This window comes from Oenanthe melanoleuca, chromosome 9, assembly GCF_029582105.1.
Source record: "Oenanthe melanoleuca isolate GR-GAL-2019-014 chromosome 9, OMel1.0, whole genome shotgun sequence".
NCBI lineage: Eukaryota > Metazoa > Chordata > Aves > Passeriformes > Muscicapidae > Oenanthe > Oenanthe melanoleuca.
Genome location: NC_079343.1, coordinates 20,354,877 through 20,426,074, shown reverse-complemented (window position 1 = coordinate 20,426,074; position 71,198 = coordinate 20,354,877). Strand labels below are relative to the sequence as shown.

General features: G+C 39.7%; 4 protein-coding genes and 1 long non-coding RNA gene across 6 annotated transcripts; all 5 read left to right on the top strand.

The window, feature by feature from the left end:
• The first annotated feature begins 16,347 nt into the window (after positions 1–16,347).
• Positions 16,348–23,110, top strand: AHSG (alpha 2-HS glycoprotein). Its single transcript, XM_056498688.1, has 7 exons — positions 16,348–16,708; positions 18,012–18,122; positions 19,257–19,341; positions 20,213–20,376; positions 20,658–20,771; positions 21,557–21,637; positions 22,477–23,110. Exons 1-7 carry the CDS (start codon positions 16,505–16,507, stop codon positions 22,750–22,752), a joined length of 1,035 nt encoding a protein of 344 aa, XP_056354663.1. The 5' UTR covers positions 16,348–16,504; the 3' UTR covers positions 22,753–23,110.
• Positions 23,111–26,552: 3,442 nt separating this feature from the next.
• FETUB (fetuin B) lies at positions 26,553–36,580 on the top strand. Its single transcript, XM_056498687.1, has 7 exons — positions 26,553–27,031; positions 31,375–31,485; positions 32,862–32,949; positions 33,469–33,635; positions 34,466–34,579; positions 35,493–35,576; positions 36,060–36,580. The coding sequence occupies exons 1-7, from the start codon at positions 26,810–26,812 to the stop codon at positions 36,468–36,470; spliced, it is 1,197 nt and encodes a 398-aa protein (XP_056354662.1). The 5' UTR covers positions 26,553–26,809; the 3' UTR covers positions 36,471–36,580.
• LOC130256756 (uncharacterized) lies at positions 27,038–31,075 on the top strand. The gene is made up of 2 exons (XR_008841181.1): positions 27,038–30,794; positions 30,900–31,075. It is a non-coding gene; the product is annotated as an uncharacterized LOC130256756 (long non-coding RNA).
• Positions 36,581–43,990: 7,410 nt separating the features above from the next.
• Positions 43,991–52,576, top strand: HRG (histidine rich glycoprotein). The gene is made up of 7 exons (XM_056498686.1): positions 43,991–44,364; positions 45,505–45,612; positions 46,575–46,662; positions 47,160–47,326; positions 48,954–49,070; positions 50,579–50,665; positions 51,287–52,576. Exons 1-7 carry the CDS (start codon positions 44,167–44,169, stop codon positions 52,172–52,174), a joined length of 1,653 nt encoding a protein of 550 aa, XP_056354661.1. The 5' UTR covers positions 43,991–44,166; the 3' UTR covers positions 52,175–52,576.
• Positions 52,577–54,120: 1,544 nt separating this feature from the next.
• KNG1 (kininogen 1) lies at positions 54,121–70,991 on the top strand. Of its 2 annotated transcripts, none has more exons than XM_056498684.1 (11): positions 54,121–55,352; positions 58,142–58,252; positions 59,163–59,247; positions 61,485–61,657; positions 63,335–63,442; positions 65,071–65,152; positions 65,568–65,734; positions 67,182–67,289; positions 68,230–68,319; positions 69,818–69,977; positions 70,326–70,991. In XM_056498684.1, the coding sequence occupies exons 1-11, from the start codon at positions 55,158–55,160 to the stop codon at positions 70,508–70,510; spliced, it is 1,464 nt and encodes a 487-aa protein (XP_056354659.1). In that variant the 5' UTR covers positions 54,121–55,157; the 3' UTR covers positions 70,511–70,991. The 2 variants fall into 2 exon arrangements, with proteins under 2 accessions (XP_056354659.1, XP_056354660.1); XM_056498685.1 differs by having other exon boundaries at positions 54,995–55,352; positions 69,818–69,971.
• Positions 70,992–71,198: the final 207 nt, after the last annotated feature.

Below are 71,198 nucleotides of genomic sequence, written 5' to 3'. Positions count from 1 at the left end.
CATCCTCCTCCTCTCCTTTTTAAAGGCTACATAGACAGATGTCTAATAGTTCTGCAGTCAGTGCACACCGACCTCCCACACAGGGGAGATGGAATTATCTCCACATTACCATTCCTCACCTCTGCAATTTCTCCTTTATTTTTGAGATGGACCTGATTAGGCTGTCTCTAGTCTGAGGAGGCCCATTGCTGGTCTGCAGGGACTGGCACGTGCCTGGGGCTTCCAGATCACTGCACAATGCAGTAAGTGGAAGCACAATAGCAAGTGGAAGCTTGGGTGAACCTCTCTGTTTCAGACAGACAGACTGTTTAATCTGTCCAGAGTTTAGTGACCGATAATGACTGACAGACTGTACTGTTAAAAACAAAAACGGCCTTATTTGCTCTTACCTCCCTTTAGTCTTGAATTTCCAAGAATAAAAGAGCTACTCTTCCCATGTTTGCTCCTGTGCAAGGGGGTCTGCTCACCTTAGAAACCTTTTCCTACACCCATCTCCACAGAAAGTTGTTCCTGAGCAGGGTGCCAGACAGGGCTATGGCACTGCAGATGTTCTACCAGTTCCCTGGGCAAAGGCATTCACACCTCCCTGTCCTGCTGCTCCTCACCACCAGACACTGAAATTCTTTTCCAGATGCTACATGCTAACAGTCCAATCATCCTGAAATCAGGCTAAATTCCCACATTTTCCTGTCCTCTCTTTTATACTGCTGATGAGTTTACAGCACAATGTTCCCAGCTACATGGCTCTGCTTTTCTCTTCTTTCCTTTGGTACATTTCATTCCACTTTATGACTCCACTTCTTGAGGTCACCTGGCCCTTTGTGTAGCATGTCCTGATCCTCCTTTACTAATGGTGTCCTCTAAATGCTACCAGCAATTTGCATAACAGTGTTCCTAGTGTGCTGAGGACATGAACCAATATATTAAAGCAGGATAATTTTTAAGACTAAACTAAGATATCTGGGAAACGTCACTATCAGTTTTCCTCCAAGCTGATACATTTCCTTTTTATAGTACATATTTTTGTGTCTCCTCTTTAGCCAGCAGAATTGTAACATATAAATAACATCTTTAGTAATTCCCCATATAGCAGCTATCAGATACTAAAGCCTAGGAGATCCACCACATTTTTCCTGACTATGAAAATTGATTATCTTAAAAATAGTAGTGTGACATGACCCAACATTCTTAAAAGCTTGCTACATTTTATTCCACTCTCCTCCCTCTGTCCATCTTATCCTTCCTCCCTTATTATTCTTCTCTCCAAAGTCTATTCATAAGTCTTACATGCTACTGTTACAAGTTAAGCAACCCTGTTGTTACTGTTGGAAATACAGTGCATTTTTTATTTGCTGTTCTCCAATCACAAGCCTGAGGTTCTTGCTCGTTCTAGTGCCCAGTCTAAAAGGCTTCCAGTACAAAAAGTGCCTTGTCCCCCGTGCCCACTTCTCTCTATAAAAGTGTACAGATTTTGCTGTGCAAATACAGATTTTGCTGTGACATTTTCTCTCTTTCATCGCTGCCAATGGCTTTTTAGGGAAGTGGTAAGCAGGCAGTTTGTTGCTAATTCCTTTATGTTATGTTTGGAACAAGGCTACAGATCATCATAAAATGAAAAGATGCAAAAGGTTTATGTACCATTGTCATCAGGCTTAAATGGACTGGGATAGTCTCTTGGATGAACCACAAACTCCTCATGCATGTCTGCAAAGATGCAGCTCTTTCCAAGACTCACTCCTCTGTTTAACTCACGCCCAGCCTTGGGTGTGCTCAGCTGCTGAAGCCTCCTCACTCAGGCCAGCAGCCTGTGGGCTTGTTTGGGGGAGATCCCCATTCCCAGAAAGGAAATCAAGCTCTGTTTCTTCCCCAGCACAGGACTTGCAGGCAAGACCCCTGCCACAGGCTAAGGTCACAAACTTTTGGTATTTCTTAATCCTTCCCCCCTTCTCTTGTCTTGCCAGTCAGGCAGTATTTTTTTTTTAAAAGAATCCCACAGTACCTATCACCAGGTGTTTCCTTCCACTAGAGAGGATTCTAAGGCTGTCTGCACTCATTCTCATTTATTTATAATATTTTTATATCATTCTCCCTCGGACTTCTCCAGTGAGATCAGGCTCACCTTAAAGTATATATATGCATTAGTTATCCCTACCTGCACTTAACCTTTTCAAGGCCAGGGTAGAATTTTTGCATGAGGTCCCAAAATTATAAAAAAAGAGTGAGTTAAAAGAGACTGTCTGTGAACTTCTCCGTATTGCATCACAGTGTGATGGTTTGGGTATTTACTAGAGAAAGAAAGTGGTTTGGTGTTGACTTAAATGTTGTTCATTAACTTATTTTCCATCTCCCATGTTTCAAACTATGCTGAAACACAGTATTTGTTCCTTTGGAGAACATGTTATGTAAACTTCTGATGAAAAGTAAATATTTTCTTTGAAGGAAATGTTTATACCTGATCCAGTCTGAAACATGGAAGCTACTACAAAGGAGCAAAGACGGTCTTGCTATTCTGACATCTCTCAGTTTAGGTAAATAAATATGACAGCCAATATCACATTAGGAATAGCTTCCACGCAGTCACTGGTTTTAAATCTATTGGGAAACAGATGAATATTTAGGGCTTTATCATCTCCTCTTTAATGGCATATGAACCAATATGGTTGCAATTTTTTCTATAAGCTGGGCTTAGAAATGTTAAAACTTGAACAAATTCAGCATTCTTGTGCCTGAAACATTAATCCATATCACAAGCCTTATACAAAGGCCAGGAAAAACAGAATTCTTATCCTTGACCACCAGCAGCTTTGAGTAGTCTCGTACATCCTTCAAGCTAAGGCAGTGTTTGTTGTCTGTTGATTTCCAGATGCTTCACCAAACAGGTATTCAGCTTCCCCAGTGTGGTGCCACCTGCTTCACATGCCCAGAAACTGAAGCTGACACAGCTGGTGCCTCCAACCACGACTGCAATGCCAGTGACAGTCTTGCTTTGTGTCGGCAGTTTGCCCAAGTGATCTCCAGAGATCCCTTCCATAAATTTTTTATGATTCAGTGACTCGACTGGTTAGATTATCCAGGTTCCCCTCTGGCGGCTGTTGTTTCCCATGTGGCGGCACAGCCACTCGCAGGATCTGCGTTATCCCAACTCTGTTAATCTGCCAAAGAATCAACCTCAGCACAACGAATGATTCATCTTCAGATGGCAGAACCGCCCTGCATGGTTGGGTGAACGAAGGAGCAATGCCAGAGCAGGGTGAGAGCCTGTGGCCAGAGCAGGGAATGGGACCTCCCCTTTCTGGGGCAGTTAGCGGCTACATCAGCGACCCAGAACATCAACCCGTGCCGTGGGGACAGGATGGGAATCGAGCCCGCTCCGTTCCCCAGACCTGTCACAGTGCCACAGGTGTGGTTGAGTCCCTCTGATGGACATCTGCCAGATTGCCCCGGGTTTGCTGCGGTTGGGAAGCGTTAGCCATGGGTCTTGGCATCTGGACTGCAGGCACAGAGCCGTGGCCGAAAACAGTTGGCAGGGGCAGTCCCTGAGCCTCGTGATTAAATTCTGTTAGTAGCACCATCTCCTCAATTTTCTGCCAGCGTGTTCACCAACTTGCTGAAGGTACAAACTCCTGCATCATGAATATGCCTCTCTGGGACATGCCACTTGTGAACATTTTCCACAGTTTTCTGAACTCCAAAAATTTTAAGCATTAAGAGAGTTTGGCAGCAGGTAAAATGTTCTTAAGCCCATGCACAGCACCTCCTCTAGTTTCTAGCTACTCTGAAGCATTTTTTATTTGTAGGCTCAGGTTCTTCTGCCCTAATAGCTTATCTTCAAAAACATGCCCTTATTTCAGATTCAGTTTCTTTGACCTTTGTTACACAGCAAACTTGAACTTTTGCTCTAAGAAAGCCTGTTCATCTCTTCCTGTCTTCTTCCATAAGCTTCCCGTAGTACTCTGCAAGTCTGTTTAACACCATCTTGTTATCTCTTTTGCTCTTGGAATTTTCCATTCTGTAGTGCATTCAAAGTTAGCTAAACTGGTTTCCCAGCTCAAGTTTTCCATTTGAATATCAATCATGCAAAAGCATGAGTACAAACTTTAGTGTTAAGTAGCCCACATTGTCCCTAGTCTGAAGGGACAGGCCAGTAATGCTTTTCTTAAATATCTACAAAACTTTACATGCTGGCTCTTCTAACCTGATTAGTTTCAGTGGAATTTAGTGGGCTTTCCTATTTTTCCCTCCTACAATTCCTTTCACAGGTTTTAGTTACTGAGAGGTTTTAATTTGTGGAATCCAAGGTCACAAATATCCAAAGACCTTCACTCCATCTCCCTGCTCTACCCAAGATACCAACCTGTCTGGCTCATTGCTCCTGTGTTTTTTCCATGGGCATTGTTGCACCTTCTCCAGTGTCTCTGGTAAATATAAACTGGATGGGGACAGAGTGGGAACTGGAGATGGAAATAGCTATTTCAGAAACTATTTCTGCCCCCAAGTAAGATGTTTTGTGTTCAGCTCCAACTGCAGAAAGGGCCTTTGGACTGGAATAGGGGCATTTACTCCTGAACACAGTGTTAATCTGTTGGAACCATGTGCTTCTTCTCATAGAGACCTATTTCTTATGGAATTATTACTTTTTCTGGATTTATTAGGAGGCATCTTTGGGGTGAGTTACAGTTGATTTCAGAATGCAGAAGAAGCAAAGGGCATATGTTCCTTACAGAGCAAACTGTCTTTTACTGACAAACACATTTGATCCTAGCAGTTGGACCCAATTGTGACTGAGATTTGTAATTCCTATTAGTTTATTACTTAGAGATGCAAGGAAAAAGGGTTTTCCTCCCTCATTACTGTCATAATACAGCAGAGAAATTGTTCATTTCGTACTGACTTAAATTTTCTTTTCAACAAAACTGAATAGAAATTATTTAATCATTCATCGTCTATTTACCTTTCATATCAAAGCAAAGTTAGCATAGGCAGCTTCATGATGCATATAAAACAAATCCCAACAGAGACCATCCCAGGATTTTAGGGGAAATTATTTGTATCATTATTATTCTACCGGGCTGCCTGCAATTTTCATCTCAAACCCAATACATTTTCCCCCCAGTATCTGCAATGACTTCCAAAATTATGCAGATGATTATTTTATTAGCATGTACCCAGATGGTAGACTGCCAGGCACAGTTACTGTCATTGCATGTAGCTCTCTGTAATGCAAGAATTACTGTGAAAACAGTGCATTTGGCCACTGGTTATATAAATAAAGACCAAAGCAACAGTTACAAACTCAATTCAAACAAAATCAATAAAAGGTATGTGAATCATCAAACTAGTAACATTAGACATAATGTTAACGCTAATCTTTTCATGTCAGTCTAGCCCAACATTGAGTTGTGGGAAATGTCTGACAGGCTTCTGCCCCATAATGTCATTTCTCATTGACTTTATTTAAAGCCAGTTCTATTTAAAGCAGTTCATCACGACTCTTGCAATTTACTCTATGGATATACCTTAGACCACACCTGAAAGACAAGAACCTAAGAGCAAAGCAGACTACAGTAAACAGGGAAAAAGTACACATTCACTTTAAAACATCATTTTTGTGGCAATCAGATCCCCCTGTGACATTTGCTACACTAGAGTGGTAGTGATGTTAATTCCAATACTGTATTTTGTATAAATGGAATGTTTGTCTCTTCCTACCTCCAAGGGATACAGTTTGTAAAATCATTTTGGATATGAAAAGCACTGTGGGGATAAAGTACTCTGTAAGAGTACTGTAAGGTACTCTCTGTAAGATCACCTAGTGCATACAAAGCCCCAGAACTATGTGGCTGCAGGGGATGCTGTGCAGTGGGACTGGATGGGCTGCTGGTATCAACAGTGGCTGATGAGTTGCCACGTGAAGCAGGAGCCAACAGAGCCTTAGTATGTCAGCATCCATCCTCACCCTGGGGCTTTTCAATTTCTGAACACTCCCCTCCTCCTGTCCTTGCTTTGATTTCTTCCTCTGGTGTCCATCTCATCTCTATGGTTCCTCTCAGCAGCTGTGGACTCCTCTTTTCTGGCACTGACACAACAGTGACCAACTAGCCTCGGGTGGTTTGCCCTTACTTAGCCCCCAGACAAAGAAGTATTTTATCCTGTCTGGGCACAAGGACCAAATACAGGCTGGAGATTCTTTCCCTCACTGAATCCTGGACCTACTGCTGTTCTCTGCAGCACATTGTCCAATGCACTCTGTCTTCCCCCACAGACAGATCACTACTGGGGAATGTGATGGCAGCAAAAGTCACCTGGCTTCCTCTGTTGGACTGTGACATGTAGGTAGAGAACTGTGGCAGGTGCTTGGAAAACTTCTCCCCATCTTCCTCAGGAAGAGGCAGAAGGCTACCAGCCTAACCACACGGGTTAAGGCATGCCCCAAAAGTGTGAAAGCATAATCCACAAGAGCAGGAGTTAGCATATCAAGGAGACAGCAATCTGAATACACCTTACACTGTTTCAGAAATCTGTTCTCTATCTGTTCAGGCACGGGTGGGAAGATTGTACTGTTGGATCTGGACAAGCTAGAAGCCAAGTGTTATATTAAAATCTGTGTGCCACAGGAGGCTTGTGAACACAGGTCTTTTGTTGAAATATACTATATATACTATATCTGCAGATTTGGTTTAGCTTTACACCTTGATTCTTCTGGCACAGCTGTTCACATTAGGAAAGTCAAACATGATGACAGATCTGATAGCTGGCACTGTCTGATGCAAACATGGGAAGCAGGAAGCAAGAAAAATCAAAGAAGAAAAATGTGTCTGTCCTTTAATGCACAACAGCAAACACTCCAGCCATATTCTCGCTGAAAGGAATTTGATGTCTCAGTCAGTGCTTTGCCTAATGAGCTACCAACATCAATCTGTCATCATCTGTATTATTTGAAATGGCCTCTGCTGACACAAGGTATATTCATGTACTGGCCCTCCTGGGCACTTGAGAGTTCAAGTCCTGGGCAGTTTATACCACACTGAATGATAATGAAGGGTAACAGAATAATCATTGGCTTTCTTCTCTCAAGGGGAGGCAAGAATGTTGTTGCAGGGATCTCCCCCAGCCAAGAATGGCTTTTGATTACAGAGCTGGGAATATGAGTTATTTGTTTCTCTGTGCACAAATAGTCTCCAGCAATTCTTTGCAACAGTGCTTTAGCTCTCCAAAGCACATGTAGTGCATCTGTCCATCTGTCCTGGCATTTCCAGGAGCCTGCCCCAAATATCCAACTCTCAAAAACTTGATGGGCTATATCAAAAGCCAAGGAAGAGATGAATACTGACAATAGGTGGGAATTTCAAACAAAGAAATCCCCTTTTAGTGCCTGTCTTTACCTGTTCCTATAACACACACATAACATTACACAATCATCTTTGACATCTTCAGCCATACTCAGAAAATTACTGTTTCTGGAAGTATCTTCTGAGGGAGATTTTAGATTGTAAGGTTTCTAACCAACACCCAGCAATTGTTTCAAAACCCGAATCTTTAACTTGCTTCATTTGACGGAAGCTTCACAAAAATGAAGCAAATAAATTTTCAAGAAACTTAATACAAATGACAACTCTATTTTTATTGGTCCAAAGTTTGCAAAAGATCTTGTTTCCTTTCATAAATTACCTGGCAGTTGCAACATCATAGTCCTAGCCAAGCCTTATGTTCCCATGTTAAGGCACACATAAAACTGCAGTTGAGCTATAGGTGAGTTACATAACAAGACAAATAACAATGTTTGACACCAGTATTGCCAACCTTTCTCTTAGGAACTCAAATGTTTCAAAATCTATGAACTAGACCTCACCTCTTCTTCTATAACAAGTAAATATTATATGTTCCCTTTTGTCAGTGAAAGTACTTAATCCAGCTACCCCAAGGACAGTCTCATTTTTGAGAATTGAGTATGAGCTACAGGATGGTTTCTTTGCTCCTCACATATCCCAAAATGAAGGCAAAAGTTAGGAAGAGGCCAGATAAGAGTGTTTTCAAAGGAATGTTTCACACCAAACTGCTTTTGGTAAGCGAAGAAGAGAAGACTGTCCCTAGAGTTGCATTGCCATGTGTGCTCTTAAAGGCAGATTAAGAAAATACCTGTCAAAACAGAAATGTGGCAGATAAAGTCACCATTTCAGGTGGTTTTCAAACATTTTGCCTTGTGGAGTCCTAAAACTTTTCAGTGTAAGTGCAGCCATCCCCATAACAAAAATGGGTTTAAAAGTCATGTAACACTCTACTGCAGATAATGTGACAAGGGGAAGCTCTTCAGACCCTATGAGAACTCAGGGAGGTGATGGCCTCAAGGACAAGCTCAGAAGTGGGATTCTTTCTGAAGAGAGTGCAAGAGACATATCTGTCAGTGACAAGGCTGAATGGCTCAAAGGGATGGTGATGGCAGAAGGGACAAGGTGAGATCCAGGTGAAAGTTGAGCGAGGTCTGGTCTTGGCCAGGGCCTTGCATATGTGAGGAGACAGTTGAGCTTGATGCTCTTGTGAATGGGGAACCACTTAGAGAAATGATGAAATACAGCTTTGCTAAGGGAGTAGGACCCATGGTAGAGGAAGTCATCATATGGAGATCATCATAACATGAACATACTGAGCTACAGTGACAGATAAAATAGGGATTTCAGATACATTTGACAGGAAGAAAATTATGCTCTAGACCCAGAGTAGTTGTGTTAGACAAGAGGATTCAAAAAGACCCAAGATCCTCTTTAAGAGACAGAAAAATGGAAATAACTAATGGAAAAATCAGAAATTTACTGAGACTAATGATGCTCAACAGAACAGCAGAGGAGACATGCCAGGGGCAAAGGCTGAGAGGCCCAATACAGAACCTTGTAACCTCACCAAAGCAGTTCTGTGAGTTCTCTTTGCCTGTTTTATTCATAAATCCGTAGATACAAAACCTGTATTCTGCGCTAGCCAGTTACATGTACAGTTTCTAACTGGCAACATTTAACATCGCTGTTTGGTTCAGAATTTCTGGGCTGAGTGTAAACAAAGCTACAGCTCTCTTTCCTCTGGCATAAGAAAACAAATTCACAAACATCAGGAAAAAGTGTTGACATGCACCTCTTTATAGATATGTGACACTGGATGTTGTTTTTAATCAGCCCATGATGCTCACATCCACATCTCCCTTTCTCAGAAACACTAAGGAGGAGGTCACCTGGGCACTGGTGTGTCTGTTCAGAGAGCTTCGTGTTTATTGCTCTTGACAGCCTGGGCTCCCTGTCTGCTGTGAATCTGAGGCTGTGTAAATTAAGCAAGGAAAGCTGTAAGTGTAGTTACTTTGTTGTCATAAAAATCATCCGTACTTTATGTCTAACATGCAAAATTTCAACTCCTTAAGCAGGAATGTCTATATAAATTCTTTCAAACTGCACTAACTTGGAAAGACCCTCTTCCCCTGTTGCAAATGTGTTATTAATATATCGCCTCCATGCTATTAAATTAAAATGTCCCCCTCATGTTTCCAATCTTACTTCCAGATTTTTAGCCATGTGGCTGGAAGGCACCAGAGAGTTGAATTAAATGGGTGATTTAGGGACATGTAGCAGTTAAAAAAAAAAAACCCTAGGACTTCATCATCTGCCTCTCTAAAAATAAATAACTTTAATTTTTTTAAGACTCTCTTGCTTGTCAGAATTATGTAAATCTCACTGGGATATTGACTGAGTTTGTCATGCCCCTGAAGGAGTGCTCCAAGGTGAGAAAGGATATCAGTTTGCCATCCTCCCACCTGCCATTCCCTATTCCTGCCTGGAATAGTGTGGAGTCTGTTGTCACCCATGCCAATGAGCCTCTACATGGAAACACACGCACCATTTTCAAAACAGTAACCCAGCATAAGTAGGGAACAATTTCATGTTCTCAGACTGCCACAGCATAAGAATGAATGTGCAATTTTTTCTACAAAACTCAGTGGAAAAAGACTTACCTACAGTGCCAAGAGTGAACTTTTGTTTCTCACATCAAAAATATGTCATTGCAGTTGAACATGTGGGTATCCAGAGAGCACAGCAGGCTGCCCTTACACTTGCTACTAAATTTCAGGATTTAACTCAGCAAGGGAAGATAACATGTGGAGTTATCATGTGGAGTTCTCCATCAAAGAGACTAAAAGCGTCATAGAACATGACAGCACCCAGAAAAATTGTGCACTTACATCTTTAAAGATTCCTGTAAGTAGAGGGAATTAATGTGGGCATGTTTCAATTTGTGTTTTTAAACGGCAGTCATGTGTCTGTGGATACTCTGGTAATGCCAGGACAGGCACTGGCTCTCCCAGGGAGTGGAGCTGAAATTCCCTTGCTGTTCATGGAGATGAGGAGAGGTCAGAGTGACTGCAGGGCGTTTGTTTACTCAATGTGAAATACCTTGTTCTGCTTCTGAGCCACTGTTTGCTCCTGTGGTTCAGCCCTGAGTCTCTTCCCAGGTATCCTGCTCTGTTTGTTCTAGGTATGGAGCAATGATCAGGGGAACACCCATATAAGCTGGAAGAACAAGCTATAGCATAAGAACATAAAGCCAAAAACCCCCCAAATCTCCTTCCGCAGCTGCTAATCTCTGATTTCACAGTTGCCACCTATCCATCTCCAACACAGCTTTCCCACACCCATCAAATTGCACAGGAATGATACTGAGAGAACCATGACATCCCTGCAGGGCTGAAGCAAAAATATCCCACTGTTTAGAGTTGCATGGCAACATAAATAACTTTGACCTCGATAAAAGGGTAAAAAAGTATAACAAATTTAGGAAGGGGGGGGTCTCCCATACCAGATCAGTAACACAGGGTAAGTCAATCAGGGGCTTGAAAACCCTCAACTCATAAAACTGCTCTTGTTACTGATTGCAACATCAAAACACAGAGCAGGGAAAATGCGGAAATAGGGAGGAAAATTTAAATCAATCAAAAACTTCCCTAAGACAAAACATCTTATATAATCTTCCCACTGGGAAGAGAAGGAGAATAGACTTTCATGTAACAAGTGCTAGTTTTGTCAGTTGATGTACTTCTGGAAGGCACTCAAGTATTTCAGTGGCATAGACAATAGAAGAGCAAAATAGAAAAAGAGAGAACAGAACAGAAATAGTCTTGGTTGGCTTTGTCTGGGAGAGCTGGTCAAAAATTAAAATTTCCATTTCAGTAAAAATTTCAAAATTCTTGACAACTTTTATGCTCTTTCAAAGGAAAAGAAAAATAAAAGCAATACAGTTTTAAAAAAGAAATTCTAACCAGTGAAAAATGTCTCTGAAATAATAAATACTAAATCTGGAAGATCAAATTTCAACTCTCTCAATCTTCCTACATTTCTGATAAGTCCAGGAAATAGTCTTATCTAAGGTTTTACTGACTGGCATCTGGTTTTCCTAACTCTTGGATTCCTCTAATGTTTTGAATACATCCTTTTACCCAGTGATACCAAACACTTGTACAAAATTCAGTGAATTTATTTCAGATCACAGAATTAAAAGAGAAAATAGTGATTTTCATCCTACAGTTAAAAGACAATAAAGAATTACAGATTGAGATCAGCAAAGCTGACTGAAAAAGAATCTCTAGCTGGACACCCAGGACTACAGGCTCCCAAATTAGATGCCATATCTGCACACTTTATATCTCACAGTAAGAAATTTCTAAACTGCACATAGCATAGCAAACTAGAGCACATGGTCAGCCTTCCTTCTCCTAAAGACTCTCATATTTAACAAAAATAAATTGGTTTACATATAATATTCTACTATTACAATCTGGTAAAACTGTTCAGATTTTGCAGTTTTTCTTCAGCCTGAAATTCCTGTTATAGGGACAATGGGGGTCTTGGACTGAAGTGATTCTGAGCCAATTTACATCTGCTGAAGATTTGCCCATGTAGTGGAGAGGGGCCAATAAGACTATGCAAATCAATTAGTCTAATTTGTCTTGAGGTTTTTCCCAGACCTCTATAGATTTTCACACACTTTATTTTTAAGTGCTGATTATACTGTCATTTAAGGGAGCAGTATGCTGCTTTGACCAGACTGGTGACTTTAACTTTCTGACATTTTCCCTGCAGACATTTTCTTGCCTTTGCGTGCAGGTTTCTGAGTAGGTGATGGCTATATAGAAGACAGCCCTGATGTTCCAATATCTTGTGAACTCGATGATCCAAAAGTAATGTACTTAATCAAGTGTAAAGCAAAAGGTGATTAAGTTTTGCAGTACTGTACAATGCCTGACTGCTCAGAAATGCATCTTTTGATGTGGTGCAGAGAATTGGACCAGTTCTGTCTGCTTTACCAAAAAATGACATTTTAGTAATCTGAAAAGAAGCCTCAGAAATCCCCACAAGTGTTTAACTTTGATGTGAAGCTTTAAAAAGATGATATTTATCTGTTTGCTTGGTTAATTTGCTTGAATTTAAAGCTCAGGAAGGTGTCAGTTTGACATCTAGGGAAGTGGTTCTTTGCTTTTTTTCCAAATGAGGTTGAACAGGGGCTGCAAGTTTCCAATCATCCCTAGTTGTTCTAAGCATCCAACCAAAAAAAAAAAAAGAGAGAAAGCAAAAAAGGAAAACCATCAACTCACCTTTCCATTGTGGTTTATATGAATTATTAAGAACTGAGATTCAGTGGAGCCTCAATTTCTGAGCATAGAATCAATACTATATTTTATATAACAAGTGCAGTAAACCCAGCTTGTTCTACTTCCATTGCAGTGAAGCTTTGCCAAGTCTCTCAGGCAACCTAATTCACCAGGGCCTAAGTCTCACACCACTGATGTGAAAGGTGGATTAAGGTGGATTGAAAACTGGCTGAACAGCTGGGCCTGGAGGTGCTGACCATGGCACAAAGCCGAGATGGAGGCCAGTAAGCAGTGGGGCAGCACAGGGGGCACTACTGGGGTCCAGTTTAATGTGATCTGGATGATGAGCAAAACTGAGAGAGGTGACTGACATGCCACAGGGTCATGCTGTCATTGAGAGGGACCCTGACAGGCTGCAGAAATGGTCTGACAGGAGCCTCATGAAGTTCAGTGAGAGTTCTGAAATCCTGCCCCTGGGGGAGCACATGTAGGAAAACCATGCTGGCCCCACCCAGTTGGAAAGCAGCTGGTCAGAAAAGGACCTGGGGGTCCTGGCAGGCACTGAGCTGAGCCAATGATGATCCCCTGCTGCACAGAGGGGTGACAGGACCCTGAGCTGCACTGGGCAAAGCATGGCCAGCAGCTTTAGGGAGGTGATCCTTCCCCTGTATTCAGCACTGGCAAGGCCACATCTGGTTTCTGTGCTCAGTTCTGATGTCCTGAATAGGGAAGAGACAGGGACATACTGGAGACAGTGTGGCAAAAGGCCACAAAGGTAACTAAAATACTGGAGCATCTCCTGTGAGGAAAGGCTGAGAGAGCTGGGACTACCTAGCACAAAGAAGAGAAGGCTTGGAAGGACTGAATGGATATAAATAGCACAAGGGAGAGTGCAAAGGGGTGGAGCAGGACACTAATCAGTGGTATCCTGTGACAGGACCAGGGGCAATGAGCAGAAGGTTCTGTCTGAGCATCAGGAAACACATCTTGCTGTGAGGGCAACCAAGCATGGGCACAGGTTGCCCAGAGAGGTTGTGGAGTCTCCTTCCTATGACATAATCAAAAGCCACCTGGACATGGTTCTGGGTGACTGTTTCAAGGTGGCCATCCCTACCTGTGCAGTGGGGTTGGACAAGGTGACCCCCAGATGTCCTTTCCAGACCATTCTGTGATACTGTGATGCTGTGAAAGACTTGTTCACTTCAGTGGGGTTGAGATGCACCTTCTGTGCAGGAGCCCGTGGGATGCAGCTCACTTTCCTGTGCTGTAAGAACTATTTGCAGCCACTACTGCAAATATAGGACAATGTGTTACTATGTCTCAGGCATGAAAGAGAGAGAATAGATCAGCCCTGAGTTCAGTGAGAAGTTATCTCTGCAATTATTGCCTCTTGAGTGAGGGTGCTGTAAAAAGGCCAGTTGTGATGGGCCACAGGCCTGCAGGGAGCTGACACCAGCAGAGGGAATAATTAGGGAGATGTGTGTCAGTCTGTACCCAAAAGGTGAAAGGCTCCTCTGTCACATTAGCTGTACCCAAACCTAATTGTATTTTTAAACTCCTTTCCCAAACATAAAAACCAAACACAAATTTCTGCACACATATCACAAGTCACCCAAAACCTGCTAACTGCAAACATTCTGCATTGCACTGAACATTAATAATCATGTGGGCACATTTCTGATCCTCTGAACAAAGAGAGTTCACAGCCACCGAGAGGGGAAGGGCTTGAGTAAGCCTATAGAGAAACTAAGGAGAGGTACAGCAGGCTTCAAAGTATTTCCTTTTTGTCCTGCTTGGTAAATGGAATACGGAATGTGAGTGACAATGAAGAGGGAAGAAAGAAGATAATAAATCCTGTTTGCTACTTGAGGTTTTAAGTTGTTCTTTGAAACTGGAACCTGAAGTTGACTGAACTGGGTTATATATAATATTGAGGAATATGTAGAGCTTGACTGCAGAAATGTTATACCTCCTACAGTATTTGCAATTCTGGAGTAGAAAAGATGAAGAAACTGAGTAACGACCACATGAAATTTATGAATAATATTCTAAGTCCTTCACTGGCATAATTATATGTCACTCAGGTGAAAAACAATTTCAATCTGCACCTGCTGGAAGTTCACCTCAATGTTTCATACCAAAGGAAAAGGGGAATTAAAAGATTTACAGGTTAGAAACTGAACTGTGCATTAACAGTAAAGAGTAAAATACTATCTTTCTAAATAAATTTGCTGTGATTCAAAAGATGCCCACAAGGAACACTTAAAGAGTGTTTTTGGGACACCCAAAGTTTATTCTTTAATTGTTCCAGGCCAAAGTCAGGAAAACAAATGATCATCCACACAACAGAATAAATGCCAAAAAAAAAACCCTGCTTCAAGTCATGGAGAAGAAACAAATCATACTTAGACCAATTTTTTAATGCAAGAGAGAGAAAAAGCCTTTCTTTTCTCCACAAATCTCTTCAATTTGGAAATCCTAGCATACAAAACACACCTCATGCCACACAACTGAAGCAAATCATCCAATCTTTTTAGTCTCTTTCCATTCCTTTCTTTATCATGTAGTCTGTCCAATTGAACCATTTGTATTTATAGTGTTTTCTGTATTCATAGATTCTAGAAGAGAGAGGCATGACTCAAGACTACTTCTTTTCCCAAAACTTTTACCCTCTCTCACAATATCATGTAAGCTGAGGAGAAATACTAATTACTTAAAGTTAAAAAAACCCAACTTCTAGCTATGCCAAAGTCCTTCTATTCATATCAAATCTGATGCTAGTTCCTCAACTCTAAAAATGACAACAGAGATTCAGACATGTTAAAGCCAAAAGGGACCTTTACTGTTCTGCAGCCTGATCACTGCCCAAACACAGATGGTAGAAACCTGCTCTGAAACTCCTGCATTAAAACCATTTCTATTGGTTGAGCCAGGCTGTCTAGCTAGAATCTATCCAGCCAAAGTCATCTCACCTTAAATTAAAAATGCTGGACACGTCATAGATGCTTTATTCTGCTACATAGAATATTTTTTTTATCCCGTTACTCTTTTGTAAATATGTACACTGTGAATATAAATATAAGATTGGATCCAGCATTCCTAAGCATTTAAGCAGCTAATTTTCCTCTATATTCTTCTTAAAACACTTTGTGCTCTTTAGGATCTTCTGCCAAATCCTCAAATCTGTACAACATATTCCAGAAACATTCCTATAAGATGCCTGCTTTGCAAAATAAAACTCCAAGAACCATTGGACATATTCAGATTATTCAGAGAAAGAAAGAGCTGATGCAAAGGATTTAGGAACTATGCCTCATTTCCCATTCCAAATAAATTCAGTAGCAAAAGTTGCTATTCAATTACATTTGCTGTTGAATGTGATCCTTAGAACTACTTAAAATTCCATTTTCTAAATTATCATGCTACTGATCTCACAATTTAGATTGGTGTCTGGTGAGATTTGGGCCCCAACAGAATGTGTCCTGTTTACAAGAAAGCTTAATTAACATTAGCATCTCTACTCATTTAACAGAAGGGATCACACTGCTCTTACATGGACAGTATTTGGTTGGTAGAAGTGTCTAAAAATTGTGTTACATTTTTGCTGACGCTTTCTTCTTAAGCTGCTTTACAGACTTCGCAATATCCTACCTGATAAAATTTACTTTGGCCAAAATTAATCAGTCAGCTTGATGTCCTAACATTTACTTTTCTCTTTTGTTGTTTGCAATGCTTCTTGGAACTGGGACAAATATCAGGTGTGTGCTCATGTAAATCTGAGGTATGTACTATATAAATGAGGCCCCAGTTCTCGCTACCTAGCTACCATCTGAGCTGTATTCTTAGATCTTTATTTCTGAAAGGGATCAGTTTTCCTCAGGTGCCATGAAGGCACTAGTAGCTTTAATACTGCTTGTTCAGCTTCCAATTCACAAAGCTGTACCAGCAGCTCCCCCTGCTCCCTTGGGCTGTGATGACCCAGAATCTGAAGCAGCAGCTGAAGTTGCTGTGAATTATATTAATGGCCACAGTCATCATGGATACAAGTTTTCCTTAAACAGAATCGAGGATATCCGTGTGGTACCCCAGGTAAGTGAGGAGCTTGCAGGCAGAACACTGTGTTCACCTGGGGATGCTTGGAAAGCACCAGTGCAAGGGCCAGCAAGGGCTGTATCCCCACACGGGGAAATCAGCATGGCTCTGTTGATTTAAATGGGGCAAGGACACCCGGTAGCAGTGGAGAATCCAGGTCACTGGAATGTATCTCTCAAAGAGCAGAACAGACAGGGAGGGGGAAATGTTCAGTTTTTGTACAATGCTAGAAAGGGCTCAGTTTACAAATGCAGCATGTTTGCTAGAGCAAACAGATCATTGCAGGTGCTGATTCGTAAACCCAGTAGCTAATCTGCAGAAAAACTGAGGATAATCTTGAGATTCAGGTAATTACTTATTGGCTAAATACATACCTATCAAAACTCCATGCTATTAGTGATTTTGTAGTAGGCATTAATTTTACCTAATGTCCCATTGAGTTGTCAAGAGGTCTAAAAGGAAATAACAGCAGCTTATTTTCCCTAAGATCTATTGCCATCATTGCAGGCAAAGGCCACAGAAATGGTCACGAATACAGTGTATGTGCCAATTCAGAACCTTTGATTCTCTTAAAACATGGAAAATAGTCCCAAACAATGACATGAGTGAAACTCCATGTCTGTTTCCTACTTGTTATGAAAGAGAAAATACCAAAACATACATTTAGAAAGACTACAACAGACATAAATGAGATTAGAAGTGTGTCCAGAGTCACCCACACAAAAACACTGGTGACACTGCTTTGCTCATATTAATGCTTTTCACTAAAATGACTTAATTGGTTTGAAAGGAATCACTCATGACTTGAACATCAGAATCAGACCTAGGGAACCCAAGGAACTGTGTCTTGTGTTACAGATGCAAAGGAACTAGTGCAATTCAGTGTAATTCCAAAGGGCTAAACAAGACAGGTCAGTGTTCACTGGTATTTGTTTGGTATCTAGTTATAGAAAGCTTTTTCATCAAAAAGAAAGCTGTTGATTTTTTAAAACTACCCAACAACATAAAATTAAGTTAACTTAAGAAAACTGACTTACTACATACAAGCTTGACTTTCCAAAATTTATGAGCCTGTTCCTTATTAGCTGGAATAAAATCAGTGTGATTATCTTGATTCACTCCAGATTTGGGGTCATGTTTTTTTATGAAGTAAAAAGTAACTTTTCAGTTACTCTGGTGTATATCTGGAGTTACCAATGATAGTCAGCAATAGAAATCTGGTGCAGACTCAGGGAAGAAATCTGGTGATGCTGTGTGAAGAAATTACATCAGTTCCAATGGTTTATTTTTTTTCTTTCAGGGGCCAAATAATGACATCATATTTCTTGAACTTGACTTACTGGAGACCAAGTGCCCTATTCTCAGCCCTACACCTCTTGCAAATTGCACAGTGAGGAGCTTTGCAGAACATGTGAGTACCTGGACACTACCAGCTGGGTCCAAAGGTGCATGTCCAATATGCTGATGTCAGAGGCCAGGCTATCACCAGATTCCCAAGCAAATGTCATATCTCTGTAAGAGCCTATAACCACCCAATCACTTGTAACCTCCTTGCTAACTTCACTGCCTTCATGTCATGAAGGACTTCACTCTTGGATTTCTTTCAGGTCCTGTTATCTGAAGAGGCCAGATCTCTGCCAATATAACATCCCACATACAGCCCATGAATGCTTTAGGGGCTCCAGATTCAGCCCAGATGTCACTGTCTCACTGTGAACTACAGACAGGGCAGGCTGTGAATCTGTGCAAAAATACCCTTCCCTTGCTACATGTGGGTTGTTACCTGGTGTAATTCCACCAAACCATCTTTTCCTAGTTACAACTGCAGATGAGCTATTCCCTTCAGATAGGGCTCTGCCTTGAAGTAATGCTCAGCTGGAGTCTACTGGCCTCAGATATTTTGTCCTTATGCACGTGTGATCCAACTGTGAGACGCTTCCTCTGACCAAAGCTGTGGAAATGTTGTCTGAGCCTGCTGTTTCTAGAATGGGGCCCAATTCACAGAGCTCACTAAATATGAATCATGATCTACCCCTGTATTCATCAGGGCTCAGATTCTATTTTCCATTGGGGGGGAGGTAACTCTAACTGTTCCCTCTTCCCAATGCCTCCAGCTTTGCCTTTGACATCTCCTCCCTGCTGGATCATGTTGCTCACATAAGGCAGCACACTCTGCTGTTACCATGGCCACTGACCAGCTGAGATTAGTGAGAATGTTATCAAACAGCTCTGTGGAAGGTCTTAATTCATAAGTATTCATGTTCTTTGCTCTATATGAGAGATGAACCTGTACTAAATGTCCACAATCTTGCTACCCTGGTACTTTTGATACTTTTGAGATCCAGATTTGGATCCCGATTTTGTAGCTCAGATCTGCCTTTTATAAAATCAGAGACATAAGGATGTGCCTAGCAGTGCCTTTGCCATCAGACCAATGTTGCCAGGAATGGTCAGCCAGGATATGTTCTTTTGAATTTAGTGGCCCTTTATCAGAAAATCCAATTTATCTGAACAATGTAACCCTTTGATTTTTGTCTCTCTCTAGGCAGTTGAGGGTGACTGTGATGTTAAACTGCAGAAGGTGGATGGGACATTATCTGTAGTTGCTAGCAAATGCCACTCACATGCAGGTAAAGGCTTTGTTCTATAGGATTGAATCTAGAGGCTGGAGTATTTTTATAGCAGTGGTTACAGCTCAGTAGTTTTCTTATTCTAAACTGCTGGGTATAAATATAGCATAAAGCACAACAGTTAATGGGTTTACTAAATCCAGCTCCCTTTTCTGGTTTCATTCCCTTACAAACCCACTGTTTCTCTTTTCTCCTCTTTACTGTGACAATTATGATACTGTAAGACTAACTGGGGAGCAAGTCCCAGATTTGAGTCTTTTCAGTCAGTATTTTAACCTTAAGAATTTGGTTAAATTTGATTTAACAATTCTTTGACAAGAATCTTATTCCTTGCTGGTCTGAGTTTACTTGTGCTTATTGGTCATCAGTCCCATTGGCAGATGCAGCTTCTTTACTAAATCCAGCATTTTCAATACTGTCACGGGAAAGCAGAATGTCTATTCTGTGTGCTCATGGTGAGATCTCTTTGCTCAGTACAAGATGTCTTCAGTATTACTGTCAAAACTGATGACTGAAATAACACACACAAATACAACTCCAATAAGTTAAAATATCTTCATTTTTCTACCATTCCTTGTGTGAGCTGAAGCACCTTTTCACTGGTGTCATAGAGAGGTTTCCAGAAAGAAAATTTTCTAAAAACTGAGTAAGTATAAAATGTGCTACTGAAGTCCACAGCACTTTTCCTTGCAGAAAGATTTGAATGGCCAAGTCGTGTGACACACTGCCATCTATAGCCTGCACTGGAAAAATTCCTGCTGCTTTAATTTGGGATGGACTTTTAAACTGTGCTTTGTGTTACTGAATAGATCTACAATGCCTTTCTAAACAATTTATCATCTGATCAAAACATGATCTATTCCTCCTGCAGACTCCAGTGAAGACATTCTCAAAGTCTGCCCTGACTGTCCACTGCTGGCAAAAATGAACAACACAGAGGTGCTAGAAACAGTGTCAGCTGCACTCAATGACTACAACAGCAAAACCACTGATTCTTACCTCAGGCTCCTCGAGATCGGAAGAGCCAAAATACAGGTAATTTCTAGAACTGTGTCTAGCCTTTCATGTAAACATAATTTTTCATCTACAGTAATTGTGCACTGCTACCTAGTTATGTTTGCAAACAGACACAATTTGCTTACTCTAATTTGCCCTCCTGATTTGCTTCTTATTTCCCAACTATTATGTGTCATTTTAGCCACAGGATTCCCTTTCACTCCCATGGGAGATGAAGCCACATTAGCCTTTTATCTTTTCTCAGCAGCTCTGCAGTTTCTGAGTGCAAAGTCAGTTAAACAATTTTCCTGTTTTATCAGTATTACCCAGCACACGTTGTTGCTACGGAGTTTGCTGTGGGTGCCACGAACTGCTCTGCAGAAGAAGCTAAAGCCAACGTGGGGGCTTGTCAGCTGCTGCCTGAGGATCAGTCTGTGAGTATGGTAGCACATCAGCCCCATACCATCCCCAGCTCTGAGGTAGAAAAGCAGCATCATGCTGGGATGTGCTTGCACTGGAGCAGGAATAGACCCCTGTGGGGATCAAAGTGCAAGAGATGTGTACCATCATGATATGTTTTTCAATATATCATTCTTAAAGCTATATCACACCTTTCCCTTTTCTCTGAGGTGTCTGGACTGAATTCAAATGGATTTGAATACATTTCAAATGCCAGAGACAGAATATTTCTAATCAATGGGATATATATTATTGTTTATTCTTAAAATGAGCATCTGGGAAAATCAGGCTCTTTGTACTGGACAGTAAACTGTCACACTAAAAAAAAAAAAAAAAAAAAAAAAAAGACTGTTTCCCCCTCCTACAATTCCAGCACACTCAGTTCTGATATATATGCTCTTGAGAATTATACTGTGTACTTTACTATGCTAAAATTCTTCTGTTTCTGATTCAACTGAGTCCTAAGCAGTTTTAGGAGGTGGAAGCTCTTTACTTAGATTCTTATATATTCTTTCCCTCCCTCATATCCAGACATACAAAGGAAATTACTATAGAAGAATACAGGAGTTTCCCTTATTTGCTGCTTATGCATTTAAAGAGCTTGGCTTTTGAGCCCAGCAGGCTAAGAAGCAAGCACTTTACTGCTCAGATAAAACATGAGAACAAGTAGCCATTTCTAAATGTGCTGAAATTAAAACCTCTAATGAAGCCTCCCTCTGTTTTCTAACAATTTTCTATTGACTATGTTCTGCTTTGCCAGAATTTTGGGTTCTGCACAGCAGTGATGGTAAAAGGTGCCTCACAAGACCTTCAGGTGGACTGCCAGTTGTACGGACATCAGGTACCAGCTCCAGATATTTCCTTGCTTTCCTGGGTATTCTAGCCTACTGGTACTGTTACAAGGCATCATCTTGAGTTTACTTCTTTCACTGTAGATTTCACTAGCCACCTGTGATAACTTAACTTTATATCCTAAAAGCCAAGGTAAGGTAGTTCCTGATTTTCCTGTGGATTTCTGTATTTGTAATTAAGTCATGTCTGCCATCCATGCTTGACACAATTTGTCCTCTTGACCATCTGGGAGATTCTCGAGTCTAGCAGGGCAAATGGAACCAAACTCTGCTAAAGGGATGTGGCAGATAAATGTAAAACAGAAATCAGCATTGTGAGGCTGGAGGCTTTTAGTCTTTAGACATGGCTGAATTCAGGGACTTTGTCCTGCACTGCTATAGCAAGGGGAGGGAAACATACACACTTGACCTGAGTACTCTCCAGGTATTTTAGCCTACATTTGGTCTCAGGAGGACTAGCTGGTGGTTGAATATTTCCTATGGACAACAGCTCTTGGTAACTCAACAGTAATTAGCTGTCTAAGAGGTATATGAAAGAGAAAATGAGACAGCTGGTCTTGAATGTTTTGCCAGCTGTGCAGGTGGCCCTGAAAGATCATATAGCACAGAATTTGGTCCTAATGATTCACTGGCTACAAAAAAATGTATTCCTGGATTCCTGTGCATGTGTTCCAATGCAAATCAAACTTCTGTGATAGTCAGGAACATTTGAATCTGGGTTGCAGACCTATAGCTAGTTAGGAGCAGGGTACCTAGTCAGGTATCAATTACATGTATGTCACAAGCCCCAAATCAGTGAAAACCAACATGACTCATTTTTCTTTTCCAGCCTGGAGTTACCTACATTCATCCAGGTCAAGACACATCAGCAGGACTGGCACCCAGTGATGTAGGCATCACAAACCATAATCTTGCACTTGCCCACAATAACCCTGTTGCATCTGAATCCAGCTCTTCAGAAATTTTGCGTTCCATGCTCTCAGCAAAAGCTCTAACAAAGAGAGCAGTTGCAGAGGCTGCTCAGCATGACAAAGTACCTCGGCCAGTTGGCTTTGTGCCTCCTCGTCCTCCCTGCCCTGGGAAGATTCGTCATTTCGATATCTAGGCTGTGTTTCAGACATGCAATGCATCCAAACTGAGGGATCAGTGCAGAAGCAGCAGCAACACACAGACCACAACATCGAGTACAAATAGATGAGAACACTTGACTCTAAGCCCAAATGAATTTTACCCTCCAGAGAGCAGAGTCATGGTCAGGGTCTTGCAAAGGCCTGCTCCAAAATGTAGATGATTGCAACATACAGCAGTAGTTTACTTTGCATACAGGGATTCTCTAGTTAAAATACAGAAAATGTCATTTCATTGAAACTGTTGTAAGAGCTATACAACAGTTGTAGCTTTGTGAAAGAAACACCACCTGAAAGGTTAGTGCACAATAAAATGTTCAATGCTTTGCTACCTTCTATCTGTATATATTTTCATTTAGTTGTCAAGTATCTCCTTCACAGCATTATGAGTCATATTCTAGGCTTGATTTCAAAAACATTAAGCTCCTGCACTTCTCATCAGCTGGAATGTGTGGGTGCTGAGCGCTGCAGAAAACCAGGTCAGTCCTCCCTTTTGATCACACACCAATAACATTAAAGAAGTGGCAGGAAAAGAATTATTTTTCCCTTCCACCTATAATGTTTCCTACCGTGTACGTACTTTTGATATCCACCAGAAATATCTCAAAACTTTTGGTCATGACACAAGAGCATCCATGTCTATGAAAAGAACAGAGAGTCAGGACACACTCATTGCTGGCAGGCTGAAAGCATCAATCCCTGCAGCCAAATCCATGTGTATTGTCTGTCTTCCAGCAGACACACAGGTGCAGTACAATCATATGGTCCTGCATGGTCTATGTGCATATGAGGAAATGCTAATTCAATGGAATAGAAAATATATGACTGGTATATATCTCATATAACAGGACCCAGACAGTGATGGCAATTTACCGTTGTCCTAGCAGTCAAATCTTCCTGAATTTCTGGCACATGTTAGAAGCAGAATCTATTCTAGGTGGAGAATTAATAAGGGGCTGGGGCCAGAAGGATCTTTACTGCCAGCCAGACTGGAATTCTGCAGGCCCTGGGGAGCAGTCTCAAAGACAGTCATGAATGTTTAACCAGGAACAGCACTTGCTACAAGATAATTATCATGCAGGCAGCAAAAAATTGCAGAACACATGTCATTTCTGAGCTGTTTCAAATAACCTGTCCTGTTCTCCTAGTAACAACCATCCAGTACTCAGTAAGCAACACAACTAACACTTGCTCTTGGTGATAGTGCAACAGCTCACAGTACAGAAAGGTTCTGCTCTGCTGTGTCAGTGGGGAAGGGTAAAGTCATTGGCACTTACACCAGTGCTTCAGCTGGGTGTGTAAAGAAACACAAAATCAGCCCAGACTCTATAAACCTTAGTCCAATGTGATGGCAGCACACTGAGGGCAAGCTCTGCCTGTGAAGGAAGCTGCTCTCACATTTCAAGCAAATGCTGAGTTTTGCAGGAAGCGTGTTGTGGCCAATTGTACCAGCCACAGCCAGTCAGTGGCTCAGGGAGTTTTTGCTTCTCTGTAAAGCAAAGACTCAGTACATCCTGCATGCAGCCATTCCTTCAAAAAGGGCTAGTATTAAGCTGTAGAAATCTCTTAATGCTGTAAGATGGGTGGTCTTCCCATCTCATTGCATGAGACACAGGATTTAATGAAATGGCAACTATTTTGTTTTACATCACTGTGACACCGGATACATGAGACTTTTCAAAACTAGGAATCACCATTACTAGATGATAGAAATTGTCTTTTATATAATGATATAGGATCTAATTTATAGAAGAGAGGGTGTTTTCCAGGCTTAGAAAATTTTCTGTTGGCAGAAACAATGTTTATAGAAGGGATCCCTGCCCCTGGATCCCTGAAATCCAGAAATGCTGCATTTTTTTGTTGCCTTTTCAAACTACACGAAACAAAGACATGTAGCAGAAACATCAGCAGGCTCCATACTTCACAGATGTTCTCCTATACCTGGTGTAACCACTCTCTTGTTTTCTAAAACCAGAAGAAAAAAAATTTTCTCTGTGCATTCCATTTTGGTAGCTGGACTTCATCTTCTTTCTCCATAACACTTGTCCTCTTAAGGGCACACTGTGCCCCCTTACAGATTTGTTTTCAATCATTGCTTTGAAGCAATCACTTTGTCTCCCACCAGTATTGCTCCGTTTTCATGCCTTAGTTACAGATTCAGTATTTAACAATTGATTCTCTGGACAATGTGACATACAAAATTGTGGTAGATGAAATACAAATGTATCCTCCTTTGAAATGCAGCATGAAGAGTTTTGCCAGGTCTGCATGGCTGGCTGACAGTGTTTTTCAGCTTTTTCAGACCCTGTTTTGCAAAAGCCCATGTACTTCATGTGCTGCTTTGCCTGGACATGCTCGGATTTCCCAGCTGTATCTATGTTTTGAGGTCAGCTACTTCAACAGAGAAATTTTTCCTTTCCAGGCAGAGGAAGAGCACAAAGAACAGAGTCAGGGATATAACAATCCCCTATTATAAGAAGCATTGACACAGCCAGTACTAACTGGCACCCATCTCCATAGAAATGCCACGCACTGTAAGGATAAAGAAAATGAGTTATTATCCTTTAGCCGCAGGGGAAGCATCCCCAGGCACAAGGCACAATGTGAGTGAGTCTGCATTGCTGCTTCTGTGGTTCCTGTACTATGGCTACAGCAGTGTTTCTCAACATTCACCCCTTGTATCCCAACCCTCTGGGTTATAGTCCGTGCATTATCCCTCACCCAACATGTGAGGGGCTCATTCTAGCAGCCAAGTGCCCCTTCTATCCTGCTATCAGAGTTTTGCACCTCTGCCGCCAAACAAAGTCTTGTTAAAAGTTTCAGCTCCAGTGCTGTTGCAGGTCTCCTGTCTGTATCTATAATCCCAGCTTTCTATAGACATTTCCTGGGGCACATTCTGCTATCCCCCAGATGCTTTAAACCCTTCTGGGCTAAGATTCTTTACACATCCAGTAGAAAAAAGTGACAATACAGAAATCTTTAACTGCTCCAAACATCACAATAGAATTGAAGAGACCATTATGCCCATCACTTGCACTTTTTCTTCCTCATTACAGAACTTTCAAACCTAAAGGTACTTGGGGTCATCCAGCAGAAAGCTGCAATCAGAGTCCTACTCAACAACAACAACAAAAAGCCAGGAATATGGTAGCCCAGCTTCTGGTATCCTTCAAGGTGAAATGCTGCAGAGTTGCCCCTTAGTAGAAAACCAGTGACATTCACTGGGATCCTCCCCAAGTAATGGTTACTGTCACTTCTCCAAATCAGCAAGACAGAAGTTACTTGTAAAGTTATTCCCCCTTGTCTCCAGCATGGAGCTCCTGACAGGTTATTCACAAGGCACACTGCTGTCATTTCAAACTAAATTTTCTTTTCCATGACCCTTGAGGGGTCTCACTGCCCCCAGGGCTAAGGGGTAGCATTCAACTGTAGGTATCCAGATGAGTAGAAATGCTCAGGGAATGAATCCAAACTGAGCAATCATGACCAATCTGATTGCATAAAATAGAGTCAATAAATTTGTTTAAAATTGGCATTTAACAAACACAAAGTGCAAAATCAGTCAACCTTGTGGCATTTATCCATTTTCTGTTCAAATTACTGAGACCTTTGTCATTGTTTTATTTCACAGAAGAACTGGATCACTGACAGAACAGATTTTTCTGCACATAGATTTATTCAAGCAAATTTGGTTTCTTCAGGAAGCAGCTTTTGTGTGTGTATTCTTATCCCTTGCTATGAGGTCAAAATTGCATGATGTGCCCAGTGAAGTCCAAATTAGAGATGGAAAGCCAGGAGCAAAAAGTGCTCTCTGGTCTCAGGGGGAGCAACAACACTTCTGTGAAACCTTGTAATCCTTGACACAGTGTTTACTGTTGCAGCTGCAGGTTTAAAGGTGATGGTCAGTATGCAGTAAAGACAGGGCACAAGTTTATAAAGAGACACGGCTGCACTATAAAATGTGATCTCACTCAGATCTCAGCCCCTCCATCCTGACTGACCACCCGGATCTGCTGCACTGGCTCTCTAAGCAGAATGGTTTGGCTCGTTGGGATGCTCTTTGGCATCCAGGTGCTTTGCTCCTGCTCTGCTGCCCCTGCAGGCCAAGGAGCAGGGGCTGCCCTGCTCTCCCCCCGCTGCGATGACGCTGCAGTGGAGGAGGCTGCAGACCTGGCTCTCCGCCAGGTCAATGCTGACCGAGAGGAGGGATACGTACTCAGCCTCTACAGAATCGCCAGCGCCCGAGAGCAGCCGCAGGTAAGCCACCCTCTTGCTCAATATATGCTTCTCCCTGTGCCTATTTCTTAGAAATAACTATTTGAATGAAGAAATATTTCAAAAGGCAAATGCAAAGCTCTATTCACAAGACTCCAGAGGCCATGTCAACTTTATGCACAGACTAGAAACAATTTCATCACACTGTGGGAAATTAGAGAGCAAATCTCAGTCATGACTCTCTGCTGCAGGCCCTTGGAATAGCTCCAGGCATCAGTTCAAATTTGATATGAAACACCACTACTCTGATTTAATTTCATTTTACACCTTCCTCCCACTGCCTTGAGCAGTTGGAGTGCAAAGGCTAGTAAGTCATCTTGTGTTTTGCACAAAAGATATGAGAACTAACAGGTGTAAGCACATCCTGCTTGGGACCAAGAAATTCCTTTACAGAACTCTAAAAGATGACTCATTCTCCAGAAGAAACCTGAGACGAGTCCAAGAACAAAAAATACACTGGAAATACCTACAGAATATCACTCACATTTCCTCAAGTATCGTATTTCTCTGTGTGTTCTTAATTTATGATGATTTTGTGCTACAATAACTGAATCTACTGGCATTAACTAGGGACAGCCTGAAATGAATTCACAAGGGCCTGCAGCAGATTAGGCACTATGGGAGTTTGCTGCTAGCATTCCCTGCAATGCCTGCTCACTTCCCATAAGCTTACCTGAAAGGCTGAGTTCTGAACCCTAAAGAAAACTAGGCTCAATGCCAGATGCTTAAAGATCTGTGCTGGCAAGGATATGACACTTCTTCCTGCTGCTCTTACAAGGACATGGCTCCTGCAGACACACTGTGGACTCCAGCAGCCTGAGATCTCACAGCTAAAGATGCTCTGCTGTGTTTTGCGCTATGTTCTCTATGTTGCCTTGCTCAGGTGACGGAATGTGCCCACTAAGCAATTGGATCAGTTCTCTTCAGAATTTTTCCACATGATGCACATGAGCTGGCCCAGAAACCACATCACCAGGCATGGAGTTAGGTGCTCAGGCCCCTTCCTGGGGCTATCTCATAGAGTTCAGTACCCAGATCCCCATCCTGGGGCTATTTCCTATTGACAATAGTTAGAGCCCCCAATGACCACCCTAGAGTGTAGCATGGTGGGTGCAGAGATGCTGTAAATCACTTCAGTTATCTCCCTATTTCTCCCTTCATCTGTGCCAAAGATATCTCAGCACAGGAGAATTTTGGTCCTTGGCTGTGATTTGTCAGTCACTCAATTTTCTAAAGACTTAATTATTGCTTTAGAGCAAGCATACATTGTGGATCTGGGGGTTTAATTTACTTATTTACTTTATTATTTTTAGAAACCTATTATTGCATCCTGTAAATAAGGTGTTTCAAGACATTGCATTAACAAACTAGACATTCTAAGCCCTTTGTCCCAATGTGCTGCTGGGACTGAGTACATAAGGAGCAGTCAGTAATGTCAAGGGGTTCATGGACAGTAACAACTTTATGCCACCTCCTATTCCTCTCAAAAAAATTAAGAAGTTTTTTTCCCCCTGCACAAGTCCGTGGTCCTTCCTCTCACTTACTTAAGCAGTACTGAGGATAAAAACATTTTCAAAGTTACTTCAAATTCAAATCTGCCCTTAAGCAACCTGTGGTTCAGCTTTGCTCTAATTGAAACTAATGAGCCATCTGCTATTAACTTATATGCAAGTAGGACAGAGCTTGCTTTCATACAGGATACTCATCATTAGCTTCACTGACAGGCACTTAACCAAAATTACAAAACATGCCAAAACATTTTATTTCTTTCCCTTGCACCAGGTCACCCTGCTGCCACATCTCTTCTGGCTCCCAGGCTGCCCAGCACACATTGCAGCCTGGCACCAGCAGTGCTGAGGAAGGGATCTTTTTGGCAATGGAAAGATATACAACTTTTTATTCAATACTAAGCAGATATCAAAAGGCCTTTGCATAACTGTCTTTTAATGAAAATTAAAATAAGGATGATTAAACTTTCAGTGATCTGCTGAGCTCTGAATAAGCCCCAAATTATCCTTTCCACAGGGGAGGATGATACATACAGAAGCAGGTAGACCAAAAGATGTGTAGACTTTGTAATAACCTTGTCTGCTTATTAAAGCTGCTTTTATACAAGAGACCTATAGGCAACAAGAAATACAATTTGGTCTGCTCTGATTGCATTTAGTGTTTCTAAGATCACCATGCTTTATAATCAATATTCATGATTCAGCTGAGGAAACCCATCTAACACCAAACACATTTGATTATAAGAACATTTCTTTAATGAGGTATTTGTGTGATTTTGCCTCAAGAATACCTTAACAACCAGTTTGAAAGCTCAAGTCACCAATTCCAAATATGAGACTCCTTAAAGATGCACATTTTTCTTGGCTATTTCTTCTTCATGTGGGTAGTCTTAGTGATGGTTTTTTGCTTATAGAAGTCATATTTAAAGTTAAAACTTGTACCAAATGCTGCACAAACTAAAAACACATTTTCAGCAAATAGCAATTACTTTTTGACTAGTCTTACTTTGTGTTTACTGATTTAAGCTGTATTAGCTGTAATATTAAAGAGAATTATCACCATGGCATTTAGATATCTTGTATGTAAACAGAAAATTATGATTAGCCCCTTCCACAGAAGGATCTCTGCAGCCAGGTGTGGGGATATTGCTGTGCCACTGCACAAATAGCACTGCTGCACCTCAGTCACTCTTTGTCAAAATAACTTTTGATCTTTTCACAGCCTTCAAAATGAAACTTATAATTAAACCTCAGGATTAGTGTAAGCAAGCTCTGAGATCTCAGTGCAAGTTCTCTTTATAGAACACTTAGGAAAAAAAGACAAGATGAAAATACAAAAAATAGTAGAAAGCATGAGAAGTTGCATATGTAAGAATAGAACTAAGAGACAATGGTACCAAACCAATATAATAATTCTTTATATTTATTTTCTATTAGTTTTGAACTTTCACATTTAAAGGGTTTAGTATTACTAGTATATATGGTAGAGCTCATATAAAATCACCATTCCACAGATCTCTGTAGGATGTGACCAGACTAGTTTGCATCTCTTGATCTGCCCAGAACTCCAGAGCAGATACCACTTAGTGGTTTTCTAAGCAGTATGAAGACAAAAAAGACAGCAGAACTCCAGCTTTATAGGCCCTAAGGACTGGTATTTAGTCACTGTCAAACACAAGCCATAAGTAAAGCCAAAATGATACAGATAACAGCCCCAGACTTCCACAACACTGTTGCCCCATTTAGTGTTTTCTCCACAAACCAATGAAATCAAGCAGGGATGAATGAGCACTGCTGCCATTCAGTTTTGGTTTTTCTCCCCCTTCAACAAAGACATAATCTCAGTCTAAACATGAAGCTAACACTCACATCTAATTCTTTAGGATGGATAAATGACAGCTGCCCTCTTTCCAGCTTTCTACTGAGGATATAAATAAAACATGATCCAGCTAAGCTGTATCCTTGATAAATTTGCTGAAAAGGTGCTTACCCATATCTATAGTGGAAGCAGAATGAGAAGCTACACCATGCAGCATCTCATCTTCCTGCACTACATGATGCAAGCACTAGATATACAGAGCTGTACTTTTAGTCCTTCCTTGTACTTCTTGTCTGGAAAGATGTTTGGCCAAAAGTTGAGCCTGAGTTGCTTTGTGCACCTTGTGCTGCAGTGAACTGAATGAAGGTTTCTGGACTTAAGCACAGGTCAGAACTCCAGCACTGGACTGAAGCTTTAAGTAAGTATGAGACATCCATGTGACTCTGCAAGGTCTCTCACAGCACCCCCTGATAGCTGAGAGAATATTTAAGTTTTTCTATCAATGTAGCCTTTGCCTCTACAGCAAGTGCAAAGCATCCACACTTGAAGACGACACTGCCCTAAGAAATTTCTCTTCCCAATGCCTACTGGGAATGTTCCAGGTTAGCAGTTTTTTATTAGTTGTGGTATTTATAATCTCATTCTTCTTTCAGGCAAAATAACCTACCTTTCACATCTGATAATAAAATGCAGTTGACAGTGAAAACATCAGCATGTTTAGTCTTTATTCTTGGGTTCTGGTTGGTACCAGAATCAGAAGAATAAAACTGACAAAAGGACAATTCTTTATATAAAGCTGGCTAGCTGCATGACCAAGCCTGTTCTAACAGGACCTGAATTTCACCTGACTTGCCACTTTTGCCACAGAGAGTGTTCAGTTTTCAGGATATCTATGCATCCCACCTCTATGCTTTCCATTTTTCCATCTTTCCTTTTTATGAGTCTCTACTTTGTTTGATACAAAACTGGAATGTGACCCTTTTGTTTATTGTTTTCAGGAGATCACTGGTTCTGTCTTCTATCTCATCTTGGATGTAGTAGATACTGAATGCCATGTACTCAGCAAAAAGTTGTGGAAGGACTGTAAGACCAGACCTGCTCATTCAACTGTAAGGATTTTATATTTCTATTTAATCTCACATATTATGAATTACTCAGGTATTACTGATGGCAAAATCCCTACAACTTGCATTTTTAGTGGGCAACAAAGCTTAGGAAAAATCCAAGAACATTTTATAATATCCACAGTTTTACTTGGTATCTTCTAATCAGTCTATAGACTGGTAAGATTTACTTCAAAAAGTGAAAATTAAAATAAAGTTTTTGATCAGAGCTAAGAAAGAGACCAAACTAAATAGCCATACTAGGACGCTATTAGAATAATGATTTACTTTTTATAGCAACCCTATAAGAGTTTATTTTAAAGACAGCCTGTCAAGGAGAGGATAAAAGAAACACTTTTATATAGCAAGTGATTTTTGGTTCAGTTTAATTCCACATTTATTCTGACAACTTTGCAAAAATTGCACTGAAATAGGAGAAAAAGGAAAGCTCAGCAAGATAAGCTGCAAAGACAGAAAGTGATCCAAAACTGTTGCTACAGGTGATCAAAACTGTTCTGAGCAAGTGACAAAAACTCTGAGAAAATGAAGAATGACAAGAAACAAGGTTTATATATTTAAAAAAAAGGAGACAGTTACGATTAAATTGTTCTGGACTGCTTCTAACGCCAATCAATTTTAACTTTTCAATTAAGAACTAGAAAAAAAAAACCAAACAAATTCTGCTCACTTCTCATTACAGTGTTTTCAGGAGAAAAAAGGCACAAAGCCTGTATGGTTGATATGGCTTCAGTGAAGCCAAGAAATGCATGCCCAGAGGCATGGAGCACACATGTAGGAATATCTAAAAGTCTCTCAGAGAATATCCTTTCAACTCTTAAATATAAAAGCACAATGGATATTAACAGGCCAGTATTTTTTTCAGCCATAAAGTTAGAGATTTTTGTGTGCAAGGATGACCCTACCATGCCACAAAACTTGGGTTTATGGTCCTTCCTACCATTCTCCCTATGATTATAGGGAAAAGGGGGAAGGTGGAAGACAAGTGAATGGATTCAGACACTGAATTATCTCTGGGTTTAAACTCTCTGGGTTCCAGACATAGACCCAGCCCAGGAAAGAGACCCAGCAGCACTCTGTGACACCTGGGCACTTCTCAGCTGCCAGAAGACTTGCCCTGGGCAGGCCACTCAGCAGCCAAGCACTGCATCTCTATAGTTCAGAATCACACTAGGGGTTGAGCTGGCCTTTTATATTTAAATGAGATTAATAGAAATGTGCTTCATTGTCATTTGAGTATTAACAAAACTTTTGTCTTGAAAAAAATTCCATGATTGCAAGAAGAAACTAGACTCCTGTCTAGGCACTAGATGATCAGTAAAGGGTGCAATACTAATTGTTTTTAAATGTTTATATTATTTCAGGTTTACGGTCAATGCAAAGCAATTATCTATATTAATCAGGCAAGAAATATTGCTCATCTGAATACTTATGAGTGCACTTTACAACCAGGTATGTCTTTAACATACACTTTATAAAAGAACTAGAAAAGCTCTCTGCCAAATAGCATTACTTTAAATTTTAAATGTAATTATGACACCACAGTATCTCCATTAGCTTCAGCTGCCCTGATTTTTCCAGTCAGTGATCATAAGGCCAGGGAGGTGCTGCAGCTCAAAAGAGTTCAGTAATAACTGTTTTAACCTCTGTGACACTCAGCACAGCCTCTATATGGGCTTTTACCCTCTGAACCAAAAAACTTTTTTGTGGATTTGTGAAAGGCAAAAAAACCAGCAAGCCAACTGTCAATAGGTTGAATTTTTCTTTCAGTGTCTGCCTTCACTGCAACATTTTTATGGGTCTGCAAATACATAAAGATTCAAAATTACTGAGGGGTGCAAATCACATATTCTTACTCCAGGGGAGTGGAGGACAAGTGTGCAGGGCTGGGGGCATAGATGCATTTACAGTGACCTACACGCTTTTATGGTTATGCCTTCTCTAAAGACATTGTTGTGTTTGCATAAAAAGTTCCACCCAGATATATTCGGTCAATATGTCCTGACTGCCCAGTTGATGATTCTCCAACTCAGCCTGAGTACTTGGATGCTGCTGTTCGAAGTCTTGCCAAGTTCAATGAGGAGAGTGAAGAAACTCATTACTTCTCTGTCCTCAATGTCACAAGAGCTTCAATGCAGGTAAGCCAAGGCTCATGTGACTTGTTTTAGCCCTCAAGAATCCTTCTATTCAGAATAGTCCTGATGTTCTTGATTCAAGACTCTGATTCCATTTCTTGCAAAAAAAAGGGCTTTATGCAAAAGTCAAGACATAGATTTGCTTTCAAAGTTCAGAAAAGCTCCACTGTTAACTCTTTCTTCTTCCACCACCATGAATTCACAAGTCCCTGATAGAAAGTATTTAATAAAGCACAGTCATACCTTCCAATAAATACCTGTAATTCACTGAATGAGTCTAAGCATGGTTTACAACTAATTTTAGACTAACAGAGAGCTCATGATCTCATGGCTAAATCCTCTTTGTTTACCACAAACTCTCTCTAAAATTCAGTATGTGTAGATAGCAAAGTGTTTTTTTTTCTTTGTCTAAACCATCAGATATTACTACAATATACCATTCAGTCACTTCCATTTTCTAACCTCAATTTCAGAAATAGCAAAATTATCCTGTTCATTAAAACTATCAGAAATTGTCAAAAAGACACTGAAGAGGGTCTTTGGCTTATGTATTCTATATGGATGCTAACTTATGACAAAATCTAAACCCATTTCCACGTGCCAATCCATGAGTTATTAAGATTGTGCATATATAAGAAGTGAAAAATGACCAAGCAATAAAGCTGCCCTGGCAAAAAAGCATTCACTGTAACACAACTAACAGTAATGCCCCAAGTATCACCTGTTCCTTCCAGACTTAGCAGGAGTTTTTCATATATTTCAAGGTCAGCAGAATTCTTTATTCTTCCTGACACATGTGAAAGTTCTAATTGCCACTGGCCTCTCATTTACAGTGGGTCGTTGGTCCTGCATATTTTGTGGAGTTTTTAATTCAGGAGACATCTTGCTCCAAAAGTGACACAGTCACTGACATCTCAATGTGTGAGCCACTTCCACCAGAAGTAGCTGTAAGTACTTTTCCTTGTATAAACACCAGTTTTCCAGATACTATGCTTCCTCAGTGAGTATTTAGTATTTATCTCCTTGGCTCTTTGCTGACAGGAACCAAAACCCACAGTCATCTTTTTACGGATCATAGCTCTATAGTGTTTTGTAACTCTACAGACTGCTTTACAATAGAGAAGCATTTCAGTAAAAGTTCTGAATTCTTACCAGAAGTCCATAAGCAAAGAAATCAAAAAAAAAAAAATACCATCCAGAAAAAGGTGGAGTAACCATCGCCTTACAAAACTGAATGAGTCTAAAGGATTTCTTCCGAAGAAGCAGACAAAGACAATAAATCACAAACAATGCAAGAAGATTATATTCATACTACAGTCAGGTCAGCTAAGGAAAACACTTAGGAACTAAGGAAAAATTGTAAGAGAAACTGGAAGACTAAATGAGAGTGTTGTCAAGAAACAACATTTCAAGCCGCATGTGAGATCCAAGCCGTGATACCTACAGCCCAGTACAAACACAACTACCAGAAACAGCATTTTTTCATGGTTTCTTTCACTAGTATGGCATGAAATTGGTTCTGTGTGGAAAATTATATTATGTTTCATACACAATTTGCCTGCATAGGGATATTCTGCTGCAGGAGAACTTAAGCAAGCTGTTGTAGTTCGGCCTTAAGTAGCCAGCTTAGTTTTGCTATTGTGTTACCTAACCCTCCTTTGCAAACACAAGGCCTTTATCAAAACACTGCCTGCCTTTGTGAGGTTGCCAGTCTCAAAAGAAGTTTGCCCAAGCTGTTTATCCCTACAAATATACTTAGAAGCTACAACTATTCAGCCTTTCATAATCACTTTTTTTACAAGATAGCAGCTTAGTATCAGGGCTCCATGTGAACAAAATGCTTGTATTTTCTTCTTACAGAAAATCGGTTTTTGCAAAGGCTCTGTAGTAAACAGTCGTCCGGAACAGTTTGTCACAATATCCTGTGAAATCTACAGTCATCAGGTATTTCTTAATCTAATCTTAATATATCAAGAGTAATACTCCTTTACAAAACAGATATTGAACTTTTGAAAGCCTAGCCATTTTTAAGTTTTCTTATTAACAAAGACATGTGCTTCAAGAAAGTGATAAGGCCAGATCAGGAAGAAATCTCTCTTGTCATAGAGCAGACTCTTGTTGGGTGGATAAAAAGATAATAGAGTGAGTACAGAGACAATCCTCTAGAATGTGTTCAGAATGCTCTACAGTGAAATTGTAAATCACAAAGGGAATGCAGGGGGATATTACTGTAGTTATCCAAGTTTCATGCACCCATCTCCATTGGCACAAGAAGCTGTTACATCCATTTATCCTTTGAGCTTCTCTTCTGTAGCTGTTCTTGGAGCACTAGAGATGCAGCAGATCCTTGGTGTGAAGGATAATCTTAATATCTGTAGGAATTTGGAATTGCTCCAATTTAGATAATGCTTATTCCTTGTTATTTAGGATCCTGCCACTGAAGAGGAAAACCAGGAAGCTAATCAGACACCTGGAAAATCCAGACAGGATCAACAGGCTTCAGATGCCAATCTTTTCTCCCCACACCTGGAAAAAACAGTGGGCTGGGTTAAAATTCTACCCCCTTCAAATGAGGACATCACTTTCCACAGCCTACGAGAAAGTCAAAATGAAGATAAAGACAGAAAGCCAGTTCCTCCTAAGGCTGTGGGATCTGCACATGGTAGTGATGGAGAAAAGACTCAAGTAAACAAACCAGACTTGACCAAACCAGTCACTGGACCAGTTATACTCCCTTTTCCTGAAGAACCTTCTCTATCAGATTCATGTCCAGGAGAAGCAAAGCAGGCAGAAGGCATCCTCCATCCTCTGATAACTAGAAAGCCTTCCACAGCCTAGCCAGCACCGAGCACCTCAACGGTCTGCAACAAAACAGCAGCCAAAATGGCAACATGGTTTTCAATTTGTGTAACAGCTTCAAATAAATAAATGGTTTATTACAGTCATCATCTTCGGCATTCTCAGTTTTATGAGAGCGCAAGAACAGATTGGGAAAAGAAATTTAACTGGGGCATTTTCCAATAAGATATTTGGCTTTTAATTCTCAAATTTCCCCCATCAAGCAGAGCATGAAGGAAAGGTAACTGTGGAAGACAAAAGAACTTGCAGGGCTGGGACAGCCCAAAGATAACAAAATTATCCTTGTTAGGAACACCTGTCAGGGCCCAGTGTGGGATGGCTGCTCCCAAGGGTGGGGAGATGGAGCCAAGTGTGACAAGCAGGCTGGGGGCAGGAGCCTGTCCTGGGGTGCCCGAGGGAGGTGAGCAGAGCTGGGGATGAAGTCAGGTTGCAGGAAGGAGCCAGCTCACTCCCTAAATTTGGGGCAGGGAGGCAGGTCTGAGGTCAAGCCGTGAACATGAGTTAGCAAGGCATGGTCAGGGGCTGGTGTGGTTATGGGAGCCAGAGTCAGGCACTGCCCAGAGGTTTCCCAGCAAGTCTGCAGTGCCCGGACAGGTGAGAGGCTCCAGGTCTGAACCTGCAATGCAGCAGGAGCTGGAGCTCAGGCAGGAGCCCGGGCGCTGCAGCCCTGGCCTAAAGCAGTTCCTGAGGGAAGCAGGACGGGTCAGCCCTGCCCGAGGGCTCCCCCAGCACTGTCCCCAAGGTCACCAAGGACCAGCCCTAGCTTGCTGAGCCTGGCACTCAGCACCAAACCCTCCCAGAGCAGGGACGCTCTCGGGACCTTAGAGCCACAGCAAGTGACAGGGCATGATCAGGGAGCAGCACTGCAGCCCTGGAGAGCATTCAAAGCTAGTGAGGTTTTGCTATTTTGTGAGTAAACTTCTAAATTAAAATGTGAAGAGCTTAGCCTATTTTTTTTTATTTGCTGTAAAAATTTTCAAGAACGATTATTTTTTTCTTAATGCTTCATACCTCACTTAAGGAATGTGGAAAAGCCTACACACATGTGAAGCCTCTGCATGTAATTCTGGCTGGTGAAGAATCAAATCCAGGCTATTGAGGTTGTTATGCTCTAGTGATGCTGCTGTGCAGGAAAAACAATGATTTAAAAAATCAGCCTAATTCTTTCTTGAGATAGGTCATATTAACTGCTTTATAATAAAAGCCACAGGGACACTCGACAGCCTGCAGCCAAGAAAAATCGATTTCACTTAAGTCAGACATGGTAATTCTACTGACAAAAACAAATATAAATAAATGAGAAGACGAAAAGAAAAAGAATGAACATAGGAAAGAAATGTCATCTGTGGCCAGGAGTACACTGATATTTGCAATAATTAAGGGGTTTGTATGAGACCATAAAGCCTTTTTCCAGTTGCCACCAGATCTGTAAAACCATTTCTTCAAAACAAAATCAATAAAATATTGTTTCTGAAGCTTTTATGATACTATATCATCCCTAGAGATCCTGGGTAATTTCTACATTTAAAGAACCTTCCAACAAAAAATTATGGTTTTGTCAAAGTATCCTGGCATTTTGCAAGTTGATTAAAATGTATTATTTTATTATTATAAATAAAATATAAAGCATTATTTTATTTTGAATGGGACCAAAATAATATTGAAATATTGTGTGGAACTATATTCACAGAACCTATGATTGCATTTTTGTTCTGCAAAACTTACAAACATAAATTTGATATAAAGAAGTAATTTAATTGCTTCAAAGATTAAAGTAAGCCAAAAACTGATGTGTGAAGCATATCAAATGAGCCAAAAATAATTCCATTTCAATCTTACATTAAGAGAAATTTCAATATATTTTGGGTTCATTAATTTCAGAGTAGAAAAACTTTCAAAATCAAATAGTTCTTGAAAAATCCTAAAATTTAAATTCTAGCTAATTCTTATTGCAGTAGGAGCTCTAGGCTGTGTCAGCATTCCCTTTTTTATCAAGTCATTGAATTACAGCATCTTTTTCCCTCGGGAAGTTTCACCTTTGCCAGCTCAGGTTTCTCTAACACAACCAGTGTGTTCTCCTTCCCTGGACAGGAACTGCTGATCTGCCATATGCCAGAATTTGGGATCCCAGGCACTGCTCCATGCCCTCACACAGAGCACCCATTTAGTGGGTCAGGGAACAGAGCACTGGGCCAACAGCACGCCTCACTTTAGGAATTTTCAAAAAGCTGGGTTTGCCCATCTTTTCAGTTAATCACCACACTTCTCAGTTCTTCTGCACAGTCCTTTTTATTAACTGTTTGCATGTTGATTCTATTCTCACTGTGGCTCCATCAGTTTAATGACACTACTGAGACTTTTATCAACATACACAACCAGATTCTTCCCCTAAAGGAGCACTGAGGAAGAAATCAGCTTCATTACCTGCTAGTCACAGCCAAGAATACTCCATTTCACTCAGTTCTTTCTCTTGACTATGGCTCCTTACAACAGTAAATTGAACAGCCACAGTGAGTGAAGATAAATGGGAGTGGAGCTGGTGTGAACATAAGCAGGGAAACTGGAAAATCTGGATGCACAGTTTTGAGCATTCCATCTGGATACTGTGTAGCCTGTTCTGCAGATGAGGCTCAGAAATGACATTTGAATCAGTAATTTCCCTAACTTGGATCTCGGATTTGTGTTCAAAAACTTCTCTGATTTAAAAATAAACACCAGAAGGGGTGTTTATCTGAGCAGTAACTGTAACTCTAGCACAGATCAGCAAGGCACCAGTGGTCAGTGCAGTCATGAGCATTTCTTCTATTTGCTGTGCTCCAGCACAGAGTCCATACCCAGTTTCAGTGTCACCTGGGCCCACTGCCAGTGTTTACCATAATAGAGTCTGATGTCCAAGATTAAATTCCTGAATTACAAGAAGGAGTCTGAGGTTGTATAGTTTCTGTGTTTCCTTTGTCCTCAGGACATACCTGGATACTGCAGCACTCCCATATGGCATTGATATTATTAACAGCTGGCAGCATTTAGTCATCAGGATTTCAAATCCTGCTGCTGAATCAGCACCTTTATGCCAATCTGTCAGTGGGCCAGCACTGCAGCATTCACCCTCCAGCACACCCACATGGGCAGCCTGTCTCCACACAGTGACTCTCCTAAAAACACACCCAGGTAGTGCTGAACCTCTCCATCTTCTGGCCTGATCTCAGCTTCCAGCCAATGTGAGCAAAGCTGGGCAGTAGCACACCCCGTGTTCCTCCAGCCACACCTCAAGTGCTCCTCACCTCCTCCCAGGACTCTGAACTCTACATGCTGCTTGTCCTTGTGTGGCAGAAGACAGGCCAGTGACACAAAGGAGCCCTTCATCCAGTATGGAGATGAGAAGCAGATGGATTTGGGTAGACAATTCCCAATTCACTTTTTCACAATTTTGTTTTATGGTTTTTCAACACTTACTGATCTTACGATATAATATCATCCATTAGTAACTTGTTATCTAGGCAATGCCCAGCTAAAATGTGGTCTGATGTTTATTTGAGCAAACATTCCAATTTCACATGAACGACTTTTTTTATTCAAGCGCAGATAAATGATGGTCAATGACCTCCAGGACAGATGACATTTTTATCTGATATTTTCAAGCCTTTACCTCAGAATATAGGTGAGGCACCATGAATGCAAAAATAGGAATATTCAAAGGAAACAGAAGATTTTAAAAAGCAAAACCCAGACATAAAGTTCTTAAGATGGGTTTTAAAAACAAAGATTTTATAAAATAAACTAAATATAAATTATATTTGTGTGACTTCAAAACCTACTTATTGCACGCATTTCTTATTTAAGCATTTTTTCCCGCATCTGAGATGTAGAACTCCCTCTAACTCTGTTCTTAACACCAAATCCTTAACCTCACCTTTTCCCCAGTCTTTCAAGCCCCTCTGCATAAAGGTCAGTCATTCAACATATCCTTACAGTCAACAATTTACAATTAAACTGGTTTTTTTCTAAAAAGCAATTTGCAGCCAAAGACACTGAGGATGAGACAAGGGATACTGACACCTTTTTATTCCCTATATTAGTCCTTGAGGCCTCCCAAGCAACGAGACTTCTGTAACTACATTGTCAACCTCCTCACTTGACAGTTTGTCTCCTCCAAATAGCTTTTGAACTTAAGGTCTCTTGGAATGAAATTTGATAGACAAGGTGGTGAAACTTCTACAAGTTTGATAAAAAACTGATGACTGGTAAAGAAAAATAAGCTGCAGGCAGAAAGGGGAAGCTGTAGTTGGAGGTGCTGCTCTGAAAACCATAACCAAAGCAAATTTGTCTAACATTGCATTTGCATTGGGGGCATCCTGTTTACACTCTGCAGATAAAAATAAGACATGTTATATTTACATGCTTTTCCATTCTACTTGAGGGCTTTCCTGTTACATGCACCCCAAGGACTGCAAATTTTTGGTTTTTGCATCAAGACCAATAAGGTCTGAAGCTCTGGGGAATTTCAGACTGGAAAAAAAAAGAAGCCAGCCCAGAATTCACCTCTAAGCAACTGGAGCCACACGTTCCTGTGTTGGCTGGGCTCTGGCTTGAGAGCAGGAGCAGGAGTGGCTGCAGGGCAGCTCAGTGTGAGATGGGAAAGGCCTTGCTGCCTGCACAGGTGACCGAGCTGTGCCTTGTGGTGACACCAGCCTGGGCATGAAGTGCTCCTGCAGAAGGCAGAGAACATTCAGCTCATAGCAGCTGTGCTCCCAAGAAACAGGGATATCCCTAAATAGTTCCAGCTGTACTTTAGGAAAGGAGGAATTTGTTATTGTGTTTCATCTCCTTTATGTGTCAGCTCTCCTTTCCCTATCCCTCTAGATAAAGTTATATTTATTACACATTTCATACACTGTTTTTCAAGTGGGGAAGATAAGCCTCTTTTTGATATGTTGTCCCAGTGCTCTGGAGAGGTTTAGGATGGATGCTTATTACCATATCCTTAAAGTTTGGATGTGGATCACCTCTAACTGTTGCAAGTCAAGCCTTGGTAAAAGTCATAAATGAGGTTTTGATACACTAAGCAAGAGAAATACCATGTTTGAATAAATATTTCTATTCCTTCCAGCAATCTGTCTAGAGAGATAGGTTCATCTAAGCAACACTTAACACAAAACTTAAAAGTAATAAATATAAAAACAAAGTAAGGTTTTAAAAATATACCAAATTGAAGGAGAAGTGATAAAAATACATTATCCCAACTTAAGTACAACCAATATTTAATTAACTGCTCTCACTGTGCCTGGAGTTCTTGTCAATGCTGTACTTTAATAACAGAGTCCAATCTTCCTTTTCCAAAGAAATCAAGGACAAAACTCTCTAGAGTGGGAACAGAATCCTACTTTATGTCCACAGTCAGTTTTGCAGGAATTGCACATTTTCCACTGTTTATTCATACTGTTTCAATTTCATACATAAAATATACATAAGCTACGGTAAAAAAAAAATTATGAGTGTCCCAATGAACAACCCCAGAACAGAACAGAACAGAACAGGAAAAAAAGAATCTGCAAACAACAGACGGCTGAGGGAATTATGCTATAAATCACCTAACCCAATGTCTTTCTTCAATATCACTGCCATTTGAAAAAATTAACCAGTCTTGTAATAAATGCATTGGGGTGAAATTTGGAACACAGCAATAATGGGAATTTTATTTTTAACTGATGAGATATATTTCAAATATCTTTGATTATTTACACAACATTTATTTCACTGCTTTTTTTTTCCATCTTCTGGAAGAGATTCTGAGTAATTATAATGAAATATTATAAAACCAAACCAAAAGAAATCCTTATTTCATCAGAACAGCTGTACACTCAGCCCAGTATCCATCTCTCCCAGTGGCAAAAGACAACTGTGGTTAGAAGAAGCTTATGACCTGCCCCTCTCTGCAAACCTTTCCCCTTGTACTTTTCCAGCATCCAGAGCCATTGTACCAGGGACTCCAAAGGGTCTCTCTGCTGAGTCCTTCTGGTATCCAGGTAAGGACCTGCTGCCCATGGATTTTCTAAGCAATTTCTGCCCCCAGTGACAGTATCTGCATGACTATTCTGTGGCAACAAGTTCCACAAGTGAGGAGACTTTTTTTAACAATTTTAAACTTATTTATGATGGTTTTGGGTGTTCCTGGTTCTAATATTGTAAGATGCTCCATTTAGCTTAACAGAATGGTTACGTGTGTCCTGAACTAACTGTGAACAAAATCTACTGCTTCAGCTCAGTTCATTTTAAAACATTATTTCTTAGACAACAGACATGCTAAGAGGTGGAGTTTTTTTAAATGAAGATTAATGAAATGAGGCAATTGTTAAGAATGATTATTCACTGTATTTCTGAAAGTTTCTCAAAAAAATAAGTAAAAAACCCTTCACGGTTGAACTTGTAAATCCAAGTAATAAAATCGTAGAATGCTTTAGGTTGGAAGGGACCTTAAAGATCATCTCACTTCTGGCCCCCAAATCAATTATACAGCCAGCACCTTTGCTGTGAGAAGCTAATCCAATCTTCACATCAACCTAGATTTGGAAAATTCCTCATCTGAGTCTGACCAAGTAATTTTGGACTCATTTTGCATTTTTGTATTTTCTTATTCAGTGTTTGATTTTTGTATTCCGTCTTCAGCCGCTCATTGACAAGCAATTACTGCCTTTAAAGAATGTCTTAAACTATCCTGAATAAAAGATTTTGAATTCAATGAGACAACATCTCATCCTTTCTGTTTAGGAGAGGATATTGGCATATCCTTGAATGGTATAAATCTTACAAAGTACTGCATTATTTCATTAAATACAAAAAGAAAAATTACCAGCAGTTCTCAAAAGAAGTCTATGAAGGCTACCACAGCCAAAAAGCACATGGAACTGCTCAAGCTGAGAATGTGAAGGCAGATTTATTCATTATGCTTTAGGTAACTTCTTGCCATACCTAGACTACATGGCTATTAGGCCACTCAGTCCCTTTCTGAGTACCAGTCTGAAATAATGTAAAGCTGATAGAAATGTGCTCTAAATATTCATCTGGAGGAGTAGTGGATACTCACATAGCAGCTACAGTAGCAGCTACAAACCACCAGCCTGCCATGCACCTTGAGCTATATTCCTTTTCCACCTGAAAGAATTTCTTATTTCCCTTTCACTAGTTGTCTGGTGGTTAAGGATCTGTAAAAACAGGGATATGGATATAGCCATAATTTAACCACAAATATTTCAGCATATTTTCAGTTCAACTGTTTTAATAGAAAACAGAAGACCAAGATTGTGTAATATCTGCACACATAAACTGGACCTTCTTACTGCCAGGCTCAGCCTTGCACTGTTAGAAGTACTTTCCAGTGTAAAGCACCATTGCACAATGCCTGCTTAAAGAATCACGAGCAGGCCCTTTGATGGGTAGTACAGAGAGAGTTATAAAGCCTACTTTCCTCAAAATCTGCTCAATCACTATATAATCATTTACTTGCTGTTTGCAAATGTTAATCCAGGGTCAAGGTAATGGCTGTCTGACACGACACTTAAATTTATATAAAACCATGCCCTTTCAGCATTCATTTATGACTTTGGTGAGCTGCTCTGATTTTAAAAGCAGGCTGGCTTTATCAGGGCATGGGCACAAGTGATCTAACACTGCAAACAAAATGTTGCTTCTAGCTTCAGCTTTTTTTCTAACACTACTGCAGTGCTCTAATGCCCAAAATGAAGCAAGCACTACACCTGCAGACTGTAACACCATTGAAACAGATGCAGGAGTGGCCCTGGATTTGGTCAACAGACATCGCAGAGATGGTTATGTTTTTGGTTTATTCCGTGTTGCTGATGCACATGAACTACATTTAGTAAGTATGAACTTAAAAGCTGATTTACACAAGACCGTAATTTTTAACTAATGAGCCAGGTCATTAAGAGCTTACATTTATTGCTTTTACTAGAACAATATTGATGTAATCCAATGAATTAGCTGTGATTTACACCACCTCAGTATTCATTTGTATGCTTTATTGCATGTAAGCTTGATTTCAAACAATGCTGAATGGCCTCCCTTCTCTTGGTCAGTAAGATCTCAGAAGAGATGCTCTGAACAGCTTTATACAACTTTGGAAATTAATCTGTCCAGTCTGCTGTCTGGTTTCAGATATTAAACTCGAAATTCACATTTAGAAGATTTCTTTAATCCATGAATGTCTAACATCAATTAGATCAAAATATCCTGCAAGATTGGTATTTTGTTATTACCTTAATTTCAGAGATGGCTGAATAAACTGGTGGAATAGGAAAAAGGCAGAGGAAGTCAAAGGAGCTGCTACTCTGCAAAACAGGGGAGGGATTGGATAGAGAATCCCTATTCGTCATTTCTTATTTCCTTCTTATCTCTATTTCTGTTTCCCAGACAAGATACATAAGCCTTTCTCAATGACAGCCAAAATGACAAAACAAATAAATAGCTGAAAAAGCAACAGAATAAAAATGTCTTTAACTGGTAGCTTTTAGCTAGTAAAACTGGTATCCAGGCACACATGCACTGTCCCAGAAGTCTTTAACACTGGCATTTTCCCTACTTGATGAATGTCAGATTAACAATAGACATGTCTCACAGGTTATCAACAAATGGATAAGAGGGAACAGTTGTAAGTTGCAGGAAGGAAAATTCTGACTATACATAAGGCTAAAAAAAATCATGGAGAAAGTTGTTAAGTACTAGAATGGCTCAGAGAGGTTGTGGAATATCTGTCTTGGTGATACACAGAATGCAGTTGAAAATCTGAAGTTTCAGCTTTGCCTTGAACAAGGGGCTGGGCAAAATGACCTCCAAAGATCCCTTCCAGTCTGAACCCTTTCTATGCTTGTCAGCTCTGAAAAACCTTAATAGAGAACAGAGGAAGCTTCATTAAAGATTAAACACATAGACCTTCAAAAAAATTTCTTTCAGATCAAACTTCTTGTCTACAAACTCTTTTTTACTTGCACTTCTCTTCCAGGGAAATTCAACGGTCCTCTACTTAACTTTGGATGTGCTGGAAACTGAATGCTCTGTCTTATCCAGAAGACACTGGGAGTCCTGTGAATACAGTGACACTTATCCAATGGCAAGCACTGTCATCTACACCAACTCATACACCAACAATGCACTAACTTGACCTTCATCTGAACTGCCCAGAAATTTTTGTCACAAAACCTCCAAGTGAAGACTGGGCTTTAATATGGCTCATTCTAACCCAAAAGCTATCTAATTCTAGAATTGTTAAACATATGCTAAAGATTTGGGAAAGAACTGACTCTTCAAATCAGTATAGCTTTATTCAACTTGTTGTCTCAAAGGGACGATACTCCACATTCCACTGCTTGCAGCAGAACTTACGTTTTAAGGGTAATTTGCTGACAACTAAAGGGCACTAGAAATTATTTTTAAAGCATGTTCCTGGTATATGAGCCAGAAATACCAGTGGTTTATTTTGTCAGTTTCCTGTCATAACATTTGAGGGGTGACAATGTGAAATATCAGTAGTGTCAGTACACAAACAATATACAGCAATACTTGTCCTTTCTCTTGCACTCCAATGTTGAGAACTCCCTGTTCAAAACTTTTGTTGTGATACTATGTTGTGATACTATAACAAAACATAAAGTAGAAAAGTCAGGAGGAGAGGAGAGAAAGCATTTATTCTTTTATTTTAAATGGAGAAAAAGAATGGATGAAAATGTCCATCCACTTTTGACATAGATTTGTGTAACCTGGCATTCTAATTTCCCCTGCCATCTTATCTTACCCTAAATAAATATCAGGATGACTAAGAAAGCTGGTTCAGTTTTCCACTGTCTACTCAATTGTGCAAACTGACAATTAAAATAAAAGCTCTTGTAGAGAGAGAACTCATTTTATCTGAAGAAAAATTTGGAGTGGTACCTGATCAAACATTCCATTAATGACCACATCTGTTATTCTTAGAGGTACTGCACATTAAAAGAAGGTATAATTTCTATGATCGCCTACATCCAATTAAATCCAGGGAAAATAACATCGTAATCATGTATTCTTTTTTCCTCTCAGGACTTTGGGCAATGTAAGATTATCACATATACAAACCATCTGCTGAAGAAACCTCAACTATATGGATTTAATTGTACATTAAGTCCAGGTAAAATAACCACTGCTGTATGCCAATGCATACCTTAAACCAGCCCTCATACCAGAGTCTGTACACTACCAGTGTATGAAAACCGTAACAGATTCATTCATCTGCTTGTAATTCATATTTTAGATAATTCAAATGGAATGTTAAGAATGAGTAATAGAATTAAGGTTAGCCTTCTCCTCAAAACCAGACTTTATTGATGTCAGATGATATCACCATTCCAGTCTACCAAAATATGATAATGAATATCAGAACAAATGTAAACTTGGGAAGACTGCACGTTTGGGGATTCTAAAGTGATTTATAAGAATATCCATTTTCATGGGTTTGGGGTTTTTTCACATTACAGGACAAATCCATATTTGTGGAGCGAGGGACAGGTATTTCACTTCCAAGGAAATGCTGCATTTAAGTTCCTTATTATGAGTTCACATTAAAGGCATGGACACACTCCCAAGAGTATTAATATGTACTGTAATATTAGTAATTTTTTTTCACAGTCCCATCTGATGTAGTAGAATGCAAAGATTGTCCTGTGAAACTTGAAGCCTTAGAAGTCACAGAGCAACATAAAGATATTGCTGAAAAGGCCCTGAAGAAATTCAACAGTGAAGGCAACCACACAAGCAACTTCGCTGTGGATAAAGTTGAAAGAGTTATAAAGATGGTAAGTGGCATTTTCTCCTAGAATTACTTAGAAATTACACAATTTTGTGAGCAGCTGTAAGACCATGGGATCAGAACTCAAACCCTTCTAAGATCAGATCTAAGTTGAAGGTCCTACTTCAGCAAAGATTTGTTATCAACTTCAATTTAGGTGTGTGAAAGCAAAAGGATTTCTTATTTGCTAAAGAACTGTGGCAGTATGATGGCATTCAGAATTCAAGGCCTTCTTTGTGTACATATTTTAATTTTGAATGCCTATTTAGCTATCAAGACATACATGAGTTTATTTACTACTGAGCAGACTTTGAGATGGACAGTCATGTATTATCACAGCCATACATTTTGTCAGTTGCAGACAGACAATTTTTAACTCTTAGAATATTTAGCACATGGGTACAACAAATAGTGGAACATGCTCAACATAATTTAGACTCTTGCTGCAGAGCAAAGCAGTACTCTGAGGATGGGAGGTGAATTTGTGCTGTAACCCTTGAAGAACTTTTGGGTCTGCTAAATATCTACATGTCTAAGTGAAGTCAACATGAAGACATCCTTTGGGTGATCTGAAGTATATTAATAACAAAATTTTTTGTTGGTAGATACTTGGAGACTCACTTAAACAGCACAGGATCATTCTGCCAGCACATGTGTCAGCTCAGGACACCTCTGTAATGAGGTCCCATGGCTCCCACCATAATACATGTTGATCTTGGAAACTGCCTAAATGATAGCATGCCAAACCCACCTCCCTGCAGCTCAGAAACCTGTCAGTGTCCGGCACTGTAGCCCTGTGCACGATGTATCCCTACTGCCATTTAAAAAGGGATTGTTTTCACATTGCCTGGGTTCACGTGTTACTCCCCAAACACTTAGTTTTCACGCTTCACCATCTTCAGCTACAGCAACACTTTGCATTGTACCACTGATTTTAACACTCAGAAACTATGAACTACAATAAAAAAGCATACCATCAAGTACGTGCATGCACTTTTAACCAATTTAGTTAAACTAGTAAAACTTATGTGTGCACACATGCTAAGGACACCTTCAACACAGACTTGAAATAAAAGTACTGCTATAGTTGGAAATTAAAATGAAACACCTCTTTATGGATTTTAATAGGATCACAAAGGCTTTCTCCCGCGTTCATATGGAGTAAGGCCTTCTCAATAACTAATGCCCTGGACAACAGAGAAAGCAACACTCTCACAGTAGCTGGCAGAATTTCACCTCAAATCAACATCAGCACTGTAATACTATGCACTCTCATCTCTGGAAAGGGATGGTTGCCATCCAATAGATCTCTTTACTTTCACAGGAGAAGCAGTTCAGTTTAGGGAGAAGACTCTAAGGACACTACTTCCTAAAAACGCAGGCTGTAAAAGTACAGATTTTATAACACACACATACTAAACAAAGAATTAAAGCAAGTGTTCTTGGAAACTGTAAGGGTGTGAGATATAAATTATCTAACCTATTTCTCTTGCTGAATATGTTATGTGCACGAATGTTTCAATGGGACAAGTAAGGCAAGCATGAGGTAGATAGGATTTTGACAATAAGATGATGTACGGTTGCTCTGAAAATTACAAGATTTTAAATAAACTTCTTTGACCTCTTGCTTTCAGACTGCCTCCCGTGAAGGTCACATTTTAGGATTCTCTATAAAAGAGACCAACTGCTCCAAATCTATGCAGGAAACAGATCAGGCACTGGAATGTGATTTTCTGCATGACTGGCACGCTGTAAGTAAAGTCTTAGAATGAGAACTGATATAATGGGTGGTACCAAGAAGGTTCTACCAATAAATTTTCAAGTGTTTATTATAAGCATGTACCCAAACTCTAAATATCCAGCATGTCCAAGCCCAGATCCTAATTTTACATCTACTCCTTTATCTTCTATAAGGAAACAGTCTGAACTCTCAAATATTAATGTAACTGGAATTTGGCATGCAGAAGGTCTAGAGTTTTTCAGGTTGTATCTGGCTTTTGCATTCAAATTGTGGCAAATCCCTAGCAAATCATACATGCTATGCCCATAAAAACTTTTACACCAATATGAGTCATAGAACCTGAAAAAAATACATGTCTTATGTCATCCCAGTGAGCTCAGGGTCACTTTTTTTCTCTACTGCAGAGGAATGGAGAGTGGAATAATTCAAGCTCATCTGCAGAAAACTACCAAAGTATTCTCTTCACCCCATTTTTCCATTACTATAATAGTCTACACCAAAGAAACAGCTAGGCAAGATCTCATAATTTCAGAATAAATTATTCCCCAGAAACTTAATTGAAATAACTAAATAAAACATGGAAAAAATAAAATATGTAAAACTTTTGGTTTATATACATACGTCACCTTCTCTGGCTTTTTATACTCCAGAAGACTGAAAAAGTTGGTGAATTAACTGTTAAGGGAACCACAAGTTCACTGGAACAAAGCACAAGCCAGATGGCTATGGAGGGTCTGAATTCTACTCTCAGTGCTGCCATCGCTGCTGTTTGTGTGTAAAATGCCATTACCATTTGCAGTCACCGATTGTAACGGGCTACTAATGGCCCTCACAAATATCAAGATAAAGCATCCAGAACAGAGAGCACACACAACCCGTCACCTGAGTTGTGTGCTCTTTCACATGAGCAATTCCACACACAATGACTGGACAGCAGGAGAAAGTCACAGGAAACAGGATGCTAAGGGAAGTAATGTAAAAAATTACAACAAATTGCTTTTTAAAAAATAAATGGAAGAAAGCTCTGCCTTGAGCTTTGTCTGAAGCAGCATAGCTACACATTGCCAGGTTTTGAGAGCTTCAAGCAGAATTACAGAATAGTCCAATATGAACAGATGTTTGACAGGCAAAGACACTAAAAAAAAGTAAGAAAAATCAAACACCCAAGGGTACTTATTTTGGAGGCATCAGTAGCTGGCCAATCTCTCAGATACCAAAAGGGAAGCAAGATGCAGAGTACTAGCCCTCTAGGTACACATGGCAAAGTGCATCTAGAGTGCGTCACACTCTAGATGAAGAACCCTCAAAAAGAGCCCTCAAAAATGGACATATTTTAATCATTATTAATCACTGACAAGCATTGGTTGGAAGGCTAACTGGCTAACTGGCTAAATTACGTGAACACAGGTCAAAGGAATAGCCTAACTTGTAAAATGTTGAACATTCAGTAGTTTGAATTAATTCCATCACAAGAACCCAGATGTGCATTGTGAGTTTTTTTCCTTGTCTTTTGCTTAGCACACCGGATTCTGCAAGGCAAGAATTATCAGTGATGCAGATGAAGCTGATGGAATAGATATAAACTGTGAAATCTACCATCCCTGGGTACGTACTCAGTTATGGACACAAATCTGGCTGTATCCTCATGCAGGTTACAGCAACCTTGCTCAGTCAAGACTGGCAGATGATTGTAACATTCATGCCAATTTTCTATTGCCCGGGTGTGATGCAGCACATCAGCACAGACTGACCTGCAAGTCCTAGGTCAATCAAAGGATGAATCAGAATTGAGCTGTCCCTACTATTCCTTCCAAGTGTGTCTTCTCTCAGTTCAATCACTTGACTAAGTGTGAGAAGAGATTGACAAATTCAAAGAAATTTTAGAAAGCAAGAGAAGGGGAGACGATCATTATTATATTTGGTATTCCAGTTTATATCACAACAGCTACTCCAGTGTGGACTTATTTTGTTTTGATCTACCACAAATATTTCTCAGCTGGTTATATAATTTTGACATGGTGTACTGTTTCCAGCAGATTTTCAGTAAATTGGTATTTTATTATCTACTCCTTCTCCTCCATCATGAAAAAATGCAGATTTTTTTCCTTAAAGATCATCAGAGTTATGAATGCAAACCTACTAACTCTCATCTCTCTCTTTCTCATAAATTTCTTCTGCCCTATCAACACCTGATTAATTCTTCCTCCCTGGTGTTTTCATAAACAGCACCATGGCTGTGGACGAAGAGGGAAATATCCACACAGACATCCCCATTATCATCATCATTTTGGTCACAGACATCACCATAAGCATCACCACAGACATGAATGTCCTCCCTCTTCTCAGTCCAGACCTGAAGACCCTGAGCATAATCCCAAATCCAACAAGGAAGATCAAGATGGCAACGAAGAACCTTCTTCTCCCCCTCCTCTCCATGATGAACCAGACTACCACCATCCTACCCCATCTCCTCAGGGAACAGATCATGACCACCCTCCTCACCATCATGGACCAGATCATGACCACCCTCCTCACCACCATGGACCAGATCATGACCACCCTCCCCACCACCATGGACCACCCTGTCCTCCTCCCCACCATCATGGACCAGATCATGACCACCCTCCTCACCACCATGGACCAGATCATGACCACCCTCCTCACCACCATGGACCACCTTGTCCTCCTCCCCACCATCACGACCACCCTCCTCACCACCATGGTCGCCCTCCTCATGGCCCAAGTCACCACCATCCTCCTCACCACCACGGACCACGCTGTCCCCCTCCTCCAGGACATCCTCCCCATCACTGTCATCACTATCACAGACACCATCACAAGACAAGCATACCAGGAAAGTATTTTCCATGCCACGTAACAGGAGCTGTCTATCGCATCCCAGTTTTAAGCCAGCAGGATTCTCTCACACCTCCCACTGCAAACTTTCCTGAGCTATCCCAATGCAACCTTTACTTTTGCAGCATTGGCTCAAAACTAAAGGAAACGGCAGAAGTTCCAGGCTTTCCAGATCACCCTACACAATCGGAATCATGCCCTGGAAAACCTAAATTTGACCTTCCAAAAATTTTGCCTTTATTTCCTCGTAGTCAATGAAAACAGCACATGGAGAAGTGGGAAAAGCATTCAGTTTCTAGGAAGGAGAATCACTGAAAATAATCGTTAAGTATTTCAACCTGCTTCTTCATCCTGGCTTTCTCAAGCTCCACTGTAACTAAAAGGCTCAAAATTCTGAGTCCTTCAGATAATGGGAATGGGTAAAAACCTCCCAAGAAAACAATGCTCCTTCAGTTCTAACAAAAAGGAAAATTCTGAAATAGTGAAAATTACCATCTAAAATCTTTCATTTTTTTATCATTCATAGTTATAATGTACTGCTCCAAAAAATCTGACCTAGATGAAATTTGACTGCTTCCCATAAAAAATGATACATGACACTGCATTCATGCTTTATACAGATTAAAAGAAAATAAAAACATGCAAGTATTTTTTTCTTGACACAGTGTGTTTTGTTTGTTTGTTTGTTTTTTACTACACATAATTAGCTATTAGATATTGAACTAGAAATTATATTAAAAAATTAAGCTATTCCACACAGCAAGCTCTAGCATAAATTGACTAATGGTGTTTGGGTTAGCACTGTTATCTAGAAGAGGTCTGAGAACTGTTAATGACTTGCTGTCTCACTGCAGGGTGGCCTGCACAGGTGCTTCTATCACTACAGCTGCTGGTGGTGATACACAGAAATATTGCAGTCAAGGACAGCCCTTCTCAAGTAGTTCATAATTGCTCTCAAGGGAAGAGAAAAGCAGATGCATGTAATAACTCTTTCATGTAAATGTTTTCTTTATTGCTGAACTTTCCTCACTGGAAACTGAGTTGGGAGAAGCAGGAAGAAAGAATAGTGGTGCCTCTTTATACTCCAGCCCCCTTCAAGGTCGAGTCCATTCAGACTGTCCAGGGACCAGAAAGCTGGTTCAGAACAGCTATGTCATAAGCAAGAATATGGGATTAATCTCAAAAAAGTTAGTAATTTGATAATCCAAATAGCTTTTTAATGGCATAAAGCAAAATACAGTGCAAGTGCCACATTGAAGAAAAAGAAACAAAATGATGACTCAGTGTGACTGAGTGAAGACTGACTAATTTTTAAAAGTCTCTTATCATGTATGAACAAACTTATTTCTGGTGCAGTTTATCCACGGTCTCTAAAATACATTTTTTTTAATCAAAACTTGTAGCAAGTGTGGTGAGTGGCCCTGGCTGTGTGCTCTGTCACTGCCCTTCTCAGCCAACAGGGGTGAGAAAATATAGCAGAAGGCTCATGGTCAAAGTAAGGACAGAGAGATCACTCAGCAAATATAGTCACAGGCAAAAGTGACTGGACTTGGGGAAATTGGTGTATTGCTAATCAAAGTAGAGTAAGAGAATGAGAAATAAAATCAAATCTTTAAAATACCTTCTTCTCACCCCTCCCTTCTTCGCAGGCTTAAATTTACTCCTGATTTTCTCTACCTTCTCCCCAATTGATGCAGAGGGATGGGAATGGGAGTTGCAGTGAGCTCATCTCATGTTGCTTCTGCCCCTCTGTTTTCCTCAGGATAAGGACTCCTTACACTCTTTCCTTGCTCCAGCCGAGGATCCCTCCCATTGGAGGGAGTCCTTCATGGACTGCTCCAGTGTAGGTCCTTTCCATGATGTGCAGTCCTTTAGGAGCAAACTGTTCCAGCATGGTGCACTCACAAGTCCTGCCAGCAAACCTGCTCCAGCACAGGCTTCCACAGGCTCCCAGCCTCCACTGGGCATCCACCTGCTCTGGTGTGGGGTTCTCCATGAGCTGCAAGTGGATCCCTGCTCCACCACTGACCTTCAGGGGCTGTAGGGGCACAGCTGCCTTATCATGGTCTCTTCCATAGGAAAATCTCTGCTCCATAGCAGTTCCTCCCACACATTCTTCATGGGCCATGGGGTTTGCATAGCTGTTTTTCTCACAGATATCTCACTCTCCTCTTTTTTGCCAGTTCTTTTTTTTTTTTTCCTTAACTTCCCTTTCTCCACTAAGTTATCCCAGAGGCACTACCACTAGCACTGATGGACTCAGTCTTGGCCAGAACCTGATATGTCTTGGAGCTGACTGGCATTGGCTCTATTTGACATAGGAGAAGCTTCCAGCAGCTTCTCACTGAAGCCACCCCTGTAATCCCCTGCTATCAAAACCTAGCCACACAAACCCAAAACAGCAATACACAGCTGGAACACAGGAGTCATGGCAATCCCAAGGTGTTCACAGACCCAAAGCAAAGCTATTTGGTGCCAAACACAGGAGACAAGTACCAGATGTTCTCAGCCAGTTCTAATCCTGGCTTGACCAGACTCAGATGACGGTGTTCAATCCTTTGTTCTTGGGTGTCACATACCTGTAACAATAACAAAGCACTATGATCACTGACAATCCATGGTCCAGGCAGTCTCCACATGGCAGCAGAGATGGACTCCAATAGGACCATGAAGGACAAGGTCTATCAAGTGCTATTGAAAGGTTACGTGACATTCAACCATATGCATCTGTCCAAAGACTTTTCAAACACATTCTGAGTACCATAGTTCTCAGAACTGTAGCAGCCAGAACACTAAACAGATCTATAAAATTTACAAGGTGGTTGTCCAAAACTTCATTGCCACTGTGACCTTCTTGGGTGTTTTATTTAAGCCTTGTAAAATTCATTCTCAGTTGTAGTTTAGGTGTTAAGAAGTCAGAAAGCAACAGTCACTTCTTTCTCCTTTGCTTTGCCTAAACTGGTCCCCAGCTGCAGCTATTTATCCTGTTATCTTGATGGCAGGTGGATAACCTTAGTGTCATTCTGGTGAACAAACAAAGTTTATTTAGATAAACTCAGAAGTTTATTTGCAGTATAAACAGGGTATGATGAGAACCAACCAACCCCAGCAAACCACTCATTCTGTTTACTTAACTATTGCTCCTGAAAAACAGAAGAGGTGACTAAAATCCTGTCAGGCATTCCTTTTCCATTTGGTTTTTAAAGAGCCTTCTAATTCAGGGGGCCTTTTTCATCCAACTATGAAGGCCTTCATTATACTAGCACTGTGCTGTAGTTTTTTCTCTAGCAAAGCCATTCCTCTTGCATTTGAGTTTTCGGACTGTGATGACCCCGACGTCTTTAAAGCTGTTGACGCAGCACTGAAGAAATACAATGGAGACACAGCAACTGGTAACCAATTTGCTCTATATGTGGTGATGGAAGCCAAGAGAACTGTAAGTAGACTTTGCAAAAAAAAAAAAGCCAAAACAACAAATTTGAATTGTTTATGCACTCTGAATCAGTTTATCTCCATCTTGTTTGTAAGGGGACAAGTATGACAGCACAGTGTCTTTCAAAAAAGTTTTAAAAAATCAAAGTAACTTGCGCAGTAAGATACTTGTTCCCATGACAAACAGGGATGTATACTATGTTTTTATCAGCAGAACTCTGTGTGCTAGAGAATTGCTTATTAATGTAAGGACTAAAGAACAGAAAATTTCTATCATCAACACTCTGTTCTCTTTTTCTTTATTGGGAATTCTACCCCTTTCCATCATCTGTAAGGTTTTCAGACCAATGTCAAAACCACACTTATTAAAAAATATGAATATAATCTTGACTTGGGAAGAGCTGGTGTCACACATAAAAACGAATCACCTGATAAAGTTTGGCAATATTCTGAATTGTTTGTGAATACTATTTGATTGACACCACACCTAAGTCAAAGATCTATCTAAAAGCACTAGGTGGTATTTTAGTCAAATAGGGTGACAGCTAAAATTACAGAAGAAAGAAGAATGCAACATGATCCTTTGCCTGAGTCCTTCTATATAGACTTAATCTAACAAAATAGTATTTACCTCAGAGAGTCATACAAAGATGGTATTACCATAATAATGACAAGCATTATTTTACTTGAAAATAACATTAGCATTTTTTCCTACTGGATTGTACATCCTACTGGATGTAAACCACAAGACAACCAGTGTTAGAAATAAAATTTTGCACTCCAAAATCACAAGACACTTTTACCCAGATAGAAATTGATCTTGGAAAGGAGCCATACATTGCTAAACACAGCAAACTACCCACATTTCCTGGCACTTGCCCTCTCGTGCTCCTGTTTACACACTGGGGAGATTTTAGCATGTGGAGACAAAGAGTAAAATAAGAAAAGACTTTATATAATTAATATTAAGTAAATGAATAGTCTCACTGCTCTCACTGAACTGCATACATCCTTAACAACAGCCAAATGCAAATATCTCTATATCAGAGCTGTGGTACCATCAACCTTCCTTTTGCTGGTGTTCCAATAGGAGAGATAGGAGTTTCAGAATTTTATCTTAAACAATTTTTAAGAATACATATTTATTGCAATTATTATTCATCTTTCCTTCTCCAGATATCTATCTTTCCTTTTCTTAAAAATATGAAGTGGAAATCAATTATGACTTTGAATATTGATCTGATTATGATGTTAAGTAAAAAACAGAGAAAAAGAATCTGCAATAGAAATCTCTTCATATTTGAGATTCTTTTTCTAAAAAAGAGGACAGATTTTACTCCTCACTAGTCTCACAATGTTGAATGCATTAATTAAAGAGCTGGTTATTACATATTCATGTACATTCATTATTGATAGGGTAATAAAACATAGAAACTGAGTAGTGAAAGACTAAACCTGCCCCAGTTAAAGGCATAGCTGTTCATAATAATAATAATGAAATAAACTAATAGCAAGTAATACAGAAACAATGTCTTTTCTTATTTTATTTACTTACTGAGTTGATTTATTCAGATTTAGAACACTCTAACAGAGAACAGAATTTTGCTCTTTTAAAATCCCAAATACTATAATCTAATGTAGTTCTATAAAATTCAATTTCTACCTGCTAAGGATAAGTCTGTTATATTTTTAGAGCTTCTTTTATTCTTTTTTACAACCATTATATGAGGTTCCTCCACACTTCTTCGTACTTGTAACAATACACAACAGGAATTCAGAGAAGGCAGAATATAATTCTGTGTCTACATCAGTGTAAATCCAGCATATGCCAACCACACGAACTCAGCCTTATTTTTTTTTGGTAGCACTTAGGCAAAATTATCATTTAATCCTCCCAGCAGAGACAAAGAACAATAACTGGCTATTTTAGAATAATCAGTGCTAAACTACAGCAGCTGCCTGTATTTGAAAAGTCACATTGGTAGAGCATTTTTAGTAGCTGTAAAAGGTTAGTAACTCTGACTTTATATCTTCTCTAAAGGATGAACCACAAACGTTACAGTGTTGTCACTGTCACATATAGACACTGGCCTACTACTTAGTTTATGGCTGGGCCAAACTTTGCTTAATGATTTTATTTCATCTTATGGGATTCCTGAGGCTGTCCTGCCCTGCAGCCCAGCCTTCAATGCTTGTAGAAAACCGCAGGCAGTGCCCAAGGCTGTCTCCAGAGCACGTTCCTGCTCACCCTTCCCAGGCAGCTGAAGTTCCCTGGCACCACCGAGCAGAGGCTGCTTGGGCACTGCCAGGCTGCCTGAGGGCTGCTGGTTCTGGGCTGCCAGGGGAGCTGTACAGAAGGAGAGTGGACAGATCTGGGAGGAGGCCAAGAGTGAGGGCGAGGGAGTCAGACAGAAGCACAGTCCAAGTGGCAATTATGCTAACTATCCAAGCAGTCACCCAAAATGACTTTTTTTGGAGTACATTTGAATGAGAGTATAAAACTTAACCACTTCTTTTTAGTTCTAAACCCATTGGTACTACAGGTCAAAATGAAGGTACTTGAGCATATTGTATCTATTATATTAACATATTATGATTGTAGGTAAGGGCTAAGTAATATAATTAGGTAAGTTAATATTTGAACTACCAAGATCTGAGAGACCAGCAGCTAATGGGAAAACATACAATGAAATTTAAAGTAACCAATGAATATTATTTACATTTTTGAAATTCTTATCTTTTCACTTGATTTATTACCATGCAAATGATGACACGTGTATTGTTTTAATCCAGGCAGGTCCTGACCCACAGTTCTATGTAAAATACAGAATACTTGAAAGCACTTGCACCACTGAGGAAAACAAACACTGGCAACATTGTCATTACAAAGTATCTGCAGATGCTGTAAGTATCTGTTCTCTTTACAAATTCTCTGTGAAAACATCAGCATAATGACCAGAAAAGCAATTGCCTGGGGAAAAATACAGTAGAATTAACTTTTTAAGCTGCGTTGCTTTTGAGAGTTTATATGACTACAGTACAGAAATGTTTACAACCCCAAAGTTAACCATTAGAATCCTGAGTTTTCTGTTATAATCCTGAATATATGCAGAAAGAAACATTTCAGTGCTTCAATATGATGATTCACAATAAACTCAGCATAAGATTTGTGCGCTGTGAGAGTGTAAGGACTGTAAAACTTGGTATTAATTATGTATAATGGAAACTTGCACAACCAAATACTGACATGGAAGCCACTATGGCAGAAATGTTGGCAGAGGGCTTTCAGGTGTGCCAAGTGTGTCTGGCTTGTGCTACCAGAGCAGCACCTAGGGCAGGTACAACAGGGACACACACTGCAGGGACACTGCACATTCCCAGGGGATGGCACTGCACACACAGTGCAGGAAGGGATGGTGGTGACAATATAATTTGAATCTATGTGAAATGGTCATTGCTGCATATCTTGTGCCAGCAGAGAGGAAAATGGATCAATACATAGTTTATACAATCGTTATTCATGAGCATGTGTTCATTTCCATTATTCAGATTGTAAAGTCTTTAGTTAATCAATACACCATAATCATACAAATGTAAGCATTCAAGTCATCTGCTCAGTTTGTCCCCTACTTTCCTCACCATCAATAAAACTGATCCTTTTTCAGTAACAAAACAGCTAGTTAGACATTACTACAAATATATACATGAATCTCTTCCCAAAAATCAGTCTGCAACTGTAAGCTGTGTTCAGTATCTAAAGCACTGTGTTTTTCTTTAGCAAGTTTCAGACAATTGTTGCCATATGTTTTTGCAGAAAACAGGAGAATGCACAGCTCGAGTTCATATGAATGATGCTGATAAAACAACTAATGTTTCACAGGAGTGCAAAATTTTCTCAGGTACGTAACTGTTTGGGACAGCATTCAACAAAGACATTGACAAATAAGAATGGAATAAATATAATACTGAGACTTTCAGGTAATTTTAAAGGTAGAAGCTCCTCATCATTCTAGTCAGACATTTATAAATAATTTTTTGTAAGCAACTATATATTAAAGATAAAAATTCACTTCATTGTTATACATATACAGACTAAGTCAGTGAAGCACAAGCAGTTTCTGCCTAGGGTAATAAAAACCCTAGCATGTGTGTGTGGTAAGTTTCTTTGAGCACTAGACTTATGCCAAGTTAAAATTTAGTTTGCTTAAGACCAAAAGCATACCAATAACTTAAAAGACTAGGTATAACTTGTAACAATCACAATTCTTTCTGTCCTTACTTAAGTATAAAATTGTCGCAGGAATTATTAGAAAAAACTTTGTATGTCAAAATTGCGCCTTAATTTTCTCCAATCTAAAAATGACTGAATTATTCTGCTAAAGTTTACCAAAATTAATATTTACCCTAAACAAGAAAAGAAAAATAAATACATTTACAAAATAAAAATCTGGCAGTGATATAATTATGTAAGAGACTGATCTTTTAGACCTTAACAATAAGCAGCACTACATTTTTCACCTATAATAACACATTCATATATGACTATTACATTCACATAGGAATTTCCCTTATTACAGACATTGTTCTAAAGCTTTCCAACTGAGATCTCTATGCCTGGTGTTCTGAAAGACATACCCAAGCTTGCTTTAATATATACACCTAATTATTAACTACAGAAATATTCACCCCAATTTCTGAGATGTTTGGCAGCTGGTATTTGTTTTTTGTTCCTAGCTATCTTGTTTAAAGCTGAAACGGCTTTACCTACAGCCAGTGTACTTCTAGGAACTGCAGTACATAATCTCCATGTTCTGCACCGAATAAATGCTACATTTGTAGGGCAATGGTGACACCTAGTTGCCAGCAAAAGTTGTGGGAATCCCACAGAGAACACACGGGAAATTTGCATTTGAATCTTTGCTTAGAAAGCAAAAAAATTCCCATATATAAATTAAATTAATCAGGTATTCAGCCTAAGGAACTCATCTCTCCTTACCAAGTTATAGCAACTCTGAAAAAAGAATACATGTTTGTTCAGCATAGACCTTATGAAAGTGCTGAGACCACAGTTAGAAGTGGGTGTGCTGTTGGTTCATTATCTCCTTTGTGACTACTGAAAATGTGGTCACACCTTTCTGTAAGGTATCTATTTGTCATTACTGAGTCAAAACAAGACATACTAAAAATATGAAGGGCCAGACTTCGGTCACATCTGACAAAGGAGGGATTTCCCCACCATATTGGTAGCACTCTGTTCAGCCTCTTTGGTGGAACAGTTTGATCTAACTGACCCTGGACTGGTTTCCTGGCTGGTGCAAACTGACATAACTTCATTTAAGCCAGTTTCTGCCAGCTGAAGAGCAGGCACACAAATTTTACTTCAGTTCCATAGAGACCACATATTGTCCTACTTCCATTCTCAAGCTCACTGACTTGTGAAATTGATTTATGTACTGAACTATAAAATTAATTTATGAAAATCCAGTCCATGATTACTAGAAAGGAAAGAGAGTTAATAGGATTAGTAGTACGAAACAGGAGTTTGAGCATCCCTGTCAGGCTTGTCTACCCACAGCCAATCCAGCTGGTTAAGCCTGAAGGGTAGCACCAAGTGGTAACTGGCAGCCACAATGACTGGCAGGAACAGCAGAATAGTCCAGCCACAGTCTCTGGGGCACTCAGAGTCCCAGCAGCTCACACAGGTAAGCCAAAACCCTTCTGCTGAAGTCCCCATCCTGAAACATGGTGAGGACAGCAAGCAGCTGCGCACTGTGGGTGAGCTTTGAAGAATCTGAAAACCATCCCTTTAGTTGTAGCCTCCACTGGTTCTTCCCTGGCTTAATGAGTAATGTACCTTCCTTAACGAAGTCAAAACTACACACAAGGTTTTTCTGAAATTCAGTAATTGCTGGAATGGGGTTCACTGCCAAAACCATGCCTGGACCCTACGGTCATGGATGGTGCCTGCCACCACCATCAGAGCATGTTCTTAAATATAAAAATGTCTTTGAAACGGGAATATAGGATTTGCTTATCATGCAAGTTAAAAGCAAAAAAGGTTCTTGCTCACTTCCAGATAGGAAAAACAAAAACCTAAGGCATGAAGCCCTATGTTTTTTGTTTGTTTCTTTTCCAGATGTGTCAAAGATAAGACTTTCTGAGGCTCCATGTCTTGGATGCTTTCATCATATATCAAGTGACGGTTCAGAAGTGTCAGAAATTCTGAAAAAAACCATTCGAAAGTTTAACAAGCACAGCGATGAACCTGCCCTTTTTAAGCTTGTGGAAATAAAAGAAGCTAAGAGACAGGTTTGTGCATGATTTTTCTCTAAATTTTACCACAATAATCCAACCCAAAGCAGGTGCCTTGTTTGTTTTGTATATGTTTCTGATATTAAAGTGGCTTATGATTAATAACAAAGCATACAAAATACATATAAAGGGTAGACTCAATAAATAATTATCTTCATTTATAAGGGATCATCAACAGTTATGTACTGAATTTTCAGACCTCCCAACTGATAGTATACACATTTTTTTTCTTTATCTGCAGTTGTTTCTAAACAGTGTTTAGCACCAGTTTATTTGCATTCTGTGCTGGCACATACATCAGATTCTCCTGGGTGCTTCCTTCGGCCTTGCCCTGAGGCTCCAGCAGGAGCAGATCCCTCCTAGGGGCTGAGCCAAAGCTGCCAGCCTGCATAGATGTCTCACACACTCCCCACCCTCTCAAAGAGCAGCAGGCATCTCTGTTTCTGCAGGCAATAGGGCTCATTTGTCAGGAGCTGCTATGTGCTATAGGACAGGTAAACTTCACATAGGAAAAATAGGTAAGAGAGCCTAAAAACCCAACATTCCACTTGCTGTAAGATTTCTGCTCATGAGAATATCTGCTTTGCAAGAAATGACTACTCAAATTGCAGAAATTCTGTGTCATCTGGTATTCCATGCGAGAACTCCTTCCCTGTGAAAGGCTCTCCTATGGATTGGTGTGACATTGCTAGAAAGTAAAGCTTCTTACTCGGTTTTTAACTAGTGTACAACTCAACAGTAAATACAGACCCTTTTCTTTGAACCTGTACATATATACTTAGCCAAAAAGCAACTTCTGGTCTCATGTCAGTTTGACTCATGATTTAAATCAGACCGTCCTCTTTATATTTACTGATGGCAGCAATCCTCCTTGCTGAAAGACAAACTTGCACAACCTTTAAGCCACAGGACAAAACGTTGCAGACAGACTGCAATCCAGCAGCTGGAAAGACAACCATCATGTCACCTCTGGCAAACAGAGAGAAGCCAGAGCTCTCCACTTCAATTATTTGGGATAAAATATATATTTGATTGTTTTTCCTTTCAAAACAAATGTTACCTAGCCCAACATTATGATTTGGAGAGGTTTCATGGGCGAGAAGAAGTAGCCACTGTTAGGAAAATAGAACCACTTCCTGGAGAGAAAATTTTAAAAAAGGGTTATGAACTTGGACAAAACAGTGTGTATGGGAAGGTAAAGCCCAGGATAGACACAATTATGGGTAGATGATAAATGCAGAACACTCAACAAAAAATGATACCAGCAGTACAAGGTTACATTATTCAGATACTGTTTCACTGTGTCCCCTGCTCAGGAATGCAGGGCTTGCCAGGCTGTGTTACTGTAGTCATCTATCTAGACCAGCTTCCTGTCACGGGGAGTAATAAGTAACAGATCTTTGGAGGAAAGCATAAGAAACCCAGCAGTGTGAGGCTGCAGGCTTGCCAGAAATGGACACCAAATACAAAGTGCACTGCTAACAAAAGCAGGACTTAGTTTATATTTTGTACTGCCAGGACAAGATTTTTTTGCTGTCCATGAACACGCTATGGTTTAATGAGTGCAAAATTATTTGATAGATAGAAGGCACTAGATGAGTAGTTTTGCTTTCTTTGCTAATCTCATTTAATAGTTTAACTTTCAAGTTTGCATAACCTAAATATCTCTTTCAGGTGGTAGCTGGATGGAATTACATAATCAGATATGAAATGGAGGAGACTAATTGCTCCAAAGACCAATTCCAAGATTTAACTCCAGAATGCAAAATCACTTCTAGAGGTGTAAGTAATCTTCAAAATCTGTTTATCAAGAAAATATCACATTAACAAATAATCATTTAGATCTGACTAAAGAAAATATTTATAGTTGTGATTCATTTAATGAACAAAGTTTAAATCCAGTCTTATATACAACTATCCATTTATGCAACTAGGACATTCATGTCTTCTGAATCAGTGACTAAGAGGATCATTGAAAGGTTTACAGATCACACTACAGAATCTAACCAGTCTTACCCAAATAATAAATCCCTTGAGAAGTTTCTACCCTGATATTCAAGGAGTTACTCATGTACAACCCAAAAAGTGATAATTAAAATATGCAAAATTTCCAGCATAATTATTCAAATTTTCTCAGAAAAGTCAGTAGCTGAACTATTACTTCACCTTTACCACGGTCCAAATAATATCTTAAAAAGAAATTTATTAACAAATATACATAATCCAGCTAAACAGTGGTGGATTTCACTGACCTGGAACTGAAGCAGCTGCTCCAAAAATAGAAGCTTCCTCTCTCAACTGACCTCTCTGAACCAGCTCACGAAGGGATCAGAAAAATGATTTTGCAAACACAAGGCAGAGGGCAGGAATGCAGAGTCACTATGAACAGTGGTGGTAAACGAGAGGGGACAGACTGGCATCCATTTCAGCTGTGGAGGAAATGCACCATTGAGTGTTACATTCAAGAGCCACTACTGTTCAAAAATTACTCCTTGTACATCTCAAAAATGTTTCAGAAGTATTGATCAAAAAAGGAAAGAATGACAACACTGGTAAATAACAGAAGTATGAGAATCAGACTAGCTGAAGCAAATCCCTCCACTACCCATGTGCTCTTAAATCTTAAGCAAGTTCCTTAACCTGCTTGAGTCTGAGTTTCCCCAGCTGTCACCTAGAGGTGATGACTTCTGTCGCCTCACCTACTGCAGGAGCGCTGCCTCACTCACATACTGCCTTCGTCAGACATTAGATCATGAGGAATTATTTCCTGAACTTGCTAGTAGATTATTGAGAAGCATTATTAGAATACCATATTCCAAGAATATTCCATACCTTGGAATGACCAAATTCCACGGAAGTTTTCTCATACCTTTATTTAGCTCTGTACTATTAATTTTTAAATGGGAGGGACAGAATTGCACTCTATATTCAACACACATATGAACCACTGAGTTATACTGGGACATTATGTCAGTCCCTTTAACCTGGATAATAAGCCTTGGCATTATTCTTCATTAGTTTTTCTAAAATAAAAGTAGTTTTCTTATAATTACATTTTCAAGTAATTGTTGTAGCCCTAAGGTCTTAATCCCAAATTTTAAGTCTTCCTTCTTATTCTACAGTTAACTGGGTTTCTTTAGTCTTTGATAAAGACTTCCTTTGATAAACATTTCTTAAAATCTCTTTATATCAAGAGGTCTTTTTACCCACCCTTGTTGATTCTTTGCAGAAGTTTCTTTTAGGGTATTTTTTTCTCTGAGTGGTCATTTTGATTTAACTAGGAAGGAAGGAAGGAAGGAAGGAATTATTAGAAGCATGCTTGACTTATTCTCTTGGCAGGAAGGTATTAAGATGTGAGCTTGTTCATTATTTCTAAATAACATGGAGCTGTTTTGCATTTTTGACTCCAGCGTGTAGCTAAATGTGAGGCCAAAGCGTTTCAGAATCTTCACGCAGAGATTGTGGATACCATCAGTGACTGCAAGATTCCAGGTACATCTTAAGAACTACTAGTTTTGAAAGTTCCACAGTTTCCAGCATCTTTTGTTGTCATGAATTGTTACTTTTTCCTCCAGTCTATCTGGACACAGATACTGTTCCATGTAAAAAGTGCTGCATTCTCACCCATTCAGACTAGGTTTTCTTCAACATACAAATTCACTGCCAGTTATATGCACCTCTTGTTCACCCAAATCAGGTCTTTCCATACATGTAGCTGTTCCCTCTCCTGGCTACCTACAACTGGAACATGCAACTCTCTTTTCTTCAAGAAAATTTTGAAGTTGTTTCCATCTCATAGACCCAAATATGAAGAATTCCAGAAAGCAGGGCTTCATTACAGTTTTTCCCAGCCTTTATCTACATCAAATCTTGTTTCTCAGAACTGAAACCAGTTGTTCTCTTTCAGTTGAAGAAACGGTAGATGCTGCCATTTGCCCAGGTTGTCCAAGGACTATCCCAAATGACAGTCCAGAACTGAAAGAACCACTGAAGGTTTCTATTGAGAAGTACAATTCAGAGAGCAACGATGATTTCTACTATAAAGGTGGAGAAATACAATCGGCGACAGTCCAGGTTGGCATATATCACAGAAATGAGGAACAGACATGACATTATTATTGGCCTGAGCTGAATGTTACCTAAAGTTTGTATTTAGATTCGAAATAATATCTTTGTCTAAGTGCTGATACATGTGGTAACTGAAATATCCATGTAATTCTTCCTGTAAAATATTATCCATATTGGGCTTGCATTCAAAAATTATTCAAAAATTTCCCATCTCTTGAATTTTCTTTTTTTCTTAAAACAAAATTATTTTAAAAGTATGTGAAGAAGGTTGGCTCAGAGCATTTGATTTCTGTGTATCTACCCTACTTTTTACCTTTGTAACATATCTGAAAGCATAAAAGATTTATTAGACAGGACTATTCCCTTGATCCACCACACCAATATTCCCAATGTTGTTTTAAGCAGTGTCTACCCTACAGTTGTTGTATGGTCCAAGAAGTGAGGTGTCTTAATTTCCCTTAGAAATCTATTATTTAATATACTGATTGTGCTGCTAATAATACTATAGCTAGATTCAGAAAAGGATATCTGTGCATAAGTTAATACATACAGATAAATAGAGATAAATAGAGATAAATAGATAAATTTCTTGATAAAGAATGAGGAATCAGGAGGATAATATTGGTCAGCATTTGTATAAGCCTTGCTTACTGTCCCAGCATATCAAAACAGAAGTTTAGGATCGAATTGAAAATTCAACAGTGGAGTAGTTCAGAAAATACTTGGTCATAACGACTCCTGAGCATTAGGTGTCATTGGAGAAGGCACTAAAAGCACGCCAGAATTTTTCCAAATAGCTTGTATTATCTTACTGATAATATCTGTACATTTTCTTCTTTCAAAGTTTTTTTTTCCCTTCTGGCTTTCCCTATCATGACTGATATTTGCATGCATACACCTTTAAAATAGATTTCAGGGAAATAGAATTTCATGTCTTGCCTGATGTCCCTGAAGGAAGGTATTTTATTTCAAGCTCTGAAAAATACTAAGAGAACTCATAGCAGGCACATTCTTGAACCCATGCTGTTTCTCTCTTTAATGCATTTGGCAAATAGGTTAATTTTCAACTGAGCCTGTTCATCACACACTTTGTTTTATTCACATTCCACTTTTCTGACATCATATTTGGCTCTCTACAGTGCTATCACTAATGATTTCATCTGCTACTAATGAAATTACTACAGACATTTAATAATGGGCCTGATATTATTCTGACCTTTTCTGTTTCCTTCAGCTTCAATGCTAGAATTTTTGAGAATAGGAACTGGAGTAAATAAGTTACCCAATTAGAAGCAGATAAGTTTACTGCCAAATACTGTTCTTCACATATGTTGGCCCAGTGGTTAGGACTTGTAGAATACAAGTAGTATAAGCTTGTAGAAAATCATCTTTCCTGTGAAATCTTTCCAATATAATGCCTTTAGCACAGAAAACCTTCTTGCTAATTTTTCAGGTGGTTGCAGGAAAAAAGTATCAAGTAAAATTTACAGTCTGGAAGACAAACTGTTCTAAGAGTGAGTTTGAAAAACTTAATGAAGACTGTACAGCCACATCAAACAGTGTAAGTAATGACAATCCTGCCAACTGTAATGTTTCTAATGGACAAATCCATTTGCATCAGAAACTGTGAATGCTTAAGCAAAATCACATCCTTGGTTCTATTACCTCTTTCAGTAAACTTTTGTTCCAAGAAGAAGGGCAGCTTTCACTGTTTGTAACCAAAGTTAAGAAAACCTGAAACTTAACCTGCAGCTGCAGGATCAGTGCTCACTGCAAAACCAAATGAACTTTCTTTTGATAATAATCAATCCAAGAAAGGAGACAAGAATGCTGCTGCCAAATGAAATAGCTGCAGTACTCCTGACTGTGGACTTGCAGTTAAGGAAAACATGAGACTGAATTGTCAATTGTGTGCAAAGGAATGACATTTTTGGAGTGCATGCCATGCTGTTGATGATGGGAAAATGTGTTCCAGACACTGGAAAGGAATGCTGATAGGGCCAGAAATCATTGGCAAGGGAGTTGTTTGGGGAGAGGGCTTTTATTTCCCATCTCTTTTCCCACCATATGAACAGGACTTACCTGTGAGATTTTAAAATCTGTTAGTGCAGCAGGCACTAAAAAGAAAAAAATAAGGCTTTATTTCCTTTTCCCAATTTTTAGTAGAAGAAACACCATAAACAAAAAATATTTCTTAGGAATGTCATGAAGATTATGCAGTTAGTGCCCAAAAAGTGATGGAAATGAGAAATGCAATTTTCAAGATCCAATCTGAAATACAAAGTTAAATTAAAATGTTCACACAGGCCTTGAAAAGCTAAGCTGTGATGTGCCCCAATACAGAAGTATTCATCACTAAGATAGATTTCATAATTATTTGGTTAAAGTTCCAAGGATTTTAAAGTATTATTTTAAAAAAAAAGTTTATTTTTCAGGCCCAAGTATCTCCCTGTGTCTGAAGTCTCTTTGCTTTAATGTGCTGGTTTTTGTTTGGTTAACAGGCATCACTGTCATGCAATGCACAAATTCACGTGATTCCATGGGAGGATAAAATCTATCCCCAGGTGAACTGCACTGAAGGGCAGCAACTGGTAAGATTCTTCTTCATTACTCATCCGAATAAGCAGAGTGTAGGACAAAGGCTGACAATAAATTCTTTATCCATACCAAATTATCCCGTATTTTATACCAAAAATAAAGGAGCATGGCTCTTTTAACAGCTCATTCATGTTACACTCTTTTCTCTCACCCTCTGACCTCAATAACCAGTTACATCAAATCACTTTCACCACAAGGTGAGACAATGGCCAACAGGGTGATCACACAAAGACATTGGGACGAGGAGAAGTTCTGCCTGTTGGCTGCTCCTCTGCATTGTCAGTTAAGCTCTGGAGTATCGAGCCCCATCAAATCCATCAAATTGCTACTCACACTAGGTTTGAAAGTCAAAATTAAAATGTATTTGCTGATACAGTAATTATACCCCACAGACTTCCAAAGAATCTGTGAACCTTTCCATATTAGTTGAGTGGCACCTACTGCAGCTGTCAGTCTCTGCACAGGGATCTTCCAATTTTTTCCTACTCAACTCCACGATGAATTAGTCCTGAATGCGAGCCAGTTTGAAAATCTCACAATGGAATACAAATAGTTTTTATTATCAGATATTTCTGAGGATTGCAGAGACTCCAGTGTGACACAGAACAAAGACAGATTACTCTGCCCTCATCATAACTAATAACTTCACTGTGCTCAGCACCTTCATAACTACATATTCATTTGTTACGTATCAACTAATGTCTCTCATCTCTATTTTCACTATAATATTTTATCCACATCAACTTTCAAATTTAGCTCCAACCCAAATAACTTTGATTTGCAGCTAGATAATGATCAGAGACTTTGGAAGAGAGAAATGAAACTCGTGTTGGACCATGACTGTACACCATGTATTCAGCCTTTGTCTTCCAGTTGAACACTGATGAGCGAGTAGGGATGACTCAATAACAACAGAATGTTTGATATTATCAGCTTTAATCCCTGTGTGTCATTTTCAGGCAGTATTCTGAAATGCATGTGTCAAATCTAAAAGTCAAAAATTGAATTGTTATATTTTATATAAAAAAATGACAGAGAACTTCTGTATATTCTGCCATTGATACAACTCAGAGATGTGTTAACCCTCAGGCTAAATTGGTTCTATGCATGGTTCTATATGGTTCTATATATGGTTCTAACACTCTAATAAGTGCTGGGACCTTTAGTCCTAGAATCCTACCGTATTGTTCATAAATTTAAACCAGTGCATGTGTTTTGTTCTCTGTACCATAATTCCTCTCTCACACTGACAAAATTTCAGTGATACAGAATTTTTTTTTTTTGCATATATAGCTACTAAAATACTTCAGTTATTTGGGAAGATGTTTATATTTGTATGCTTATCACAGAAGTGAGAATTATTTAGATTTTAGTTTAAAAATCTGCTAAAAGATTAATGTACTGCAATGAGCCAGCTTCTGCATTTCCCACATATGAAGCAATTGTTCTGTTTCATGTAACAAATGTAGCTACTATTGCAATGTTTTTCAGTTGTTCTTTGCAAGAAGGCCTCCTGGATTCACACCTTTCCGGAGCATGCCGATGCTAAATCAGCCACCTGCAGTTTCATCTGCTGATAAAAACGAAGGAGAAAGTCAAAGCCCTGGCACAGAAACAAGGAAAGATGATGGACAGGAACCACAAGGTGAAGGTGAACCTGAGCATCAATACAGGCACAAACATAGGCATAAGCACAGGCATGGAGTTAAAAAGGGTCGTGACAATAACAAAAGGCATAGGCATGACATTGGCTGTGGGAGCAGAAATGGCCATGGGTGTGGGCATAAAAAACACAGTAAAAAGAATAAACATAAACATCCAAACTCCAGATCTTCTGAGGAGTCAAATGAAAGGGGTTTTAATCAAAATGAAACCTTCCCATCATCCAGTGCTGAAACTGCACTGGAGCTGATTAGTACAGGGGTTGCATGGGAGGAAACCAGTAGACCTGCAGAGCCACTAATTCTTCCTGATACTTCTTTATTTAATGGATTGTCAGATCGCCCAGAATCTCCTCGCCCCAGATGTCCTGGAAAACCATGGAAACAACTTATGGGCTTTCCAGCCCCTCCTAGCTTTCCCAGAGAATTCACAAATGAGGATCTCTTGCCTTCTGCAGCAGAAAACATCAATCCAGCTACAGAAAATGTGGAAGATTTTGATCTCTCAGATGCTTTAGCGTAATTCAAACATTGTAGGACCTTTTTCAAAATGTTACATAGAAAATAAGAAGAATACTGCCTTTTGAAATGTATAAAAACATGAAGAGGCAAAAGCTCTGTTAACTAAAATACTCAAGTAGGTCACCAGCACTTCTGGGGACCTAAGACCATATGGCAATACTGTGTATTTGCATATATTTGCAAATATGTAAATCAGTGTAACTCATCTGCCTCAATTTTCTATTAGCACAAACTGAATCACTGCATCAAATCTTACTGTACTATATTTAAAACAATGGCAGAAAGAATTTTGCAGATTACATGAAGAATCTTAACCAAATATGGATAAAACAGAAGACAATACAGAACAAGGGAGCCTTTCTTAGATATATGAAATATTTTTTCTCTAATTTACTGGAGTGGATCATTTAAAGAACAAACAAAACAAAGGAACCTTTTTACCTGCTAATTTCTTTAAACAAATAAATATTGCCACCAGTCTATCACTAGTGGTTGTTCTGTTGGATGAGATAACAGGGACAGCTAAGAGAATCCTAAATAAAAGCAGGTTTATTATTCCCTATACATATTATGTTAACTACCTAGAGAAGCACATTGATTGGCAGATTTTCATTCAGCAGAGATACACAAATACTACAGATCAGATGACAAAATTACAAATTCTTGAGACACCTAAAATATGTGTGCCT

What these genes read in the sequence shown, in the direction of transcription:
- FETUB (XM_056498687.1), top strand. Translation starts at nt 26,810, where the DNA reads ATGGTTTGGCTCGTTGGGATGCTCTTTGGCATCCAGGTGCTTTGCTCC. An exon ending in GCGCCCGAGAGCAGCCGCAG is followed by an intron (nt 27,032 to 31,374) that starts GTAAGCCACCCT and finishes TATTGTTTTCAG; the next exon opens with GAGATCACTGGTTCTGTCTT. An exon ending in GTGAAATCTACAGTCATCAG is followed by an intron (nt 35,577 to 36,059) that starts GTATTTCTTAAT and finishes CTTGTTATTTAG; the next exon opens with GATCCTGCCACTGAAGAGGA.
- AHSG (XM_056498688.1), top strand. Translation starts at nt 16,505, where the DNA reads ATGAAGGCACTAGTAGCTTTAATACTGCTTGTTCAGCTTCCAATTCAC. An exon ending in CAAATGCCACTCACATGCAG is followed by an intron (nt 19,342 to 20,212) that starts GTAAAGGCTTTG and finishes TTCCTCCTGCAG; the next exon opens with ACTCCAGTGAAGACATTCTC. An exon ending in GCCAGTTGTACGGACATCAG is followed by an intron (nt 21,638 to 22,476) that starts GTACCAGCTCCA and finishes TTTCTTTTCCAG; the next exon opens with CCTGGAGTTACCTACATTCA.
- KNG1 (XM_056498684.1), top strand. Translation starts at nt 55,158, where the DNA reads ATGAAGGCCTTCATTATACTAGCACTGTGCTGTAGTTTTTTCTCTAGC. An exon ending in TGATGGAAGCCAAGAGAACT is followed by an intron (nt 55,353 to 58,141) that starts GTAAGTAGACTT and finishes GTTTTAATCCAG; the next exon opens with GCAGGTCCTGACCCACAGTT. An exon ending in GTACAGCCACATCAAACAGT is followed by an intron (nt 67,290 to 68,229) that starts GTAAGTAATGAC and finishes TTTGGTTAACAG; the next exon opens with GCATCACTGTCATGCAATGC.
- HRG (XM_056498686.1), top strand. Translation starts at nt 44,167, where the DNA reads ATGTTGCTTCTAGCTTCAGCTTTTTTTCTAACACTACTGCAGTGCTCT. An exon ending in TAATTGTACATTAAGTCCAG is followed by an intron (nt 46,663 to 47,159) that starts GTAAAATAACCA and finishes TTTTTTTCACAG; the next exon opens with TCCCATCTGATGTAGTAGAA. An exon ending in TTGAAAGAGTTATAAAGATG is followed by an intron (nt 47,327 to 48,953) that starts GTAAGTGGCATT and finishes TCTTGCTTTCAG; the next exon opens with ACTGCCTCCCGTGAAGGTCA.